We start from the raw sequence: 72,089 nt of genomic DNA on the forward strand, positions 1-72,089 counted from the left end.
TCTCCTCCCGCCCTCAACCTTTCCCAGCATAAGAGTCTTTTCCAGTGAGTCAACTCGTCTCATGAGGTGGCCAAAGTATTGCAGTTTCAGCTTTAGCATCAGTCCTTCCAATGAACACCCAGGATTGATCTCCTTTAGAATGGACTGGTTGGATCTCCTTGTGGTACAAGGGACTCTCAAGAGTCTTCTCCAACACCACAGTTCAAAAGCATCCATTCTTCGGCGATCAGCTTTCTTCACAGTCCAACTCTCACATCCATATGTGACCATGGGAAAAACCATAGCCTTGACTAGACGGACCTTTGTTGGCAAAGTAATGTCTCTGCTTTTTAATATACTATCTAGGTTGGTCATAACTTTCCTTCCAAGGAGTAAGCGTCTTTTATTTTCATGGCTGCACTCAGCATCCGCAGTGATTTTGGAGCCCAAAAAAATAAAGTCTGACACTGTTTCCACTGTTTTTCCATCTATTTCCCTTGAAGTGATGGGACCAGATGCCATGATCTTAGTTTTCTGAATGTTGAGCTTCAAGCCAACCTTTTCACTCTCCTCTTTCACTTTTATCAAGAGGCTTTTGAGTTCCTCTTCAGTTTCTTCCATAAGGGTAGTGTCATCTGCATATCTGAGGTTATTGATATTTCTCCCAGCAATCTTGATTCCAGCTTGCTCTTCTTCCAGCCCAACGTTCCTCATGATGTACTCTGCATATAAGTTAAATAAGCAAGGTGACAATATACAGCCTTGACGTACTCTTTTTCCTATTTGGAACCAGTCTGTTGTTCCATGTACAGTTCTGACTGTTGTTTCCTGACCTGCATACAGGTTTCTCGAGAGGCAGGTCAGGTGGTTGGTATTCCCATCTCTTTCAGAATGTTCCACAGTTTATCGTGATCCACACAGTCAAAGGCTTTGGCATAGTCAATGAAGCAGAAATAGATGTTTTTCTGGAACTCTCTTGCTTTCTCCATGATCCAGCGGATGTTGGCAATTTAATCTCTGGTTCCTCTGCCTTTTCTAAAACCTGCTTGAACATCTAGGAGTTCACGGTTCACATATTGCTGAAGCCTGGCTTGGAGAATTTTGAGCATGACTTTACTAGCATGTGAGATAAGTGCAATTTTGCGGTAGTTTGAGCTTTCTTTGGCATTGCCTTTCTTTGGGACTGGAATGAGGACTGACCTTTCCCAGTCCTGTGGCCACTGCTGAGTTTTCCAAATTTGCTGGCATATTGAGTGCAGCACTTTCACAGCATCATCTTTCAGGATTTGAAATAGCTCTACTGGAATTCCATCACCTCCACTAGCTCTGTTCATAGTGATGCTTTCTAAGGCCCACTTGACTTCACATTCCAAGATGTCTGGCTCTAGGTCAGTGATCATGTTATCGTGACTATCTTGGTCGTGAAGATCTTTTTTGTACAGTTCTTCTGTGTATTCTTGCCACCTCTTCTTAATATCTTCTGCTTCTGTTAGGTCCATACCATTTCTGTCCTTTATCGAGCCCATCTTTGCATGAAATGTTCCCTTGGAATCTCTAATTTTCTTGAAGAGATCTCTTGTTTTTCCTATTCTGTTGTTTTCCTCTATTTCTTTGCATTGATCACTGAGGAAGGCTTTCTTATCTCTCCTTGCTATTCTTTGGAACTCTGCATTCAGATGCTTATATCTTTCCTTTTCTACTTTGCTTTTCGCTTCTCTTCTTTTCACAGTGATTTGTAAGATCCTCCTCAGACAGCCATTTTGCTTTTTTTCATTTCTTTTCCATGGGGATGGTCTTGGTCCCTGTCTCCTGTACAATGTCATGAACCTCCGTCCAGAGTTCATCAGGCACTCTATCTATCAGATCTAGTCCCTTAAATCTATTTCTCACTTCCACTGTATAATCATAAGGAATTTGATTTAGGTCATATCTGAATGGTCTAGTGGTTTTCCCTACTTTCTTCAATTTAAGTCTGAATTTGGCAATAAGGAGTTCATGATCTGAGCCACAGTCAGCTCCTGGTCTTGTTTTTGCTAACTGTATACAGCTTCTCCATCTTTGGCTGCAAAGAATATAATCAATCTGATTTCGGTGTTGATCACTGGTGATGTCCATGTGTAGAGTCTTCTCTTCTGTTGTTGGAAGAGGGTGTTTGCTATGACCAGTGCGTTCTCTTGACAAAACTCTATTAGCCTTTGCCCTGCTTCATTCCGTGCTCCAAGACCAAATTTGCCTGTTACTCCAGGTGTTTCTTGACTTCCTACTTTTGCATTCCAGTCCCCTATAATGAAAAGGACATCTTTTTTGGGTGTTAGTTCTAAAAGTTCTTGTAGGTCTTCATAGAACCGTTGTTGTATAGCAGTACTTAACACCACACTATAAAGTGACTCCAATAAAAATTAATTTAAAAAAAGAATAATAAGCAAAATATTTACATATACATCTTATGATCTGGGATCAATTTTTTCTTGCTGTTCATAATTCAGGAACTAGATTTCAATAGTGATGGGGCTATCTGGTTTTTTAATTATCCTTTTCTTTTAGAGACACACACTGAAGTTGCTTAAATATTAATAGGTAAAATGATATTATATGTGGGAATTGCTTAAAAATAATCACCTCGTGTGAATAGGAGTAGTGTGGCCAGGTTACAGGTCAGTAACTTGTGAAACCCATTGATGAGTTGATGAGTGTTCATTACACTCTTCACTACTCTTCACTTCTGTGTGTGTTTGAATTTTCCATAATAAAAAAGATTTTAATGGTCCCAGTGGGAGAAGACACATTCTTCCAACATCTACCCCTGAGGACATAACTGAAATTTTTTCCATTTTGATTATAATCCCCATATTCCTACAGTTATATTGCCCCAAGTTTACAAAAATAAAAAATTTTAATGAGAAGCTTTGAGAATTCAGCTTCTGGAACTCAATAAACTTTGCCCCTCACCTTCAGTTCACAAATACGAGGGAAAAAAAGACATTCTCTCATGCTTCCTGGAAACATCAGCCTGGCCCAGGGAGCCATGTGCTGTTACTTGTTCAGTCATTTTCGACTCTTTGCGACCCAGAGCATCCTCGGGAAACAGAAGAGAGGCATTTCCCCAGGAGCACTGTCAGGCTCCTCTGTCCAATGGATCCTCCAGGCAAGAATACTGGGGTAGGGGGGGAGGTTGCCATTCCCTTCTCCAGGTGCCTGGGGCCATCTCCCTCATGTTAGAGGCACGACTGCTGGCTCCACGATTCACTTTCCTGGGATGAGTCCATCAGATTGAATATAACAACACAGAGCATCCTCGGGAAGTAGAAGAGAGGAATTTCCCCAGGAGCACTGTCAGGAGTGAGAAAATTGGACAAATATAGATTAAAAATGACTCTGAGATGTTCAAGTGCTAACCAAGAAGGAATCCTCAAGTTTAATTACAGCCTCTTCTCTCCCCTCATCTCCCTTGCCTTCTGCTCATTCCAACATTATTTCTACAACCCTCTCCTAACTCATCAGGAGCCATCTCTCTTCTAGTTTTCTCCTGGGCTACACTGGTCTCCCCCTAACACCTTACCCAGTGCCCAGTCTCCTCCTGCTCACCTTACTGCAACTTGCACATCAGAGGGGCCACACTCCTCATTAATTCGTACGATTCAGTGAGCATATCAGCCACTTTCAGTTATCTCTGAGATGTACGTGAATGACAGCACTCTCATCCCATTTGTTTCCAGAGAGGTGAAATGAGACCATTCAGGAGAAGAGATTAGCATGATCCCTGTACCTGGTAAGTTTAATAAATATTAACTGCTATTTATATCATTTATTGAGTGCCTTCAATGAGCCAGAAGTTAGTCTGTGTATGTCATATGTGTTAGTCTCTCAGTCGTGTCTGACTCTTTGCAACCCCATGGACTGTAGCCAACCCCTTTCTTCTGTCTATGGAACTCTCCAGGTAAAAATACTAGAGTGAGTAGCCATTCCCTTTTCCAGGTGATCTTCCCAATCCAGGTCAAACGTGGGTCACCCACATTCCAGGCAGATTCTTTACCGCCTGAGCCACCAGAGAAGCCCTATTTTTGTACAATTTCAAATAGGATGGCTTTTTTCTCTATTATGTATCTGTTTGTTGCTGGAAATGGGAAAGAAAATGATACATGTTTGTATTTCAATCTAGTTTCACCAGAATGACTTCTTAGTTGTAATAGATTTCCAATTGATTTTAGGTAGCCAGTTTGTCATCTGAAAATATGATCAATTTATTTTTACCCAAGATGTGACCCTATGATTGCTTTTTTATTCTTTCGTCATATTGGTTTGAAATTTCAGAAAAGAATTGGGTAGTGGCAGTGACACGCATACTTGTCTTCTGTATGATCTTCATGTAGATTTTTTCATGTGCGGGTTGATATAAGCTGATGACCAAGGAAACTATTTTCATAGTAATGAAACCTATTTAGTTTCCTCAGAACTCCTTTCAAGCAGTATCTTTAGCATTCAATTATACTATCCAATTTTTTGGATGATTTTTTTTTTCTACTTATTTGCTCTACTGTAATAAATACATTACCAATATGAAATGCTGGTTGCTTTCTAGGGTTAAATGTTACCTAGGCATTGTATTTGGTTTGCATAATAAACTGCTAAATATTTTTAAATTTTATTACTATTTTCTTTGAGTTTTTAAAATAATATGCTAATTAGAGATTAGTCTTTGGTTTTTCTTATACCGCTGCTATTGTAGAAGGCTGTTGGCTTTCAGTATCATGATTAAAATAGCTCTAGAAAATTCACTGGAACATTTATTTTCATGTGCCTCCAGATAATTTTTATGTATTTCAAACAGGTTTTGTGAGATTTCAAAATTAGCAACTATTTTCTGGGAAAAAATTGATAACTCCCTACCTTATTTCATGATTGTCCATTATACATGTTAATCAAGTGAGTAGAAAATACCATGTCATTATCACAGCTTATGGAAATTATACACAGACCCATGCTTTTTTAATTAGCATTTAAAGTAATGATTTAAATAAAATTAATAATAACTAATGGTATTGATTAATTATAAATTGATGATAATTAAATAAAATGAATAATAATTTAAATAATTATTTTATTATAAAGGCATTTAGTAATAAAGTACAAATTAATTCAAAGGCATCTGAGAAGCCTGGGTGACCAAGGGTCAAGATAGTCAAACAAATGACATCTTCTTTGGGTGCAAAATTAGTTTTCCTGTGACACTGTTCTAGCTACTGCTGGCAACACAGGAGAAGATGATGGCGTTAGGAGACCTCACACTGACAGACAAGAGAGAAGAGACCATTAAGCAAAACCATTGTCTCATCAGTATATTGAGTTCAAGCTAAAAGTGACCACATTTCTAAGATGCCTGTTGATCACCAATTTAATCTTGCTTCTGCTCTCTCTTGGCAGACAGTCCTTCACATGCAACCAGGAAACCACTCACAGCTTCCAGTATTTCTCCTCCTGGGGCTTTCTGAGAAGCCAGAGATTCAGTCTGTTCTCTTTGGGCTCTTCCTCTCTTTGTACCTGGTCACCGTCTTTGGGAACCTGCTCATCATCCTGGCCATCATCACAGACTCCCACCTCCACACCCCCATGTACTTCTTTCTCTCCAACCTGTCATTGTCTGACATCTGTTTCACCTCCACCACCATCCCAAAGATGCTCCTGAACATCCAGACCAGGAGCAAAGCCATTTCCTACGCAGGTTGCATCACCCAGATGTATTTTTTCACAGTTTTTGGACTTCTGGACAACTTACTCCTGACCGTGATGGCCTATGACCGCTTCGTGGCCATCTGCCACCCCCTGCACTACACGGTCATCATGAACCTGCGGCTCTGTGCACAGTTGCTCCTCCTAACCTGGCTCATCAGCGTTCTGGGGGCCCTTCCTGAGAGTTTAACCATGTCCCGGCTCTCTTTCTGCACCGTCGTTGAAATCCAACACTACTTCTGTGAACTCCCTGAGATCCTTAAGCTTGCCTGCTCTGACACCTTCATCAACAGTGTCGTACTGTATCTTGTGACAGGCGTTATGGGCTTTTTTCCTCTCACAGGCATCCTTCTCTCTTATTCTCGCATTGTTTGCTCCGTACTGAGGATCTCAACGACAGGAGGGAAGTATAAAGCGTTTTCCACCTGTGGGTCTCACCTTTCGGTGGTCTCCTTGTTCTATGGAACCTGCCTTGGGGTCTACCTCAACTCCACGTGGACACATGACTCTCAAACAGGGGCGTTTGCCTCCGTCCTCTACACTGTGGTCACCCCCATGCTCAATCCTTTCATCTACAGCCTGAGGAACAGGGACATGAAAAGAGCTCTGAGAAAGCTTCTCTGCAACACATTGTCTCCCCCGTGACAACAATGACCTGGAGCTTGGACACGTGTGCTCAAGAGCAATGGACTCTTAATTTTTCAGTGCACTTAGTTCTGAAGTTGGAATGGCTCTGTTGAGAGAGGCAAGGATGGGGAAGCAAGCTAACTGTCCATCCTCAGGACACTGGAAACAGGTGTAGACTAGAGATGGAGAGGTGTGTATTTTCAGGAGGATGGGTAGAGTGCGTGTGGGTGTGTTCGATCGTGTCTGACTCTCTTGTGACCCCGTGGAGTGTAGCCTCTCAGGCTCTTCTGTCCATGGGATTCTCCAGGCAAGCATACTAGAGTAGGTTGCCATTTCCTCCCCCAGGGAATCTTCCCAACCCAGAGACTGAACTCAAGTCTCTTGAGTCTCTTGCATTGGTGGGTGGATTCTTTACCACTGTGCCACCAGGAAGAGCCCTAAAATTTTCCTGAATTCAAAGGTGATGCCATCTTAGTAGATGGTGATTTTTTTCTCAGTGATAAGATAAATATATTTTATTGCATTATTTTTATCTTTCTTAGATTTTTTCTTTTTTAAAAAAAATTTAATTATTTATTTTTAATTGGAGGATACTTGCTTTACAATATTGTGTTGGTTTCTGCTATATATAACATGAATCAGCCACAGGTATAGGTTATCTCCCCTGTCTCTTGCACCTTCCTCCCACTGCCCATCCCTCCCACAACTCTAGGTTATCACAAAGCATCAGATTTGAACTCCCTGCATCATACAGTAAATTTCCACTGGCTATTCTAATTTTACATCTGGTAATGTATATGTTTCAATACTATTCACTCAGTTCGTCACACCCTCTCCTTCCCCCACTGTGTCCACAAGACTGTTCTATATCTGTGTCTCCATTGCTGCCCTGCAAATAGGTTTATCAGTACCATCTTTCTAGATTCCATATATATGTGTTAATATATGATATTTGTCTTTCTCTTTCTGACTTATTTCACTCTGTATAATAGGCTCTAGGTTCATCCACCTTATTAGATCCGAGTCAAATATCTTCCTTTTTATGGATGAGTAATATTCCATTGTGTATATGTACCACAACTTCTTTATCCAAAGAATATTCAATCCCCATGTGCTTCAGTTGCTCTATCTGAAATGAACTTATATCAAGGTCTGCCTCAGAAGGGTGACAAGAGGTTTAAACGGAATAAAATGGCTTCTGCATATGGAATGCAGGTCCTAAATAAATTTCAGCTCCAGTTACATATGAGAGTAATTTTTGTAATGCTCCAGCTTTTTGTTCCCATACTATTAAGCCAATTTCTCCCCATGTACACTGTCCTCCATTAGGACTAGGACATAAAGCTAAGTATACCCCAGGAAGAAAAAGGATGTGTAATGTGGAGCAGAATTTCTCAACCTTGGCATCATTGATATTTGGGTTTGGGTCATTCTTTGCTATAGGGGCTATTCCTGTACATTGCAGGATGTTTAGTCATATCCCTGGATAAGATACATCACCAGCCAAGTTTCAAGGACTAAAAATGTCTTCATATACTCCATAAGGGGCCAAATCACCCCCACTTGAGAACCATGGGAAAGTGACTTCCAAAGGGAAAGAGAGCATATGAAAATTTTCCTTGTGCAAAATCCCCAAGGGAGTGAGCTAAAGCAGGAGTCCCCAAGCTCCAGGATCTAATGCCTGATGATCTGACATGGAGCTGATGTAATAATAATAGAAATAAAGTGCACAGTAAATGTAATGTGCTTGAATCATCCCGAAACCATTCCCCCTCCCCCTGCCACCCTGTGTGTGCATGTGTGCTCACTCGTGTCTGACTCTGCGACCCTATGAATGATAGCAAACCAGGCTCCTCTGTCCATGGAATTCTCCAGGCAAGACTACTGGATTGTGTTGCCTTTTCCTTCTCCAGCAAAATATTTTTTACACATGATAAGAATGGACCATAAAAATGCCTGTACAAATAGAAAAGCAGAGTCCCAGATTTGACTCTATTTTGCATAACAGTCAAAAGAAGGAAAGGAGACTGGATAGACTATAAGGCTGATGACACTGAAAAACTAAAATCCATTATTCAAATAATACGTGGACAAAGAAGACACTTGGCACCCTGTCTCACTGGGAAGACCCAGAGGGATGGGATGGGGAGGGAGGTGGGAGGTGGGTTCAGGATTGGGAACACATGTATACCATGGCAGATTCATGTCAATGTATGGCAAAACCACCACAATATTGTAAAGTAATTAGCCTCCAATTAAAATAAATTTTATTTGGAGAAGAAAATGGCAGCCCACTCAGTATTCTTGCCTGGGAAATCCCACGGACAGAGAAGCCTGGCGAGCTATAGTCTATGGGGTCGCCAAGAGTCGGATACAGCTTAGTGATTAACACCACCACCCCGTCAACCCCCAACAAAAGGAAAGGCAATGGGTAAGCCTGTCACACTTTTTGAGTTTGTTTCTCTTTTCCACAGCCTTGGACTTCAAATCAAGGACATGTCTGTCAGGTGAAGGTTAATTTTGCTGAGGTTTGTCCAAAACTTCATTTAATCCTTGGAAAACTGAGCATTTTGAATTTACTCCAATCCTCCAGGCATCATTCCTACTTCTTTTGCCATGTCAGTGAGACACTGGAGATCTCATTTTTTCATAGTAAAATCAAATTCAAATACTTCCTTGATGACCTGGTGCTTGACATACCTGAACCTGCAAAAACTATTGTATCTGAATTTGCACTGATGGTATGTGATAGCAGAAGACCTTACTGGAATCCCCTGTTTAAATTCAGTAATTTGGATGCTACATACTTCTGCAATCTTCTTGATTATTTTCACTGTAAGATTAATTATCTAAGTTTGAATGTATTTCCTTACAGTCTATTCATTTGCCATCTATCTCTTACCTGGGGATCATTATGATTGCAATAATTCATTGAAGTTTTCCTCACACAGCTTCTTAAACCAATTTTTCTGCATTTCTTTTGCTTACAGTATGTGGGAAATCTGGTTGGTTTGTTTTTCCTAGTAATCATTTTGTAAGAAAGTGCAGTGTATCAACTGCCATGGTGACACAATTCATCTTTTAAGGTCTGGAAGCTGGTTGTGACCAAATGCCATATGTCTTCTGTCAATTGCTATTTTCAGAATTAAATCATTTAATTTTTATTCTTTATTTTTCACTTTCAGTTGGAGTCAACATATTTGGGAATTTTTAGAAGGGGGAGAAGGGAGCAATTTGTGTAATACTGCTGTCATATTTGACTACATATTAAAGACAATAAATGATCATTTTGTTTTAATTTCTAAAAAAATAAATAAATAAAATAAATAAATTTATATTAAAAAAAAAGACACTTGGCAACATCTTTTTTTAAGACTTTTAAAATTTATTATTTTTGGTCGCACTGAACTTCCCTGTTGCACTCGGATTTTCTCTAGTTGTGGCAAGCGGGGACTGCTCTTCATTGCAGTGCTCAGGCTTCTCATCACACTGGCTTCCCTTGTCATGGAGCACCGATTCTAGGGCACACAGGCTCAGTAGCTGTGGCTACAATCATTCAAGAGGAGAATGCCCTAAATATCCTACTGTTCTTATTTGTTTGAAAAATTTTAATATTTGATTTGGGTTCCAAAAGTTACTCCCTTATATACTGGTGTTCTTTTTTACTGTTTTATTGAGGTATAGTTTATTGACAATATTACCTAACTTTCAAGCCCACTCAAAAAAATGGGCTTGAAATAAACATCTAAATCAACATCCTAAATAAACATCTCTCCAAAGAGGACCTACAGATGACCAACAGACACATGAAAAGATATTCAATATCACTTGTTACTAGAGAAACGCAAATCAAAACTACAAGGAGATATCACCTCATACCTGTCAGAATGGCCATCATCAAAAAAAATCCACAGACAACAAATGCTGGAGAGAGCATGAAGAGAAGGGAACTCTCCTACTCTGTCAGTGGGAATGTAAATTGGTACAATCACTGTGGAGAACAGTGTGGAGATTCCTTAAAAAATTAAAAATAGAGCTACCTGCAATCCCACTCTTGGGCATATATCCAGAGAAAAATATGATCTGAAAGGATACATGCACCCCAGTGTTCTTTGCAGCACTGTTTATGATAACCAAGACATGGAGGCGACCTAAATGTCCATCAACAGAGGAATGGATAAGAAGAAGTGGTACATACATACAGTGGAATATCCCTCAGCCATTAAAAAGAATGAACTAATGCCATGTGCAGAAACATGGATGGACCTAGAGAGGGTCATGCTGAGTGAAGTAAGTTAGACAGAGAAGGAGAAATATCATATGGCTTCTCTTATAGGTGGAATCCAAAATGATACCAATGAACTTACTTACAAAACAGAAAGAGAGTCACAGACTTAGAAAATGAACTTATGGTTGCCAGGGGGGAGGGATAGTAAAGGAGTCTGGGAGAGTCACGTACAGGCAGCCATATTCCAAATGGATAACCAACAAGGACTTAGTGTGTAGCACATGGAACTCTGCTCAAAGTTATGTGCCAGCCTGGATGGGGTGGGGGTGTGGGAGAGAATGGTACGTGTATACGTAAGGCAGTGGATGAGATGGTTGGATATCATCACCAACTCGATGGACATGAGTTTGAGCAGGCTCCGGGAGTTGGCGATGGACAGGGAAGCCTGGCGTGCTGCAGTCCATGGAGTCGCAAAGAGTCAGACACAGCTGAGCGACTGAACTGAACTGATACAGAAGGCTGAGTTCCTTTGCTGTTCACCTCAAACAACCACATTGTTAATTAACTATACCCCAACACAAAATAAAAAGTTTAAACTTCGCAAAAAAATACTATTTAAGCTTCAGGTGTAGTCACACAGTGAGTCACAATCTTTAAAGGTTACAGTTCATTTACTGTTAGCATAGAATATTGGCTATATTCCCTGTGCCCTACAGTGTATCTTTGTGGCTTAGCTTATGCATGGTAGTTTGTACCTCTTAATCCTTTGCCCCTGCCTTTCCCCTCTCCCTTCCCTCTTCCCACCGTTTGGCCACTGGTTTGTTCCCTATGTCTTTGAGTCCAGACTTCCCTGGTGATCCAGTGGTTAAGACTCCGCACTTTGAGTGGAGAGGGCATGGGTTCAATCCATGGTCAGGGAAGTTGTACATGCTGAGCAGTGCAGTCAAAAAAAGGAAAAAATTCTATGTCTTTGAGTCTGTTTCTTTTTAGTTATATTCACTAGTTTGTTTTATTTTTTAGATTTCACGGATAAAAGATATGTATACCTATGGCTGATTCATGTCAATGTTTGACAGAAAACAACAAAATTCTGTAAAGCAATTATCCTTCAATTAAAAAATAAATATTTTTTAAAAAGAGATATATAAGGAGGTGGGAGGGGGGTTCAAGATGGGGAACACATGTACTCCTGGGGCAGATTCATGTCAATGTATGGCAAAACCAATACAATAATGTAAAGGAAAAATAAATAAATAAATAAAATTTAAAAATAAAAGAGCACACAAGAAAAAAAAGAAAAAAAAATATATATATATATGGAGCCTATTATACAGAGTGAAGTAAGCCAGAAAGAAAAATACCAATACAACATACTAACGCATACATATGGAATTTAGAAAGATGGTAACTCTAACACTGTATACGAGACAGCAAAAGAGACACAGGTGTATAGAACAGTCTTTTGGACTCTGTGGGAGAGGGCGAGGGTGGGATGATTTGGGAGAATGGCATTGAAACATGTATATTATCATATGTGAAACGAATCGCCAGTCCAGGTTCAATGCATGATACAGGATGCTCGGGGCTGGTGCACTGGGATGAACCAGAGGGATGGGATGGGGAGGGAGGTGGGAGAGGGGTTCAGGATGGGGAACACATGTACACCTGGGGCGGATTCATGTCAATGTATGGCAAAACCAATACAATAATGTAAAGTAATTAGCCTCCAATGAAAATAAAAATAAAAAAGAATAAAGGAAAAAAAATAAAAAGAGAGAAATATAGAAAACAAAGTCACTCTCTTGTGAATTATTTAAGACAGCCCATTCTCTCTGGACTAGAGTGTTGAGGACCATCCAATGAACTTGACCCTGAAGTCAAGTTTTGACCGAAAAGCCATATGTTCCCACAGAGTCTGCCTGAACAGCCAGTCAATCCATTTCTCAAACTATTTCTCTTGTATTCCTGGAAACTCCTCCAGATTGCCCTTCCAACAGTAGGAACAGAAGCTGTGGCAAATTCATCGGTCTGGCTTTGTTGGTAGTTGGGTGTGACCCACAGCCTTGTTCATAATTTCAAGTTAAGCTGCTTGACATTCACATGATCTTGAAAAATGTGCCATCATGCCCTTGATAGACAAAGAAATTCCATCTCGAATGTTGAGGAAGTGGTTGTGGGAAAAGATAGTGATCAGATCCTGGAGAAAGAGCATTGTGACTAAGGTGCATGGGGAGGGGTGTTCCCATGGGAACAAAGTTAGCAGTAAAGAAGCTCCTATCTGGTTTGGCTTCCACACTCATGGGAACCAAACTGCTCAGAGAGCAGAGTAGCAATGGAACAATTAATTTAATGAGCACTTGGGAGAATTCAACCTCGGAAGCCACAGGAACAGTAAATATTCCCCTTTCTCCTCTCACTACAGCTCCACAGTCCCAGGAAGGAGGAAGTCCAGTGGTGCCCTTTCAGAGAAAGGATGCCTGATGCCACCTCCTTGCCCTTCACTGGGGCTGAGTTGAGGATCCCTCACCCAGGAATGAAATGATCCAGGGAACTAGAGGCTCACTGAGGACATTAGAGTGTGTGCTGTGGGAAACAGGTGTGGAGGCAGGCAGAACTCTCCGAGTATTAACTTGGGAGGCACAAATGAGGATAACACAGTTGGTAAGAGTCCATTTACTTAAAACAGTCTGCACAGTTCAAGTCCTGAGTCTCTCAAAATCTCTCTTCCACTCAGGTTCCTTCCTCTCTCTTCTGGACCCAATTCTTAGAATCTCTCACCTTCCTAATGGAAACTGACCTTGTTTAAGCTCCCAACATCTCTTCATATTTTTTACCCAATCTTCCTAGCTGTTTCTCAGGAGCTATATGCCTCTATTCTCCATCTGATTCTCCTGCATTCTTTTATCTACCAAATTTTACTCATTTATTCACTCACTCAAACAAGAAGCATTCTCTGGTATTCTTCCTATTTAGCACTTAATATATGTGTGTGCATGCTCAGTCATGTACAACTCTTTGCAACCCCATGGACTGTAGCCCACTAGGCTCCTCTGGCCATGGAATTTTCCAGGCATGAATACTGGAGCGGGTTGCCATTTCTTACTCCAGGGGATCTTCCCAACCCCCAGGTACTGAAACCAGGTCTCTTGCCTCTCTTGCATTGGTTGGCAGATTCTTTACCACTGCGCCTTACAAACCCATTCAGCCCATTCAAACAACTTTGTGATATCAAGTTACTGAATGTTTCTCTGCCTCGGTTTCCATATTTATAAAATGAGGATAATAATAGTATCTACTTTGTGAGGTTAATATGAAAATTAAATTAAAGGAGATAATGCACAAGAATTTTTTGTCTCCATCACCCAGTGAATATATATACATGTTAATGACTATTGTATACTGTTTACATATATTCATTTGTTAAATCAAAACAATAATGATCATGATAAAATGAGCTAAGGCATACAAAACTTAGCACAGATACTTGACACATGGAGGTCCTCAAGTCATTTACTTATTTAGTAAATGTATCACTTTCATTTATTGTGTATTTGCAAATTCCCAGTCCCTGTTCTAAGAGGCTTACATTTTTGTTAATATGTGAAATAATTGTGATCTATTTTCTGAGAGATTTAACTGCACATATGAACACTGCTGGGGTTATTTTTCTCTTGTACCCACTTTTTATGTTAATTTTTATTTTTGAATAATTTTAGAGAAATTTTAAAGAAAGTTACAAAGATAGCACAGAGAGTTCTCATAGTGGTGAAAATGTTTCAAAACTCGATAGAAGCAATTATTGCAAAACATCTGAATGCCACTGAATGTTACTTTAAGGTGACTATTGGTTTTTACATATTTGTTTTGTATCAACTACCTTACTAAAATCATTTTCAGTCCAGAGGTTTTCCTCCTCTAGTTAAAAATAAATGTTTTAAAAAGAGGTTTTCAGTTGCCAATTTATTATCTTCAGCCAATCCATCAACTTCAAACAAAGAATTGCTTTTTTGATACTTACATCTCTTGTATCTTTTCTCCTTGTACTGCATTGGCTAGAACCTCCTCAGAATTGATAATAGTGATGATAAACTTTCTTTTCTTCTTTAATATTTAAAGGAGAATTCTTTTGTTCCTGCCCTCAGGTCCCACAATGGCATTTGTGGAGATAAATCTTGTTGTTTGCTTAATTCCCTCCTTAATTATTGACCTATTATCCTCCATTCTGAATCAACTTTGGACATCTACATTTTTCCAGAAATAAATTAATTTCCTAGAGATTTTCTATTTTTTATGTCAAGTTTTAAATAATATTTTCTTGCAAAGTTGAGCATTTCCTTACATCTATGTTTATTTTTCTCATTCCTAATTTTAGGCATTAATGTTCCTTATTTCATTCATTAGACTGATTTTGCCTGTATGTTTGCTTTTGCCAAAGAATTAGCTCTGGATCGTCTCAACTTTAGACATGTTCTTCTCTTTAATTCCTTAACTCTGCTTATACCTTAATTTTCTGCTTTACCTAGCTTTGTTGTGTGTAACTTTCATTAACAATGCCTTCCAAATCTTTAAGTGTTTATTTCTGGAGGATAGACTACATGTGTGTTCATTTGTAGTTTTTGAAAGATGTAATAGAAGAGAATGAGTTGAAAAATCCAGACTCATTTTATCACTCCAAGATGATCCTTGTCCACATTTTGGTATATCTTGTTGATCATTTTCCTTGGATTTGTGCAAGGAAACTTATAAAAGATCTGTACACGGATGTAATTTCTCCAATCCAGAAATACAGATCAATTACCATCTCATAGCAGTATGTGAACTGTTATTTCTCTTTCCACTTGATGAAATTTTGCATTCTTAGTCTTTATTTTTCTCAGTGGCTTCTTAATTACCTCAGTGAAAAGGTATCTTATTTTACTTTCATCCTCATAGGTTAATACTAGAAAAAAATTCTCAAACATTTATTATCTTTTTTATACTTTTTAATAAATCTTTAATATCCTATGCCTTTTTCCCAGGTAATATATTAATGTTTCCATGATTTATAATTAAGGCTTTATAAGTTAAAGATACTAACTTTTATTATTCAAGTAATTATCTTTTGCATTCCAACTTTCTGCATGGCACATTTTTTCATTAATAATTTTTCAATTTGCTGTCCAATTATTGATCTTTTCTTCCTTTATTTCAATCAAAGACTTTTTATTCATAGAGAATGTCTACTTTTAAAGATTACATATGCATGTGTGTGTGCTAAGTTGCTTCAGTTGTGTCCGACTCTATGCGACCCCATGGACTACAACATGCCAGGCTCCTCTCTGGGATTCTCCAGGTAAGAATACTGGAGTGGGTTGCCATGTCCTTCTCCAGTAGATCTTTCCAACCCATGGATCGAACCCATGCCTCTTACATCTCCTGCATTGGCAGGTGGGTTCTTTACCACTAGTGCCACCTGGGAAGCCCAAGATTACATATATTCATGTATAAATTATATTACTATGTATTTTATTTATTTTCTTCTGATAACTTATATGGTCCCTAGCTCCACACTCAACATTTGAAATTTATTAGGGAATATGGAGATAAGATTTAACATTATTTTTTCTACACTATTAATCAATTGTGAAACAATTATTTGTATCTTTAAAAGGCCCTCTAAAATATATAGGAATAAAAAAATGCAAGTTAAGATGATAAAATACATATAGATATATCCTAAATTATGATGAACATCATGTTAAATAAAAACTCTAGAATTATTCCCTTGAAAGAAAGGAAGAATAATAAGAATTCCAACTCAACATAAATTTGAACAGTGTTGTAGAGTTTTATAGCAATGCAATAAGACCTAAAGATAAATAGATGTTGTAAATTAATACTATTTGGAGAAAGCATATAAATATTAGAAAAAAATTTAATTAATAAAGGAATCTAGAAAATGTCCATAACACCTTACAGAAAAATCTAAGGTTTTCCTAATGTAATAGCAATATCAGAGATACAATGTGAGGGAATATCATTATTAATAGCATCAAACTTAAAACACATTAAAATGCCATGTAGAAATCCTGCTATTTGCAACACCTCAGATGATTCTAGAGGACATTATAATAAGTGAAATAAGCCAGACAGAAAAGAACAAATAGTGTATGATTCCACTTACAAGAGGCATCTAGAATCATCAAACTCATGGAAGCACAGAATAGAATGTTGATCAGAATTATTGGCTGGAAGGGAAGGGAAATAGGGAATTCTTATTCAGCGTATCAAGATTTGTAATGCAAAATGAATAAATTCTAGAGATCTGGCATATAACGTGGTGGTGGTGGTGGCCTAGTCACTAAGTCGTGTCTGACTTGCAACCCCATCAATTGTAACCTGCCAGGCTCCTCTGTCCAAGGAATTTTCCAGGCAGGAATACTGGAGTGGGTTGCCATTTCCTTCTCCAGGGATATAGCATAGTAAATAGAATTAATAATACAATATTGCACTCTTTAAAATATGTTAGAGGAATAGATTGTATTCATATCACACAAAAGAATACAAGGACAATTTTGGAGATGATAGGTATGTTTTTATGGGCTTCAAAGGTTGCTCAGTGGTAAAAAAAAACCCACCAGCCAATGCAGGAGACTCAGGTTCCATCCCTGGGTTGGGAAGATCCCCTTGGGAGTAGGAAATGGCAACCTATTTCAGTATTCCTGCCTGGAAAATTCCATGGACAGAGAAGCCTGGCAGGCGGGCTACAGACCCACGGGGTCTCAAAGAGTCGGCCACGACTAAGCATGCACCCACCCAAAGCTAAAAATAAAAGATGATTTACGTTAAGATAAACTCAATATTTAGAAACTCTAGAAGTCTATATTTAGAAATTCAATTTTGATCGAATTTATTTAGGGACGTTGATAATATAAATGAAATATAAATATTAGGGTTTTTTCTTTTTTTTAGCAAAAGGAGCACCCAAGGTCCAGAGGATCTAAGAAACTCTCAATGAGTGAGAAGAGCTGCCGACAGTTAGGGAATTCCCCATTCCCATAAGCACTGAGCAGAATGCTCAAGAGTAGTCATCGGGGATTCCAGGAAAGGGATGATTGTTTGGGGATGCAGGCAAGCACTAGAGCAGTGCTTCTCGAACTTGTATGTGTCAGAATTTCCATGAGAGCTTGTTGAAGCACCAAGTGCTGGCTTCACACCCAGCGAATCTGATTCAGTAGGTCAGAGATGACTCAGTGGAAAAGAATCCACCTGCCAATGCATGAGATTCAGGAGATGCAGGTTCTATACCTGGGTTGGGAAGATCTCCTGGAGGAGGAAATTGCAACCCACTCGAGTATTCTTGCCTGGGAAATCCCATGGACAGAGGGGTCTGGCAAGCTACAGTCCATAGGGTCACCAAGAGTCAGACACACAACTGAGCAACTGAGCACACATGCAGGTCAGACGAGCCTAAAAAATGTGTATTTCTAACATTTCTAGGGGTTGCTGATGGTGCTCAGGAACCACAATTTGGGAAGTGCTGAACTTGAGACAATTTTTCTAGATGTCAACAGTAACCACGATTTGTCATCAAAGAAAGTCAATCCTTAGCCAAAATGAGTGACTTCATCATCTCCCAGGGTTTGGGTTAAGGATATTTCTGTCTTTCTGGGGAATGTTTATTTGGGGTAAATTTTGTATTGCTTTTTTCCTCTTTGTTGGCAAGCCCAGCAGATTCATGGAAAGAGGAAACCAAACAGGAGTCAGAAACTTTCTCCTCGTGGGATTCGCAGAGGACCCGGAGCTGCAGCCTCTCCTCTTCGGGCTGTTTCTGTCCATGTACCTAGTCACATTCACCGGGAACCTGGCCATCATCCTGGCCGTCATCTCAGACTCCCACCTCCACAGCCCCATGTACTTCTTCCTCTCCAACCTGTCCTTTGCTGATATCGGTTTCACCTCCACCACCGTCCCAAAGATGCTGCTGAACCTCCAGACACACAGCAAAGTTATCACCTATGCAGGCTGCCTCAGCCAGGTATTTTTTTTCATTGTGTTTGGATGCCTGGACAATTTAATCCTGAGTGTGATGGCCTATGACCGCTTCGTGGCCATCTGTCACCCCTTGCACTACACAGTCATCATGAACCCCCGGCTGTGTGGGCTGCTGGCTCTGGGGTCCTGGAGCCTCAGTGTCACAGGCTCCCTGCTCATGACCTTAACCCTTTTGAGACTGTCCTTCTGCAGAAGCATGAAGATCCCACACTTTTTCTGTGATCTTCCTGAAGTCCTGAAGCTTGCCTGTTCAAACACCATCATCAATAACACAGTGGTGTATTTTATGACTATTATCCTAGGTATTTTTCCTCTCTCCGGGATCCTCTTTTCTTACTCTAAGATTTTCTCCTCCATCCTGAGAATTTCATCAGCCAGGGGGAAGTACAAAGCCTTCTCTACCTGTGGGTCTCACCTCTCAGTGGTTTCCTTGTTCTATAGCACAGGCCTCGGGGTCTACCTCAGTTCTGCCATCACTTCATCCTCTAGGACAAGTCTGGTGGCTTCAGTGATGTACACCATAGTCACCCCCATGCTGGACCCCTTCATCTACAGTCTGAGGAACAGGGACATGAAGGGGGCCTTTGGGAGACTCGTCAGCAGGGCACCATCTCTCATTCGTAGGGCCTTCAGAGGACTCTAAGTAACTGGGCACATAATATTGACAACCATATATCCTGGCTTCCTTCACTTAGTATTTTTATCTTTCCTAATACTCATGTTTTAAAGAAAAACTTCCCTTGGGTCTTCACAGCCCTATTTTCCTTCATAATATATCTTTGGTTCCCTTTTACGATTTGTAACCATATGAATTTTAACTTCATATAAATTGAACCTGATATTTTCTGTTACATTTAGTCATGATTTAAATGTCTTAAAAAATAAACTAAATCTCATGTTTTTAATATATATCCTCACCATCATGGGATGTATACCTATTAGGGAAATGTTGCCCTGCAAACTCACTTACAGAGATGTTTTCTGAGGCTGTGTGAATAAAATCAACTGGAAGAAGTGCCTTTTTTATTAATAACTTTCAGCCACATCAAAACTTAGTGATGTATAGTCCATTTCTGAAACACGAAGTCTAGAACTAAAGAGTTCAAAGCTGGCCTTCAAGCACTCAAGATCCTCATGCTTTTCTGCTCTATCTCCAGCATGGGTCTTCCACCATCACGGTCACAAAATGCCTTCTGCCCTTGCAGCCACTGCAACTGCATTCCAGGAAGGTGGAGTGGAAAAATATAATATAGAAGATATTCCTTCATCATTTATCATTTTAGCACATTCTGTCTGGCTTCCAACTTTCATATCTATCCCTTGCCTAAGGGATTTCTCTAGCTTGCCCTGCCCATGTTGGTCTCTGACAACAGGAGTTGGTGTATAAATCACTTGCACATTGGGTAAAAAAAGTCTGTAGCATATGTATTTGTACTGGCTCCCTGTCTTTCCCCAGCAGAAGTCCACCAGTCAATCATGGTGGTAACTGGCTTGATAAACACACCTTTTATGGTGTTTTCTCTTGCCTGACTCATGGCTCTGTTGCCTGAGACCACTAAAATCTTTGTCTTAACTAGACTGAGCTACATTTCCTGTACCACATAGTGGCTTTATAGGCAACACCACAAAAGATGTGCCTACCCAGAACCTGTGAATGTGACCTTTTTAGAAAAAGTTTCTTTGCCAATTTAATTAAGTTAAGGGTCTTGAAATGAGATAACTTCACTTCAGTTCAGTTGCACAGTCATGTCTGACTCTTTGCAACCCCATGAATCACAGCACACCAGGCCTCCCTGTCCATCACCAATTCCCGGAGTTTACCCAAACTCATGTCCATCGAGTTGGTGATGCCATCCAGCCATCTCATCCTCTGTTGTCCCCGTCTCCTCCTGCCCCCAATCCCTCCCAGCATCAGAGTCTTTTCCAGTGAGTCAACTCTTTGCATGAGGTGGCCAAAGTATTGGAGTTCCAGCTTCAGCATCAGTCCTTCCAATGAACACCCAGGACTGATCTCCTTTAGGATGGACTGGTTGGATCTCCTTGCAGTCCAAGGGACTCGCAAGAGTCTTCTCCAAAACCACAGTTCAAACGCATCAATTCTTTGGCGCTCAGCCTTCTTCATAGTCCAACTCTCACATCCATACATGACCACTGGAAAAACCATAGTCTTGACTAGATGGACCTTTGTTGGCAAAGTAATGTCTCTGCTTTTTAATATGCTATCTAGGTTGATCATAACTTTCCTTCCAAGGAGTAAGCGTCTTTTAATTTCATGGCTGCAATCACCATCCGCAGTGATTTTGGAGCCCAAAAAAATAAAGTCTGACACTGTTTCCACTGTTTTTCCATCTATTTCCCATGAAGTGATGGGACCAGATGCCATGATCTTAGTTTTCTGAATGTTGAGCTTTAAGCCAACTTTTTCACTCTCCTTTTTCACTTTCATCAAGAGGCTTTTTAGTTCCTCTTCACTTTTGCCATAAGGGTGGTGTCATCTGCATATCTGAGGTTATTGATATTTCTCCTGTCAATCTTGATTCCAGCTTGTGCTTCTTCTAGCCCAGCGTTCCTCATGATATACTCTGCATATAAGTTAAATAAGCAGGGTGACAATATACAACCTTGACGTACTCCTTTTCCTATTTGGAACCAGTCTGTTGTTCCATGTACAGTTCTAACTGTTGCTTCCTGACCTGCATACAGGTTTCTCAAGAGGCAGGTCAGGTGGTCTGGTATTCCCATCTCTTTCAGAATTTTCCACAGTTAATTGTGATCCACACACTCAAAGGTTTTGGCATAGTCAATAAAGCAGAAATAGATGTTTTTCTGGAACTCTCTTGCTTTCTCCATGATCCAGCAGATGTTGGCAATTTGATCTCTGGTTCCTCTGCCTTTTCTAAAACCAGCTTGAACATCTGGAAGTTCATGGTTCATGTACTGCTGAAGCCTGGCTTGGAGAATTTTGAGCATGACTTTACTAGCATGTGAGATGAGTCCAATTGGATTACTTGGGTGTGCCCTAAATCCAATGACTAAGAATCCACCTTGAAATGCAGAGGACTTGAGTTTGATCCCTGGTTGCTGAACTAAGATTCTACAGGCTGTGGAACAATGAAAGCCCATGCTACAACTACTGAGCCCACTTGCCACAGCTAGAGAGACCCTGTGCTGCAACAGAGATCCTGCATGTCACAACTAAGACCTGATAGAGCCACATAAAGAAATAAAAAATAAAGAAAAAATTTTATCCAAAAAAATTAAAAGATACAGAAGGCATAAAGAAGAGAAAATCCTATAATATAAAGGCAGAAATTGGAGTGACGTGACCACAAGGCAAGGAACTCTTAGAGCCACAAGAAGCTGGAAGAAGCAAGGATTGATTCTCTCCTAAAGCAGGGGTCCCCAACCCCCAGGCCATGAACCCATACCAGTCTATGGCCTGTTAGGAACTGGGCCATTCAGCAGGAGATGAGCAGCAGGCCAGCAAGTATCTTTACAGGTGCTCCCCTTTGCTTGCATTGCCACATGAGTTCCGCCTCTTGCTCAACAAACTCCATAAACAAAATGTGTTTGAATCATCCTGAAACCATGCCCCCAACCCCAGGTCTATGGAAATACTGTCTTCCACGAAACCAGTCCCTGGTGCCAAAAAGGTTTGGGTGCATGCATGCTAAGTCAATTCAGTCATGTCTGATTCTTTGAGACCCTATGAACCACAGCCCACCAGGCTCCTCTGTCCATGGGTTTTCTCCAAGCAAGAGTATTGGAGTGGGTTGCCATGCCCTCCTCCAAGGAATCTTCCTCACCCAGGGATTGAACCCACGTTTCCTACCTCTCCTGCATTGGCAGGTGGATTCTTACCATTAGCACCACCTGAGAAGGGCAAAAGGTTGGGGATCCCAGCCCTAAAGCCTTAAGGGAGAGTAGAGACCTACTGACATCTTGATTTTGAATTTTCAGGCTTCAGAAATGTAAGAAAATAATTTCTGTTCATTGCTTCAGTCATGTTCTACTCTTTGCAACCTGAAGAATAATAGCCCACCAGTCTCCTCTGACCATTGGGATTCTCCAGGATTGAATACTGGAGTGGATTGTCATGCCCTCCTCCACAGGATCTTCCCGACCCAGAAATAAAACCCAAGTCTCCTGCATTGCAGGCAGATTGTTCACTGCTGAATGGCTGAGGAAGCCCTGTAAAATACCCACATTGTGGTAATGTGTAACAGCAGCTATAGGGAACTAATGATTCTTAGTATATTTGGAGGGTTACAGGAATCAGCTGCCGTTTGTGGACATACATACACACACACACTGCTGAAAGCCTGCTGATTTGCCCACTGGTATGAAGCTGCAAAGGCCGTTCAAGGATGCTAGTGGTAAAGAACAAGATTGCATCACACTTCTCCCCAGCATGGTGTCAAAGGAGCTTGCAAAAACAGAAGACCTTAATAAAATCCAGAGCTTCAAAAAGAGCCTCCCAGGTGGCACTAGTGGTAAAGAACCCACCTGTCAGTGCAGAAGAAATAAAAGACACAGGTTTGATTCCTGTGGGGGTTAGGAAGATCCCCTGGAGAAGGAAATGGCAACCCACTCCAGTATTCTTGCATGAGAAATCCCATGGACTGAGGAGCTGGGCAGGCTACAGTCCATGGGGTCACAAAGAGTCATACATGGCTGAAGCAACTTAGCACACACCCACATGAAGCTGCAGATGGACCTACAACTGTTCTACATTCCCAGAGAATCTTTTGAGTCTCTCCACCTCTTGGGCGAAGTGTGTCCGTTTATCTCCAGGACAAAGGGCTCTGGGTTCTGCAGGATGCCTCATCACTGAGGTCAGAAGCGACACAAGTGGACACCGCCTTTATTCCATCCTCATAAGTTTCCATCTCTTGCTTGTAGCTTCCAGACTGCCTTTGATCACACCCCATGTTACAGTCCATCTTCTCTTCTCAGGATAAACCCAGAAAGCAGGTCACATATTTTACAACAGAAAACTTCTGTGGTCAGAGATAAATTTGTCTCATTCTTGCTGGTATGTAGGAATGAAAGAATTAAAAGATTATCTAACCCAATCCACAATTCCCCCAAAAAATTTATCTGTATTTCCAATGTAGGGGAGGGATAGTTAGGGAGTTTGGGATGAACATGTACACACTGCTATATCTAAAATGGATAGCCAACAAGGTCATACTGTGTAGCACAGGAACGCTGCTCAATGATATATGACAGCCTGGATGTGAGGGGAGTTTAGGGGAGGATGGATACATGCATATGTATGGCTGAGTCCCTTCGCTGTCCACCTGAAACTATCACAACAGTGTTAATCAGCTATGATGACTGTGACTGTGTGTGCTCACTCTTGTCTGACTCTTTGCAACACCATAGACTGTAGCCTGCTAGGCCTTTCTGTCCATGGATTTTTCCAGGCAAGAATACTGGAGCAGGTTGCCATTTCCTCCGCCAGGGGATCTTCCCAACCCAGGGATTGAACCCAGATCTCCTGCATTGCAGGCAGATTCTTTACCATCCAAGTCACCAAAGAAGCCCTCATCAGCTATGTGCTAAGTCGCTTCAATCGTCTCCAACTGCTTGCAACACTATGGACTATAGCCCACCAGGCTCCTCTGCCCATGGGATCCTCCAGTCAAGAATGTTGGTGTGGGTTGCCATTTCTAGGGGATCTTCCCGACCCAGGGAAGATCTCCTGCATCTCCTGCATTGTCAGGCAAATTCTTTACCACTGAGAAACCTGGGAAGCCCCTTAATCATACTCAAATATAAAATTAAAAAAATTTTAAAGGTCAATAAAGGAGATCGATCCTGGGTGTTCATTGGAAGGACTGATGCTAAAGCTGAAACTCCAATACTTTGGCCACCTCATGCGAAGAGTTGACTCACTGGAAAAGACTCTGATGCTGGGAAGGATTGGGGGCAGGAGGAGAAGGGGACGACAGAGAATGAGATAGCTGGATGGCATCACCGACTCGATGGACATGAGTTTGAGTGAACTCCGGGAGTTGGTGATGGACAGGGAGGCCTGGCGTGCTGTGATTCATGGGGTCGCAAAGAGTCGGTCACGACTGAGCGGCTGAACTGAACTGAACTGATACTTCCTTTTACCCATGGGATAAAATCAAATCCAAACCACAGTCCTTCCCCCTCAAAAAAAAAAAAAATGATTTATCTTTCCCTAGCTTCTTTACTATTTAAAACACAGGCTTATAAATGAAATAGACATGGAAGGGGTTCCAAGGATTGGAGGAGATGGAGTCATGGATCCTTTGACAGTATGTCACACTTTGTGTGATGACCTGAGTTTTATCCTCTACAAAATTCAAATGATGAAGTCCTAACCCCCTATACCTGGGAATGTGGCTGAATTTCGAGATGGGATCTTCAAGCCACAGTAATAAGCTTCCCAGGTGGTACTAGTGGTAAAGAACCTGCCTACCAATGTAGGAGATATAAGAGAGGTGGGTTAAATCCCTGGGTCGGGAAGATCCCCAGGAGAAGGGCATGGCAACTCACTCCAGTATTCTTGCCTGGAGAATCCCACGGACGAAGGAGCCTCTGGGGCTATAGTCCATAGGGTCACAAAGACTCAGACATGACTGAAGCAACTGAACATGCACGCAAGTTAAAATGATTTCATCCAGGTGGGCCCTAGTCTAATTTGACTGGTTTCCTGAAGAAGAAGAGATTAAGACTCAGACGCACACAGAGGGAAGACCATGTGAAGACACAAGGAAAAGACAACCATCTACAAGCCAAGGAGAGAGGCCTCAAAAGAAACTGACATTGCTGGCGTCTTCATCCATGACTTCGTTGTTTTTGTTGTTGTTTTTTAACAGAGTGAAAACTTTTATATTTGGAATTAGCCAGCTGGACTCAGTTTCCGTTCAGTTCAGTTCAGTTCAGTCGCTCAGTCGTGTCCGACTCTTCGCGACCCCATGAATCACAGCACGCCAGGCCTCCCTGTCCATCACCAACTCCCGGAGTTCACTCAAACTCATGTCCATCGAGTTAGTGAGCAGTCATGAAATTAAAAGACGCTTACTGCTTGGAAAGACTCAGTTTAGATGATCCCAATTTTGTTGGCAACATCCAAAGCATCATAGTCAGGAACCAGCCGAACATATGCCCTCTTCTCTCCGTCAGGCATGATCAGGGTATTGACCTCAGCCATATCAATATTATAGAGCTTCTTCACAGCCTGTTTGATTTGGTGCTTGTTGGCCTTGACATTCACAGTGAATACCAGTTATTTTCTTCATGGCTGACTCGGTGGTGAGGGGGAGTTTGATGATGGTCTAGTGGTCAAGTTTGTTTCTCCTAGGGGTGCTCTTCTGAGGCTATTTGGGCTGCCTCCTGAGCAGTGGTGTTTTGGGCTGCCAGAAGGTGGGTAACAGCTGGATCTTCCCTTTTTTGTGGCTGTGGACACTTTTCAACACTGCTTTCTTGGCCTTCAAAGCAATGCTATGGCTTCAGCTTTCAGAGGGGCAGGGGCTTTCTTCTTCACCTTCGACGCCATCTTCATGAGACAGCATGACTTCATTTTGTAACGTTTATTTATTTGGCTGTCCCGGGTCTTAGTTGTGGCACGCAGAATCTTTGATCTTCACTGAAGCACGAGAACTCTTAGTTATGCAATGTGGGATCCAGTTCCCTGACCCAGGGTAGAACCCAGGACCCCCTGCATTTCGAGAGCAGAGTCTTAGCCGCTGAACTACCAGGGAACTCCTTGATCTAGGACTTCTAACCTCCAAAATGATGAGGAAAAAAAAATTCCATTGTTTAAGCCACTCAATCTATGGTACTTTGTCATGGCAGCCCTAAAGAACTAGCATACCCTGCTTCCACAGGAGCCCTCTGGGGATGCAGAACACTGACCATGGGGTGGATAGAGATAAAAGCTTAAATTCTAGTTTAACACTGGGATCTCAGGCAAAGTTCCCCAAGGTCCATTGTAGAGTAGAATATTTCATAAGTGGATGAGCTTCTTATCTTCTCATGGAATATTTCTAAATTCTTACCATAATTGTCTCCAATCGTTGTCATTCAGTCACTAAGTCATGTCTGACTCTTTGCAACCCCACAAACTACAGCACACCTGGCTTCCCCGTCCTGCACTATCTCCCAGAGTTTGTTCAAACTCATGTCCACTGAGTCAATGATGCCATCCAACCATCTCATCCTCTGTCACTCCCTTCTCCACTTGCCCTCAATCTTTCCCAGCAGCAGAGTCTTTTCCAATGAATCGGCTCTTCACATCAGGTAGCCAAAGTACTGGAGCTTCAGGTTCAATATCAATCCTTCCAATGAATATTCAGGGTTGATTTCCTTTAGGATTGACTGATTTGATTTCCTTGCTGTCCAAGGGTCTCTCAAGAGTCTTCTCCAACACCACAATTTGAAGGCATCAATTCTTTGACCCTAAACTTCTTTATGGTCCAACTCTCACATCTGTACATGACTACTGGAAAAACCATAGCTTTGACTACACAGACCTTTGTTGGCAAAATGATGTCTCTGCTTTATTAATATTCTGTCTAGCTTTGTCATAGCTTTTCTTCCAAGGAGCAAGCATCTTTCAATTTCATGGCTGCAATCACCATTCACAGTGATTTTGGTTCCATGATGAGATACATTAAATAGATTAAAGATTTCTGAAGCCCTTCTCCCAAGTTCTCTCAGTTGCTTATGCTCAAGAGTGCTCTTAAAACCTTTAAGAAATAGAAGATGGAGTATCCCAAAACTTACCCAAATTTGAATTTACCACCCTATCCTCCCCCACTTTTGGGAGAGCTAAGTGCTCAAGTGAAGCTTAATTTGATTTAGAAAAATTCAATGTTATATTTCTTAGACAAAAGGATCATGGAGTTGAGTTATATTTATAGCAGTTAGAATCATGTTACCTTCTGTTTTTCCTTGTTTTCCCCACACCCTTAGTAAGGTCTCATGTAGTTTCCCACCTGGTTCATTAGCCTGCAAGAAAATAATGGTTAAACTCCAACATCCACCCTTGCATATAAGGAGCCCCCTGGGGCCAGCCTGGGACTGTCCAGGCCAATTAGTCCCAGGGGTAAAGTGTCGGGGTTACTAGTCCCCACTACTCATCTCCATGGGACCTGCTTCCCCAGTTCCCAACAATGAGGTGTATGAAATAAAAGGTTTAACTCGGAGGATAAGGGGTGCTCAAAGATGCACATCCCAAAGAAAGGACTGGCCCTAGACTGCTTCCTGAAACATGACCTCTGAACCCCTGGGATATCCTGCCTAATAAAAGTGTCTTTGTTTACCTGGGGCCTTAATCCATGCCAGGTAGTCTGGTTGATGATGAGTGCCCATTTTTGTCCACCTGGGACCCAGGGCAATGCTATACTGTGGGTGCTTAGTGGCTCATTCATGTCTGCTGTAGCCCACCAATCCATGGGATTTTTCAGGCAAGAATACTGGAATGAATTGCCATTTTCTGCTCCAGGGGATCTTTCTGACCCAGGGATCAAACCTGCTCCTCCTGTGTCTCCTGCATTGCAGGCAGATTCTTTACCCACTGAGCCCCCAGGGAATCCAGGCTTTGTTCATCTGGGACCCAGGGCAATGCTATATTAGTCTGACCTCTGAAGAGATTCAGGTTTCCCTGATGCCTCATATGGTAAAGAATCCACCTGCTACTGCAGGAGGCCTGCAATCTCTGGGTCAGGAAGATCCCCTGGAGAAGGGAATGGCTACCTACTCTAGTATTCTTACCTGGAGAATCCCACGGACAGAGGAGCCTGGTGGGCTGCAGTCCACGGGGTCACAGTCAGACATGACTGAGCGACTAACACTGGAGGGACTCAACAATGAGCTGTGAAGGTCAGCAGGAACTCCATGCCTGTGTGACACACCTGGATAAAAACTCTGGACACCAAGGTTCAGGTGGGCTTCCACAGTTGGCAGTATTTCATACATGTTGTCACACCTCACTGCTGAAAGAATTAAGGGCTATTCATGCAATTCTCCTGGGACAGGACAAGCGGAAGCTCACACCTACTCTCTTCTGGACCCTGTCACCTACATCTTTTGCCTTTGCTGATTTCAATGTCTTTTCAGTGTTGCTGCTGCTGCTGCTGCTGCTAAGTCACTTCAGTCGTGTCCGACTTTTCAGTGCAGTAAACCATAAATGAGAGTATCCCAGCTTTTTCAAGTTCTATGAGTCCTTCTGGTATATCATTAAATATGAAGGGAGTCATGGGGACTCCCCACACAGAGGCCATGGATATTGTTTTAAAGTTAGACAGCGTACTTAAAAAGCAGAGACACCACTTTGTCAACAAAGGTCCATATAGTCAAATCTATCATTTTTCTAGTAGTCATGTATGGATGTGAGAGTTGAACCATGAAGAAGGCTGAGCACCGAAAAGTTGATGTTTTGGAACTGTGGTGCTGGAGAAGACTCTTGAGAGTCCCTTGGACAGGAAGGAGATCAAACCAGTCAATCCTAAAAGAAATCAACCCTGAAGGATTGATGCTGAAGCTCCAATATGTTGGCCACCTGATGCAAAGAGCAGACTCATTGGAAAAGACCCTGATGCTGGGAAAGACTGAAAGAAAAAGCAAAAGCGGGCAGCAGAGGATGAGATGGTTAGATAGCATCACCAATCCAATGGACATGAATTTGAGCAAACTTCGGGAGACAGTGGAAGACAGAGGAACCACAGAGTTGCAGAGTTGGACACAAGTTGGCAACTGAACAACAACACTGAGGAATAGTAGTTTACCTTCTTGAGTTCCATCACTCTTTGAGAAGATAAGGAACACAAGCAGACCCCTCATCTTGTTGAACCTGAAGCTTCTCTTACCCCTAATCCCAGGGCAAATATCTCCTCCTCTGCCTTGCTCATGGCCTCCCCCACAAATTTTCAGCATATGCCCAGAGAGAAACAGACACCTTAGACATCATTCATTCCTGCTCCTTTATCTCAGTTTCCCCCTCCCAAACACACTGGAAAGAACATGCGTGTTCAGTGCACAGTCACTTGGGCAGTGGTTCTTCCCCAGGAAGCCCCTCCCCGACCCCCTTCCCTCCTCTCTGGTGGCAGAGCAGGGGGCTCTCACATGGCACTCTCGTTTCCTCCCCGTCCCCTGGACGCCCCTTTCTCATGTGCCATGAGCGACTTGTAGGGCTTCCCCAGGCTGGGGAGGGTGAGTTCAGCTTCCTGCAGCTCCAGCTCCCGCTGAGACAGATGTTCAATGACAGCTGCTCCGATAGAGTCCCCCAGCACATTGGTCATTGTGCGAAGTCGGTCACTGCAGAGGGGAGGGGAGAGAGAAGCTGCCATTAATCAAGGCTTGAGGCACTCCACAAAGAAGGTGCAGCAGCTGGGGGCTCCTTGTGCCCTGGAATCAGGGCTCACACTCCAGTCCAACACAGGTTGGACCAAGCTCTGATGTGCTCATATTTGTTCTCAGCAGTGCGATTCTTTTTTTAATGTAAATGCTTGATATAGCAAATTAGGGGTATGGACATATATATGGAACCTAGAAAAATGATACTGATAAACATATTTGCAGGGAAGGAATAGAGACACAGATGTAGAGAACGGACATGTGGACACAGTGGGGGAAAGAGAGGGTGGGACGGGTTGAGAGAGTAGCTCTGACATATATACAAGACCTTGTGTAAAATAGATGGCTAGTGGGAACCAAAAGCAGAGACATCACTTTGCCAATAAAGGTCCATCCAGTCAAGGCTATGGTTTTCCCAGTAGTCGTGTATGGATGTGAGAGTTGGACTGTGAAGAAAGCTGAGCGCCAAAAAAATGATTCTTTTGAACTGTGGTGTGAGAAGACTCTTGAGAGTCCCTTGGACTACAAGGAGATCCAACCAGTCCATTCTAAAAGAGATCAATCCTGGGTGTTCACTGGAAGGACTGATGTTGAAGCTGAAACTCCAATACTTTGGCCACTTGATGTGAAGAACTGATGACTCATTTGAAAAGACCCTGATGCTGGGAAAGATTGAGGGCAGGAGGAGAAGGGGATGACAGAGGATGAGATGGTTGGATGGCATCACTGACTCGATGGACATGAGTTTGAGTGAACTCCAGGAGTTGGTGATGGACAGGGAGGCCTGGCGTGCTACAGACCATGGGGTTGCAAAGAGTTGGACATGACTAAGCGACTGAACTGAACTGAACTGGGAACCTGCTAGGGAGCTCAGCTCAGTGCTGTGTGATAACTTAGAGGAGTAGGAGGGAGGGGAAAGGAGGGAGGCTCAAGAGGGAAAGGATATATGCATGCCTGTAGCTGATTCATGTTGCTGCATTGCAGAAACATTGTAAAGCAATTACACTCCAATATTTTAAGTAAATTAATTCATTTTAAAAAAGAAAATTAGGGGTTATGAGCTGAACAGCGTACAGAATGAGGAAGGTAACCACTGTGAGTAAATAAGATCCTGCTGGAAACCATCTAAAAGGGAATAAGATCCAGGCGAGAGCTCCAAGGTGGAGATGAAAGTCCAGATTTTTATATGTAAACCTCCTATTATTAAAAGTTGAGGAAATTCCCTGGCATTCCTGTTGTTAGAACTCAGATTTCACTGCCAGGGCTTGGGTTCAATCCCTAGTCAAGGAACTAAGATCCAACAAGCTCTGCAGCACAGCCAAAAATAATTGAAAAATAAACGTTGAGGGGGGCTCCCCCAGTGGCACTAGTGGTAAAGAATCTGTCTGCAATGTAGGAGACATAGAGATGGGGGTTCAATGCCTAGATCAGGAAGAACTCCTGGAGGAGGGCATGGCAACCCACTCAAATATTCTTGCCTGGAGAAGCCCATGGACAGAGGAGCCTGGTGGGCTATCGTCCATGGGGTCACAGAGTCGGACACAACTGAAGGGACACACACACACAAAATTTGAGGAACTTCTCTGGTGGTCCAGTGGCTAAGACTCTTCACTCCCAAAGCAGGGGGCCCAGGTTCGATCCCTGGTCAGGGAACTAGATCCCACATGCCGAAACTAAGAGTTCGAATACCGCAACAAAGATAAAAGACCCTCATGCCCCAGTTAAGACTTGGCACAGTCAAATAAATAAAAGTTGAGAATTTTTTTTAAAGTTTTCAAGTCAGCTCTCCCCCATGGATCACCTTTTTTTGTGATTTCTACATAAGGCAGGTACCATAGGGCTTTTCTGGAAGATGGGTAAAGCCCCTCATGGCTTACTTCCCTACTTCCAAAGATTAACTCTATGGAATTTGGGGTCCATACTGCTTGGGATGTTCTCCAAGGCCCTCTTTTCATTCTAAAATTCTAGAGCTCTGTCCTTGCTGGAATGAGAGCCCATTCATTGGGAGTCCTACAGAGAAAGCAGGGGATTCAAGGAGAGAGAGTAGAAGAGTCTGAAGAACACTCACAGGAACCAGTCCACAGCAATGATGAGCGTGATGTCTTCAGTGGGCAGGCCTACCGAGGTGAGCACAATCACCATGGTGACCAGACCTGCCTGGGGGATGCCGGCAGCCCCAACGCTGGCTGCTGTAGCCGTGATGCTGCACGGGGAGAAAGGACACGGGGACACAGGCAGGGGGAAGGGAGAAATGAGTGAGTGTTAGGAGAGACACGAAAGAAGGGACGGGGTCAGACCCCCAAAATAAAGAGCAGATCCAAAGCGACTTTTATCAGAAGCCAGTGCAGACATAGCCCCTCGTCTTCCATTGGGATCTGGCTGGAGTTTCATCCAATGATGGATGTTTTAAACAATTCATATTGCAGATGCAAGAGCAGGTATTTTGTTTTGTTTTGTTTTAAGCTGAGTTGTGGTTGTTGTTTGGTTGCTCAGTCATGTCTGTCTCTTTGCAAACCCATGGACTGCTGTCCACCAGGCTCTTCTCTCCATGGTATTTCCCAGGCAAGAATAGTGGAGTGAGTTGCCATTTCCTTCTCCAGGGGATCTTCCCAAACCAAGAATCAAACCCCTTTTGCCCGCATTGGCAGGCAGATTATTTACCATGGAGCCACGAGGTACACCCCTTAAAGCTGAGAGTTACGTTTTATTCTGGGACCTTACTGAGCTGGAGTGACAGCCACTCTGATAGCTCCAAGGAAAGGTTCTGAAGAGGTTAAGGACGAAGGAGTTTTTGTTGAAAAAAAAGAGAAAAAAATAAAAACTTGTCAGGAAACATCTAAAAGATTACTGCTAAACCCAAAAATAAAAATTAAAAGAACAAGAGAGTAGCCCTGACATGTATACACTACCCGGTGTAAAATAGCTAGCTAGTGGGAAGCTGCTGTGTGCCACAGGGAGCTCAGCTCAGTGCTCTGTGGTGACATTGAGGGGTGGGATGGGGGAGGGAGAATGGGAGGAAGGCTCACAATGGAGGGGATATGTGTTTACTTACAGTTGGTTCACACTGTTGTACAGCAGAAACCAACACAACATTGTAAAGCAATTATCCTTCAAATAAAAATTAAAAATTAATTTTAAAAATCATCCTCCAATTAAGATTTAAATTAAAAACACCAGACATCTCAAGTCAGTGATTTGAGTGCTTTTCTATGTATGGGACAATACAAGAGTCTGGCCCATTGATATCATTTCCAGATGTGCATCTGACCTAGACAGAGCTAGTAGCCTGCTTTGCTCCATCCTGAATTGCCCCCAAGGGGCACCTTTGGGGCCAGCTGCAGCAGCCAAAAGCTGGTGGCAGGGTGACGACCTTTGTTTACTGAAAAGACCAGCGACATTTTTTTGTCCACAGATGCAAAGGAAAGCAAACAGTCACCATGGCGTGAGTATCGAGGGGTGTCACACCCATGCCACGCTGCTTCCCTCATGGTTCAGTGGTAAATAATTCACCTGCAATGCAGGACACGTGGGTTCAATCCCTGGGTCGGGAAGACCCCCTGGAGGAGGAAGTGGCAGCCCACTCTGATATTCTTGCCTGGAGAATCCTATGGACAGAGGAGCCTGGTGGGCTACAGGCTGGGGGTGTCGCAAAGAGTCAAACAAGTGAGCGACTAAGTAACAACAACCCCATGCCACCCAGCGCCTCACCCAGAGAGAGCAATGTGAGAGGTGATCCCAACGCTCTCTAGTCTCCTCAGTCTTTCTTTGCTCCTTTAGTCTTCCTAGGTGTAAAAGCAGGAATTTAACCAGCTGCCCTGGGGGCTAGACGAGGGCAGAAGAATCACCCTGGGCAGCAGCCGTGAAGCAGAAGCTTGAGTTCCCCATACACACACATGCTAGAAGCAGGTGGGTCAGTATAGAGAGGTCCTGATGCCAGGAAGGGCACTCTGGAAGGTGGGCTATGTTTAGAGTCAAAAGAAGAAACTGTCTATGGCACTGAGTGAGCGAATAAACATATACACTTACATGTATATGGCTTAGGAAAACTAAAATGTACAACACCTAGAAAATGAAAGCGATGGTGGCCCGCCACCAAGTAGAGGGTCAGACTGAATCAACATCAGGCTAACGAACTGAGAAAGTAGCGTCAATGTATATACACCACCAGGTGTTAACAAGACAGCTAGTGGGGAGCAGGTGGGTTTCCCAGGTGCACTAGTGGTAAGAACCCACCTGCCAATGCAGTAGATATAAGAGATATAGACTCGCTCCCTGGGAAAGTCACCTGGAGGGCATGGCAACCCACTCCAGGATTCTTGCCTGGAGAATCCCATGGACAGAGGAGCCTGGTGGGCTACAGTCCATGGGGTCACAAAGAGTCGCACACAACTGAGTGACTGAGATGGTACATAGCAAGAGTTTCATAACTGTTGACCATCATCATCACCACCAAAACCATCATCACCACTGTCACCACAATCAACACCATCCACATCATGTCCACTGCCACCAACATAATCTACGTCGTCATCATCATCATCACTGTCATCAGCATTACTATCATCAGTGTCTTTTCCTTAGACTAGATCCTCCCTAAGTTCAGGAACCATGTCTTATTTTTTCCTGCACCCCTCAATACACACACCCCCAACCAATATCCAAAGGCTCTCTTCCCTCCAACACCATCCCTGCCCCCAGCCAAGCTAATGACTTCTCAGGTCTCACCTGCTGGCAGGTTCCAGCCAAGGCCAACTCACCTGATAGTTGTGATCTGGCCCAGGTTGAGCTCGTAGTTGTTGACTTGGGCGATGAAGATGGCGGCTAGGGCCTCATAGAGGGCGGTGCCGTCCATGTTGACGGTGGCCCCCACAGGCAGGACAAACCTGGTGATGCGGCGGTCCACACCGAGGCCCTCCTCCAGACAGCGGAAGGTGATGGGCAGTGTCGCAGAGCTGGGGAAGAGAGCCCCGAGGGCTGAGGATGGGGGTAGCCGTGGGCCCAAGGAGGGCTCCCCTTGAGAACATTGGGAGGCAGGCTGGGAACTAGAGTAAGGGGAAGATGGCAGATGTATAACATTTCAGGGGCTGATAACTGTGTGTGGGGGAGAGGGACTCTTCATGACACAGGGGGCACACAGCAGTGACGTCCCCCAGGCTCAGGTCTCTTGACCCACCTAAAGTCAATAGCTTAAGGCTACTTACTACACACTAGTTCAGGTCACTGGTTCATGCAACTAGTTCACTCTAACTATCCACTCCCAGAAAGAAGAGGAAAGGTCTTCTAAGTTCCCACCTCTCAGGGCTAAGAGAAGGGTATTACAGAAGACTCCTATTCTCCACCTCCCGTGTTTACTTGGGGACTGACCTCAGCTATACTAGCCTTCTCAGTCTTTCTCCCCACTTGGAATCAGCTGATCCATAAAACATGTGCTCTGTCTGGTCAGCTTTATATCATGCAGAAAGAAGCCTGGACCCACAGAGAGGATGTTTAGGTGTCCATGCCTGTGGCAACCTGGTGAGTTTAGTTCTGGGGGTACAAGCAAGCCAGTCCTACTTGACCACAGATCAAGAGGCACATTCTTCAGTGTATAGGCAATAAAAATTACATTCTTCTTCCATCTGGTTGGCTCTAGTGATACATCTCTGATTGTTTTGAATTTGGCTGATGGGAGACAGGGGAGCTTCTTATGAACCCCCTGAAACCACAAAATAAAAGAAGCCAAGAGATCTCCCAGAGGCCATCTCAAGGCAAGATGAGACCCTTCAAGCTAGAAAATGACTGAGATCAGGAGGCATGTTGGAACCTTTGTCCCAACCTCAAATTTGGTAGCTGATTCTCTGTCTATATTAAATAGAGAAACAGAAAAAGAGGGGGAAAGAGTCACAACAGCCAGCGCATGACAAAGATCAGTGCCCAGGTGTTGGGTGCTAAGTCACTTCAGTCATGTCTGACTCTTTGTGACCCTATGGACTGTAGCCTGCCAGGCTCCTCTGTCCAAGGGATTGTTCAGGCAAGAGTACTGGAGTGGATTGCCATTTCCTCCTCCAGGAGATCTTGATCCGCCTTCAGAGCCACTGACACTACTCAACAGCCCAGATGAGGTTCTGAAGTGGTAGAGAGGGCAGGACTCCCAGAAGATCCTGGGAAAGACAAAGAGTGAAGCCAGGAAAGGTATCAGAAGTGGGGGTCAAGGTCATACCTGGAAGACGTGCCCATGGCGGTGATGAGAGCCTGCAGTATCCCTCCAATGAAGGGGAAAGGATTCCGGTGGGTGATGAGGAAGTAGATGAGAGGCAGGATGCCACCAGCATGAACAAACAAACCCACGATGACGGTCAGGGTGTACATGCCCAGCTGACCCCCCAGGACGGCCATGTCTTCCATCTCTAAGATCTTGCCAGCAATCAGGAACAGGATACCCACGGGTGCATACCTGGGCCAAGCCAGACACCTGTCAGGCCTTCCTCATGACCTCCCCTGGCACTAGCAGCCCCAAGCCTTTGTCCATATAGACCCTGGAGCCAGGCAACACCCACCATACACCTGACTACCCTCCAACCCCACCACACAATAACCTATGGGGCAGGGTTCCATGAACATATCCCCTCTTTTCTTCCTGCTTACCCACAGCTCACCCTCAGTCCTACAACTCCAAGATATACTCTCCTATAAGGGCTCTCCTTCACCTGCTGCCCGCTTCAAAGACCTCCCAATAATCGCAGTCTTCAGGACTTCTTCCTGGGGCAATGCCCAGATACTCCCTATCTCTGACCCTCTAACTTCCCTCATTTCCCATATTTGTAACTCGTATGCCCCTATTCTCACCCCTAAAAGTGCATATCCTCACTCATTCACCAGCCCTGAGCTATTTCACCTGGATTTCCCACAGACATCTCAAAACAACCTCTCTCAAATATCCTGTGATATAATTTATTTGTGGAATCTTTTAAAATGGTACAAATGAACCTATTTACAAAATAGAAATTGTGACACAGATGTAAAAAGCAAACTTATGGTTACCAAAGTGAAAAGGGAGGAATAAATTGGAAGAGTGGGATTAACATATGCACACTACTATATATAAAATGGATAACTAATAAGAATCGGACACGACTGAGTGACTGAACTGAACTGAATAAGAACCTACTGTATAGCACAGGGAACTTTGTTCAATACTCTGTGATGACCTACATGGGAATGGAATCTAAAAAAGAGTGGATATATGTATGTATATTATATATAACTGACTCTGCTGTACATCTGAAACTAACACAACATTGTAAATCAACTATATGCCAATGAAATTTAATTATAAACAACTTGTCTTATTAAATTACCTATGTATTCATTTAGTCAACAAATATCCATTGAGCACCCACTATGTTCCAGTCACATGGTCCCTGCCCTCTTGGTGCTTACATTCTCATGGGTGAAACATGCAGTACACAGAGAAACATGTCATTAAAAGCCTCAGTGTGTCATAACTGCAAAAGAGAGTTACTTTTGAGTGTAGCTCTAAGAAGGAGTGGTCAGGGAGAGCTTCTCGGAAGAGGTGACATTTGCACTGAGACCTGAATGATGAAAAGCAACCATGCATATCTGAGGGGAAAGCAATGCAGGACAGTGCAAAGACCCAGAGGTGAATGTGAGCTAGGAGTATAGGAGGAGCAGAGAGAAGACCGGTGTGACTGGAACAGTGAGTGAAAGAGATAGTAGAGGAGACAGAAGAAGCAAGTTCATCAGGGGCTCGCCAGTTCTCCCCTCAAATCAGCTCAGTGCTTAGTTTTATGAGTTTCTGCCAACAGTGCCCTAATTAACCCATCACCTGGCTTTCTCTGTTACTTCTCTCTCTTTAGAAATTGAAGTCTACACTTGTTCATTGTCATGGAGGATGTACTAGAGGAGGTGAGGACCACTTGGGAAGTTGGTGCAACAGCTTAGGACAGAAATGAAGAGACCCAAGCTAAGGTGGAAATAAGGATACAGGAGACACCTCCAGACATTTCTGGTCTCAAGGTTAGCCCTGGTGGGTGATTGCTGAATTGTCTCCAACTCTATGTCTATGCGGAGAAGGCAATGGCAAGCCACTCCAGTACTCTTGCCTAGAAAATCCCATGGGACGGGGGAGCCTGGTGGGCTGCCGTCTATGGGGTCGCACAGAGTCGGACACGACTGAAGCGACTTAGCAGCAGCAGCAGCAGCTATGTCTATGAATATTCCCAAACTCCTCACCTCCATCCTTCCTTCTCATCCTCTGTAAAATTCCTCAACTCTGGATCAATTGTACATGATTTCTTTCCTTCCATTCTCAGCTACCTGGCACATATACCGTACATGTGTGCATGCTCAGTCGTATCTAACTCTGTGATCCCATGGAATGAAGCCCACCAGGCTCCTCTACCCATGAAATTTTCCAGGCAAGAATACCAGAGTGGGTTGCCATTTCCTACTCCAGGGGGTCTTCCCGACCCAGGGATTGAACCTGCAACTCCTGCATCTCCTGCATTGGCAGGCAGATTCTTCACCATTGTGACACATGGATATTTCCCCAAACATGCCAAATACCACTATAAAACACATGGTTCCCAATTCAGTTGAGTTTTCAATACTTTTCAATCTTCTTGCTTATCCTTGATAAGCTTCTCCTCCAAGCTGAGATCTTGGAAAAGCAGCTGGAGGGGCCAGGGCATCAGATCTCATGGGGTTAACTGGACCCAAGTGGGTAAGAAAGGGGAGAGGGGGACTTCTCCCTCCTGCACAGCCTCCGAACCCCAATTGTGAATACAGTGGAGTGACCTTACTGGCCCCACGGTCCCCGTCCCCTCCACTTCTGAAACTTTTGTTTCTAATGACTAAGTGGTTATGTGCAATGCATACAAACACACTATGAGTCTTCTGGTTCAGACCTGGATCCACTTTAATATATTTTATGTTGCAAGTTATTTTGCTTCCTTCTCTTGTACTTCCAGTCCTGTTTTGCTTTCTTTCTTGGATTTTGCTTTGTCTATTTTTTGTTGTAACTTCTTGAAGTAACAGCACTTTAAAAAGGGTGACAACTGGGGCTCCCCTGGTGGTCCAGTGTTTAAAAATCTGCCTTGCAATTCAAGGGACATCAGTTCAATCCCTGGTTCAGGAAGACCCCACATACTGCGGGACAACTCAGCCCATAGGCCACAAGTAATGAGCCTGCACTCTAGAGACCGCAGGCTGCAACTACTGAGCCCAACGGGCCACAACTACCAAAGGGCGCGCAACGTGCCCTAGAGCCCATGCTCTGCAACTGGAGAAGCCACCACATTGATAAGCCTGTGCACAGCTGCAGAGTGGCCCCCACTCGTTGCAACTAGAGAAAGCCCGTGTACAGCAACAAAGACCCAGCTCAGCCAAAAATAAATAATTTTTTTTCAAAGAATGATAACTGAATTACAAGGCGGAGACCACCTTGAGCCTGACTGGCAAGACCACTCTGTATCCATGACTTTTGTTTTTAATCAGAAAATTTTTTTAACATTTGCCCTTTAATTTTCATTTGAAATCAATTTCTTTAAATATTTTAGCTATAAGTTCTGAATAGTGAAGATATAGTAGATGCTGCGAGCACTCAGTACTGTCTCGCACCCCCTCTCCCCACCCCAATCCCCAGGCCTTGCTTCTTTGCTCAAGATACAAACAGGCATTCTGTACCCTGCTGCTTTCCCAAGCTCTCAACTTAGCCTCTAGCTCCTCCAGGCCACTTTCACCTGATTTGGGATGATGTACAAAGGCTTCCCCAACTTGGGAAGACAGCCTTGTTCACATCTTCCACCACTATTCCCAACGTATGCTCCCACCTTCTTGAACTCCCCACCATTCCCCAGACAACTCAGATTCTTCCAAGCTTTGCATGTTCTGTTCCCTCTGTTTGAAGTACCTCTTCCTTCTTCATGTCCTGTTGGACTCCTACTCACCTTTCAAGACCCAACTAAGAGGTAGACTTCTCCATGACTTTCTCCTCACCTTCCCAGGCAGAGTTCACTGCATATACCTCACTGGAAGCTCACTTTTCTGTATTCCCTATACTATTTTTTTCTTTTGAACCTTTTATTTTGTACTAGGGTCTAGTCGATTAACCATTTCATGGTAGATTCAGGTGGACAGAGAAGGGACTCAGCCATACATACACATGTATCCATTCTTCCCGAAACTCCCCTCCCATCCAGGCTGCCATGTGACAATGAGCAGAGTTCCATGTGCTTTACAGGAGGTCCTTGTTGGTTATCCACTTTAAATGGAGCAGAGTGTGCATGTCCATCCCCAACTCCCTTACTATCCTGTCCCCCTGACAATCATAATTTCGTTTGTAAGTCTGTGAGTTTTTCTCTGTTTCGTAAGTAAGATCATTTGTATCATTTCTCTTTAGATTCCACATATAAGGGATGTCATGTTTTTCTCTGACTTACTTCACTCAGTATGACACTCTCTAGGTCCACCCATGTTGCTGCAAATGGCATTATTTCGTTCTTTTTAATGGCTGCGTAATATTCCATTGTGTATAAGTACCATATCTTCTTTATCCATCACTCTGTCAATCATATTCCCTATACTTTTTAAATGTCTCTTGACTCTAGAACTTTCCACCTTGTATCATATTTATCTAATACATGTCTGTCTCCTCTAAGACTCTGTGAGCTCTTTGAAGACAAGGACTGAATTCAAGTTATCTCTGTGTTCCAGAGTTCGAAACAAAGTCTGCCTGGGAAAATGTCTGCTGAAAGAATGATGGGATTTAAAGAGAGAATGAATGAATGTGTCAATTAAGGAATAATTAGCAACTGGATCAATGGATAAGAAAATGAGCAAGTGAAACATGAATCATGGGTGCATGAATGAACGAGTGGGTAGAGCAAACAGATGAATGAGTGTAGGGGATATCTGATTGAATGATAGAATAACAGATGTGGAGATGAACGAGTCAGGCAAAGAAGGAGTCTGAATGAATAAACGACTCAGTGAGAAAATCGATCAATCAATGAATCACTGGATTAACTAATGCACGGATGAGCTTGTGAACGAATTTGTGAGTGGATGAATATATGAATGAGTGAATTAACTTACGCAGAGACAAATGAGCAAAGGAGAAAATGAATAAGCGGTGCATGGAAGAATGACGATAAGTAAATGAGTGAGTGAGTGGGTAATGTGGCTGATCCGTGGAAGCATGAGCAGATGAACGGGCGAATGGCGGAGTGAAGGAGCAATGCACAGAAGCGTGAGTCAGATGAACAGATGCGGGGTTACACAGATGAACAGGGGAGGGGATGAGTGAGCAAACCATTGCACACAGGAGTGGACGAGTTGGGGAGTGTATTAACCAATACATGTATAGATGACTTTGGCCAAAGGCTCCCCACAGCCATTTCAGTAGCTAACCCACAGCCTGACTTCCCGGTCCTGACATCCCTCCCATGTACCATCACCACCACTCCCTGCCCCCATCACAGTCCAGCACTCACCAGATGATGATGCCCACCAGCCTCATAATAGCCTCATTGAGGCTGTCGAAGAAGTCCCGCAGGACTCGGCCCTTGTGTTTCATGCCACCAATGACCAGCCCGAAGGCCACTGAGAAGACCACAAGGCCCAGGGCATTGATGCCATTGGCTGAGCCAGGCACAGGTACAGTCTCTTCAAAGCTCAGCACCTCCTGCAGGGTGCCCAAGGCGCGCGTGACGTTTTCCAGGAGGCCGGTTCCATTCTCCAGAAAGGATGAAGGCGGCATAGAGGTGCCCAGCTCAGATCCATTATCTGTCCTCACGACAGTCCTGGTTACCAACCTCGTGCTGTACTGTGTCTTAAACTGAAATGTGGAGATATCAGGCCACAGATGAATGCATAGGAGATTGAGTGCATCAATAAATAAATGAGGAAGTGAACAACCAGTGCATGGGAGAATGAGTATAGATTTTGCATGAGCAATGTTCAGACAGATTTGGGGGGGCCTGTCTCCTCAACAATTTATGATCAGAAGCCCTGGTTCCTTCTCCATCACCATCCCCAGGCAGCCTTGGGTTGGCCTAAGTCCTTGTCTCTAATCTTCCCTTGATCACCACACCATAGGAAGCACATTCTTCCTTTCAGACTCTTCCAAGAGCCCTGAACAGTGCTCTGTCCCATCCTTCTTCCCATCACTCACCCCTAGACCATTCACTCAGCAGCAAGCTCCCCCAACCCCCCAAACCTCCTTGATCAGACAATTTCTTTCCCCCTGACCTGTTTGAAGCAGGCCTCCACAAGGTTGGGCGGAAACATATTTCTGCAGAAAAACATCAGACAAATGGACATGGTTAGACCTTGGAAGAGAACCTAGAGTGATCATAGCAATAATAATAACACAGCAACAATAATAATAGCAGACAACATTTGAACACTAAGCTAAGTGCCTTACCTCTAGGATCTGATTTAAACATCACACTAACCCTGGAGAATCCCATGGACAGAGGAGCTTGTCAGGCTACAGTCCATGGGGTCAAAAAGAGTCAGACACGCCCAAGCGACTAAGCATGCATGCAACCCTAAAAGTATTACTGATTCTTCCCATTTTACATACAAAGAAACCAAAGCAAAAAGAACTTATGTAAGTTCCAAAGCCACACAGCTGCTAACTCGGGGGTAGAGGTAGATGGACCTCAAATTCAGGTCTGTCTGAACCCTAGGTTAGGACACTATGCCATCTCGGGGACTTCATATACAATGATGTCTCAAAAACACACACAGAAAGCTCCTGAACTCTTCCAACACTAGCTTTCCCCAAATTAAGTCACTAGGGGAGACTTGTGGCCAGCCTTGACGTTGACAGGCAAAATCTTGCTACTCCAAGAGAATTATTCACCTTCCAATGCATCTCTGGAATACCAAACAAACACCCTTTGTCCTGAGCCCATACCAAGAAGGTGCAACTATAGCCTCCCGAGCCTAAGGATCAAAAGACCACATTCTGGAAATAAGCAAAATCAATCTCAGGGGATTTGTGGGCTTCCCTGGTGGCTCAGTCGGCAAAGAATCCATCTGCAAAGAAGGAGACCCAGGTTCCATCCCTGAGTCGAGAAGATTCCCTGGAGAAGGAAATGGCAACCGACTCCAGTATTCTTGCCTAAGAAATCCCATGGACCAGAAGAGCCTGGTGAGCTACAGTCCACAGGGTCACAAAAGAGTCAGACACAACCTATCGACTAAACCACCACCACCTCCCAGGACAGAAACTGGGTCCCAAGAAAACCCAGGTGGGCACTAGTGGTAAAGAATCTGCCTGCCAACTCAAGAGACATAAGAGACGTAGGTTCAATCGCTAGGTCAGCAAGATCCCCAGAAGGAAACAGCAACCCACTCCAGTACTCTTGCCTGGAAAATTCCATGGTCAGAGGAGCTTGGCAGGCTACATACAGTCCAGGAACTCACAAAAAGAGTCAGACATGACTGAGCAAGCACTATTATTCTAAAACTAGGCTCAACTCAGGTGCTGTATTTCCTGACTGGGCCTGCCTGTCTCCCCATAGGTTCCCCCAGGAGTAAAGGTTGTTACATGGAGGGCTGGAAATCCCATCAACATTAGAAAGGACGTCACCTGACCAGGTCCATGAAGGCATCAGCCGTGGGGATGGCCTCGATCCGACCCTCTCGGTGCAGCCCCTCCTTGGAGCCCTTCCCAGGGTGTATGATGGTGACCATGAGGATGCCGATGAAGACTGCGATGACCGTGGTCACCATGTAGTACACAGCTGCCCGCATGCCCATGCGCCCTGTGGCCTTGTTATCCAGGGACGCCATACCTGGAGGACAGGGGGTGCAGCCCCGAGGAGCCCCTTCCACACCCCACCACCAGCTCTCCCATCCACTTGCTCCTCGGTCCCCACACTGCACAACCAGCCATCCTCCAGAGACCCAGCCCTCCTCCCATGACCGGCCCCCATCCTTCCACCCATATGGCTATCCTCCAACTCCCATTCTGTGTTCCAAATACACCTTCCACTCCATCCTTTATTCCAAGCACCACTTCACTAACCTTCCTTCTACTCCAAGCCAACATTTTCAACCCCTGCTCCATCCTCTAATTACCCCTATTTTGCACCATAACTTTATTTGCATTCCTCTCTTTATCCTACTACCCACCCCAAGAATCACACCTCCCTTCAACCCACCTCACTATACACTATCTGGATGTAGTATATACGCTTGGTACCCTATCCAGACACCCTTTACCAGACTGATACACCAATCTTTCCACAGCTGAGCATGCTGGCTGCTAACGACTCATGCTGGCCCTTTCTCTCGAATGTTGCTCTCAGCACACCAGGAGCTTGCTCACCCACAAAGACCCCAGGGAAGGCTGGGAGAAATGACTGATTGGTTCAAGGATTCAAAAGCTCAGTTCCTTTGATTTAGAGGGAGGCAGAGTTGTGGAGAACAATTCTGCAGTGTTATACGTTCTCCAGAGCTCCCTATGAGATCAGGCTGAGAGACCAGCCTTCTTCTGAAGCCATTTCTGCTTAGCTTCTTAATCCACCCCTCCTGCTTATCTCACTTCCTCATATGTTTCTCTTGAGAACTATTTTATCCCTCAATAAATCACTTGTGCAAATATCCCCATCTCAGGCTCTGTGGCTAGGGAAACCCAACCCAAGAAATCATTCTATGCCTTTATCATCACCACCCCTCCCCCAAAGCTGGTGCTAGGGCAATGACCACTCATGGGCCAAATATGGCCCGCTGCCTATTTCTGTAAATAAAGTTTTATTGGAACACAACAATGCCCATTTGTTTACTTACTAATCTGCTGCTGCTTTTGCATGACAAGAGAAGTGAAGAGTTGCAACAGAGACCACATGGCCCTTGAAACTGAAAATGTGTTCTACCTGGCCCTTTGTAGAAACAGTTTACTAAGGCCTGCATAGGCTGTCTATACTTCCATCCTACCTTTGACCCACCAGGGCTTCCCTTGTGGCTCACTTGGTAAAGAATCTACCTGCAATGCAGGAGACCTGGGTTTGATCCCTGGGCTGGGAAGACCCCCTGGAGAAGGGAAAGACTACCCACTCCAGTATTCTGGCCTGGAGAATCACAAGGACTGTATAGTCCGTGGGGTCGCAAACAGTCAGACACACTGAGCGACTTTCACTTTCTCCACCCACCATTTTGTAACCTCCGTCTCAAACACCTTCATCCACAGCCCACTCCATGAACATCCACATATGTTCAAACATGGAGCATGCAATGTTTGGTCTCTGGTCTCTGGTACATATCCCAGGTACCTTTCCTGGTGGCCCCACAACAGCCTTCCCTTCATCTCTAAGCCCCCAACAGGCTGGTATTTTACCTCCAAGGAAAAGTACAGAAACATTACTGAGATAGGTCATCTAGGTCATACGGGTTCTAGAACCCAGGTCTGATTGGGGCTGGGGCTTTGGTCAAGGACTCAGAGCGAGTTGTATGCTCCCTGTTTGAGGTCCTGAGTTGGGGAGGTGGTCCCATGCTTGGAACAGCCTTGGCTCAAGGTGTGAGCCTGGACTCTGGGATGGGTCTTGGAGGCCAGCCCCAGCCTGGGTTCTCTCACCTGTGACCAGGCTGGAGACAATGAGGGGCAGCACCAGCATCTGCAGCATCCTCATGAGGAGCTCTCCAGGGAAAGAGAAGTACTTGATCTGGCGGTAGCTGAGCTGGTATGGGCGCAGGGCAAAGGCCAGGCTGACCCCTAGGGCCAGAATGAGGGGTGCATAGAGTTGAATTTGGTCACTGAGCCCCGAGGAGGGGCCATCCATCCCAAGCAGGGCCTGTGTGTGTGTGTGGATAGAGGTAAAAGAAAAGAGAAACATTTGATGAGTGTGTGTTGGTGTGTACATTGTGGAATGTATGAGTTTATGTGCTACTGCTGTGGCAGGTGTGTATATGTCTACACACACTCCTGTGTACCTATGTACACACATGTAACAGTGTGTGCTCACTTGTGCACATGTATCTGTGCCTGTATATGAGGGCCCACGTACACGAGATGTGCATGTTTTTCCTACGTGTGCACCTCGGTTTGACTTATATGTGTGTGTTACTATTTTCAAGCATGGGGGTATACATGTATTTAAGCAGTGAGCCAATGTGTGGGCAGAATAATGCATACGTGTGTGTGAACATGTTTGTAAGTTCTACTATAGGTATACAAGTGTGTGAGTTGACGTGTTTGCACCTGTAAATTTTGTGCATGCATAAAAATGTGTTCATATCTGTGTTCGCATGCAGAAAGTGTACACTGTGTGTTCATATACAGACAGTGTACATTTGAACAGTGTATACTTATGCATGTGCGGCCACTTGCATGTCCATGAGACATTGCACATAACAGCTGTGTTTGCAGGAATTTGTACACATTTGTGTATTTCATGGGGAGGCGGAATGGTGGACTTGGGCATGCGTGCAGGTGAGAATAAGTAAGTGGAGGGAAGAAACGTGAATGCAGGGAGTGTCCCTCGAGTCCTCACCCTCCAAGGGCAGAGCCCGCCCCTCCCAGATGACTCACCAATGACCACGGCACTGACGGTCAGCAGGATGAAGGCATTCCTGCGCAGGAACCGCAGCACGTGCTCGCGCGTCATGGTCTGCAGGCGCAGGCGCGTGCGCAGCGCTCTCTGCTGCAGGCTATCCTGCAGCCGCTGCAGCCAGCCCACCCGGCCCAGCCGCTGGCCACTCTCCCGCAGAAAGAGGCTGTTGCCATGGCTGCTCATCGTCTATCTGTGGGGAACAGAGGGAGCGGGCCTGGTGAGGGATGAGACAGAAGGCGAATGTGGGCAGAAAGGAAAGGGCAAAGAAGCTGGTGAGGAACTCTGGGAAAGCACCGCTCCGGTGCGGATGCGCCCACGCTGGGCTGCCTGAGAACACCGCCTGGAGTTCAAAGGTCATGTCCTGGCAGAAAAAGGATCAAGGTCTCCAGAACCATTCCCAGGCATGGGTGGGAGAGACAAAGAAGCGGATCACAATTTCAGGGACGATTTTGCCATTCTGTATCTCTGGCCCCCTCCTTAGTTCATGAAAAGTGAAAGTGCTAGTCACTCAGTCCTGTCCAACTCTTTGAGACCAGAGGGACTGTAGCCCACCAGGCTCCTCTGTCCATGGAGTTCTCCAGGCAAGAATACTGGAGTGGGTTTTCATTTCCTCCTTCAGGCAATCTTCCTTACCCAGGGAAGATCTTCCCAACCCATCGAACCTGGGTCTCTCAAATTGCAGGCAGATTCTTTATCCTCTTATGAGATCGTTACAAGTAATTGGGAACTTCCCCAGCTCACAAACCAGACTAACAAGCCTCTGCCAAGCACCAGCTTCACGGACAGCCTTAAACAAGGTACTTTGGGACTAGCACCCCAAATTAATACTATTTCATGTTTGGCCTAGTTGCTGTGCTGTGCTCAGTCATGTCCAACTCTTTGCCACCCCATGCACTGTAGCCTGCCGGGCTCCTCTGTCCATGGGATCCCCCAGCCAAGAATACTAGAGTGGGTTGCCATTTCCTGTTCCAGGGAGCTTCCTGACCCAGGGATCGAACCCATGTCTCCTGCATCTCCAGCACTGCAGGCAGATTCTTTACCACTGAGTCACCTGGGAAACATGAGAGGTGCCACCAAATGGGCTTTCCACAACGACGGAAGCAGCAGGTGCCTGCATTTACTGGTGCCCAATTTGGAGCTCCTCTGCATGAATGCCCAAGAGAGCAACAGGGAGAGGGAGAGTCCCATGGGATGAAAATGGTGATCTTTCTTGACACCAGCACCTCCTCCAGATCCATTTTTGAAAAAAAAAATGTGATGTTCAGAGTCACTCTGGGGTGCCAGATACTGTTTCCCAAACTTCAGATTTCCGTGTCTTCACTTTACATTCAGCCAAATCCATGTCACTTCCCAGGTGGCGCTAGTGGTAACGAACCCATCTGCTAATGCAGGAGATGTGGGTTTGATTCCTGGGTTGGGAAGATTGCCTGGAAGAGGGCTCAGCAACCCACTCCAGTATTCTTGCCTGGAGAATCCCATGGACAGAGGAGCCTGGCAGGCTATGGTCCATAGGATCACAAAGAGTCTAACACGACTGAAGTGACTGAGCACATGTCATTTTACTTACTGATCTAAATAAATGAATCTACAGGTGAACTCACAAAACAAAAAGAGACTTACAGACTTAGAGGACAAACTTACAGATGCCGTTGGGGGGAAGGGATAGTTAGGGAGTTTGGGATGGACATGTACACACTGCTATATTTAAAATGGGTAACCAAAAAGGTCCTACTGTACAGCACAGGAAACTCTGCTCAGTCTTATGTAGTAGCCTGGCTGGGAGGGGAGTCTGGGGAAGAATGAATACATGTATGGCTGAGTCCCTTTGCTGTTCACCTGAAAGTATCACAACATTGTTAATCGGCTATACCCCAATACAAAATAAAAAGTTTAAAAAAATGTAAACTGGAAAATTTAGATTATTACTTGAAATGCTGATTATATTTTAATACACATTAAATAAAATGCATATAGAAATTAAAACTTGCCTATCCTTTTACCAATACCATATATACACAGGGCAGTCTGGAAACTGTGATTTTCATGAGTCTGAGGAACATTTGCCTTTGTAGTCCCTTCCTCCATTAAAATATACAACAAAATTAACCTACAGGGGTGTGATGGGGTGGGTGGGAGGTTGAAAGGAGGTTCAAGAGGGAGGGCACATATGTATACCTATGGCTGATTCATGTTGATGTATGGCAGAAACCAACACAATATTTCAATTATCCTTTAATTAAAAATAAATAAATTTCTAAAAAATATTTTACAACTGCATTGGTATAAAAGTGAATATATTATTTTGGAGCTTGATAAAGGTGATTGCTGTACAATGTTGCAAATGAACTAAATGCCACTGAATGCCATTTTAAAGTTGAGGGTTGTTCTGTGTACATTTCACTCCAGTTTTTTAAATAAATATATTAATATTATATATTAAAACATTTTCTTCAACCTGAAAGTTAAATCATTTATTGTCATTTTAAAAGAAGCACAAACAGGAATTTCAGTGGTTAAGACTGCCCTTCCACTTTTTGGAGAGCATGGGTTTGATCCCTGATCAATGAACTAAGATCCCACATGCCATGCGGCTCAGCAAAAAAAAAAAAAGCATAAACGTTTGCATGGGTCCCTAAAAGTATTGTGGGCCCTGGGCACCTCCTATTCTGGAAAGATAAGCAGACTTGCCTATATGACCTCACAGCAAGTGGCAGTGTCTCTAGTGTAGGCATACTGGAAATTCTGTTATCCCTCTAGATTAATTCCCAGGCAAAAGGCTAACCACAAGAGATAGCATTGCCCAGGCTCCCTTGCCAGTGGAAGCCAGTGGAAAACAGCAGAATGGAAATTGGGAAAAGATGGAGATGCAGCATTCTTCCAGCTCCCCCTGCCAGGCACATGTTTGGCAGTGACTGGCTTCCCAGGTGATGCAGTAGTGAAGAACCCACCTGCCAATGCAGGAGATGCAAGAGATACGGGTTTGATCCTTGGGTCAGGAAGATCCCCTGGAAGAAGAAATGGCAACCCACTCCAGTATTCTTGCCTGGAAAATCCCCTAGACAGAGAGGCCTGGCGGGCTACAGTCCATGGGGTAGCAAAGAATGTGTGGACACCACACACAGGCACAGCTCCCATCAGACAATCCTCTGCAGCTGTTGGACATTTGGACATCTTCTTTGGAAAATGACTATTTAGTTCCTCTACCCATTTTTCAGATTGATTTTTGTTGCTGAGTTGTATGAAATCTTTATATATTTTGGATATTAACCCCTATCCAATGTATGACCTGCAAAGTTTTTCTCCCCTTCTGTAGGTTGCCTTTTCATTTTGCTGTTGTTTTGGTTTTGGGTTTTTTTGCCGTACAGAAGCTTTTAAGTTTGATGTAGTACCACTTGATTATTTTTGCTTTTGTTGTTTGTGCTTTTGCTGTCATATCAGAAAAAAAAAAAAAAAACTCATTGCTGGGACCAGTGTAGAGGAACTTCTTTCTAGCATTTTCTTCTAACAGTTTTATGGTTTCAGGTCATATATTTAAGTCTTATGCCCAATCAATCCATCCAGTCCTGTCGCTTCATGGCAAATAGACAGGGAAACAATGGAAACAGTGAGAGAGTTTATTTTGTTGGGCTCCAAAATCACTGCAGATGGTGACTGCAGCCATGAAACCAAAAGATGCTTGCTCCTTGGAAGAAACACTATGACCAACCTGCTGCTGCTGCTGCTAAGTCGCTTCAGTCGTGTCCGACTCTGTGCGACCCCATAGACAGAGCAGCCCACCAGGCTCCCCCGGCCCTGGGATTCTCCAGGCAAGAACACTGGAGTGGGTTGCCATTTCCTTCTCCAACCTAGACACATATTAAAAATCAGAGACATTATTTTTCCAACAAAGGTCCATCTAGTCAAAGCTATGGTTTTTCCAATAATCATGTATGGCTGTAAGAGTTGAACTAAAAAGAAAGCTGAGCACCAAAGAATTGATGCTTTTGAACTGTGGTGTTGGAGAAGACTCTTGAGAGTCCCTTGAACTGCAAGGAGATCCAACCACTCCATCCTATAGGAAATCAGTCCTGAATGTTCATTGGAAGGACTGTAGCTGAAGCTGAAACTCCAATCCTTTGGCCACCTGATGCAAAGAACTGACTAACTGGAAAAGACCCTGATTCTGGGAAAGATTGAAGGCAGAAGGAAAAGCGGACGACAGAGGATAAGATGGTTGGATGGCATCACCGACTCAATGGACATGAGTTTGAGTAAACTCCAGGAGTTGGTAATGGACAGGGAGGCCTGGCGTGCTGCAGTCCATGGGGTCACAAAGAGTCGGACATGAGTGAGTGACTGCACTGAACTCATTTCAAGTTAATTTTTATAAGAGGCATAAAATTGTTATTTGGTCGCTAAGTCACATCCAACTCTTTCGTGACTCCATGGACTGTAGCCCAGGCTCCTCTGTCCATAGGATTTCCCAGACAAGAATACTGGAATGGGTTGCCATTTCCTTCTCCAAGTGATCTTCCCAACCCAGGCAACAAACCTACATTTCCCACATTGGCAGGCATATTATTTACCCCCTGAACCACCAGGGAAGCCCAGTATAAAATGGGGGTCAGATTTTATTATTCTGCACATGTTTAACCAGCTTTCCCAACATCATCTGTTAAAGAGTGCCTTTTCCCACTGAGTGTTTGTGGCTCCATTGGCATGATAAAATGCTACTGCTACAGTGGCAATCATCTTTCTGTGTTGGCCAAAAACTTCGTTCAGATTTTTCCATACCATCATATGGGAAAACCCAAAGGAACTCTTCAGGCCAAACCAATATTATACAACATATAAGTATATCAAAACAACATAGCGTACATCTTAAATGTATCCAGTGTTATGTATCAATACATATCTCAATTATAAAAGTAATAAAGATGGTTCTCTGTTACAGCCACAGCTCTCCCCAGGTCTCCCTCTCGCTCCCTCCCCGCCACTCCCCTATTCTTGCTGTTCCCTGAGTGTTGTACCAACTTTACTGGTTTAACCTTGTAAATTGTCCTTAATTTTCAACTCCCCTTTTTGAGTGTGCTGTCAGTTTCCTGACAGACACACTAGATTCATCTGACTCCTAGAGGGAAAAAAAAACTCTCCAAACCAAAGGAAGGCAGTAAATATTGTATCCTGTGCTGAGCTGTGCATATTCAGGTTGCCTGGATGGCTGGAGAACTTGGCCTTCCTCAGCTACTCTCTGATCATGGTTTCAGATTCTTCTCCTTGCCACCCTTTCCCCAAGCCCTAATCCCAACCCCAGTGCCTGAATTCATCCAGATCAAGTGGGAGTCTATCAGAGATAGACCAATAGCTAGTTCCCTGAACTTTTTTGGGGGTGGGGGGGAGCGGTGCTGCCACTGGCTGAGCAGCTACTTTTCTGAGATCACTGCCTTTCTTGTCCTCTTATGCACCCCGCATTTCCCAGGGATAGGGTATCTGCCTCAGCTTTCCAGGCTCTGCTTCCTTCAGCTCCAAGTCCTAGTTCCAAAGTCAAACCCCAGTTGGGATCTTGCTCCAAAGGATTCTGAAATCACGATGGTGTTTTTCAGCTGGCTGTGAAAAATCCCAGATAGGAAACCAAATATGCGATTACTCCCTCACCTCTAAGATGCATGTTCCCAGTCATCAAGAAGTATTGTGAAGCTTGCCCATGGGTTGAAAGGAGTTATTCAGCTGAGATGTGAACTCATCACAAAAAATCCAGAGTTAGTTTGTCTATTTCCTATGTCTTCCTTAAGAGAAACAGCAGGGATGGACAAGCCATTGTCCAAGGGTCAACTCTGGCCCGCTGCTTGTTTTTGTAAATAAAGTTTTATTGGCACATAGCCATCCTTATTTCTTTATTCTCTACACCTACTTTCATGCTACAACGGTGGAGTTGGGTTGCTGGGACAAAAGAGATTTTATGGATGTCCATACACTATTGCTGGTCCTTCACCGAAAATTTTTGCAGAACCCTGGCCTAGAGGAAGAGCACACATGAGCTCTTTGTTTCAAATCCAACTCCACCTTGCAGGACCCAGTCACTTTCTATGTGATTTGATGACTCGATTCATGTGACACTTAGCACCTAGTGAGCGTGAAACAGATGACAACCACAGTTAATAAAAAGCATCAGTCCAACAGACATATGACTGAAGACAGAGAAAAACATTGACAGGAAAGAGAGTTTTCTCATCAGTCTTGCACAGTCTTAACATTGCCAAGCAGTGTTTGACTTGAAATGTTTTTCCCAGGAATTTGGCCTCCACGTGGCCCCTTCTCAGTCTCTCTTGGACCCCGGGGGGCTTCTCCCCTCACAACTGGTTCTCTCTTGTCTAGCCTTTCCTGGTCCTGGGCCTTCTCTTGGCCCTGCTTCTTAGGCTCCTGATAAGGCAATGACCCTACCAGTGTCCCCAATATCTGCAGGAGTTCAAAGACAAGTGCCCCACCTGCTTCCCTCAACCTCCAGACTTTCAGATGTGATGAGATGTGAAAGCCACCCTTCTCTCAGAACCAAGGAGAAGAAGAAGGAACTTCTACATTCTAAAGCTGAAGCAAACTACAATGGGCAAACGAGGATGCTTTCCATGCATTTTATCTCAATACTCTGCTAGCCTGAGGAGTGAGTGAAGGGAGAGAAGGAGAAGGAGGAAATCACACACATTACACACACTTGAACACACAACCTCACACACCTCTTATGTACAACTGACACTTACACAACTACACAAAGACACACAGTCTCACACACACAGAACTGTTCAACATACAACACACACAACTTCAGAAATGCAACTCCAGGCATTATACTAAGTGAATTAAGTCAGAAAGACAAACACTGCATATTACTTATATGTGAAATCTAGAAAACACAACAAACTAGAGAACATAACAAAAGAGAAACAGACTCACAGGTTTAGAGGACAAATTAGTGGTTACCAGTGAGGAGAGTGAAGCGGGGAGCAGCAACTCAGGAGTAGGAAGTTATATAGACAAATTATTGTGTATAAAATAAGATATAAGGATATATTGTACAACATAGGGAATATAGCCAACACTTCACAATAACTATAAATGAAGTACATGTTTAAAAATTGTGAATCACTATATTGGATGGGTGCTCAGTCACTAAGTCGTGTCCAACTCTTTGCGACCCCATGGACTGTAACCCACCAGGCTCCTCTGTCCATGGGATTTTCCAGGCAAAAATTCTGGAGTGGATTCATTTCCTTCTCCTGGGGATCTTCCTGACCCAGGGATCAAACCTGCATCTCCAGTTTGGCAGGCAGATTCTTTACCACTGCGCCACCTGGGAAGCCCCTATTGTATTGTATACCTGTAGTTTATGTAAAACTGTACATCAGCTTTACTTCAATTTAAAAAAAAGTAAAGGAGCTCTATTCATGCAGCATGTCATACAATTCCTATACACACAAACATACACACACTTGACATTCATGCACGCCATCAGACACAAAACCCCACAGTCCTCCTCAGACACACAGCTCCATACACACACACCTTCAGGATCTTGCACAACTCCCCTTGTAAATGAAGCTCTATACAGGCAGGTGCATAATACACACACACACACACAACTTGGGACACAAGACACAAAACTTCAGACATCGAAATTCCTTCCCACATTTAAACATTCAGCCTCACACATCTCTGTGGGTTGGCACTCCTACTCAAATTCAGTCTCACACACACACACACACACACACACACACACACACACACCATCACAACCACCACCCCCTCACAGAACTTCGGACCCAGTCCCCCCGCAGCGGTGGTCAACGTCTCAGCCACAATCAGGTCCCTCCGGATTGGAGGAATAAACCCCCTAATAGGGAAGGGAACCAAGCCTTGGAAAGGGACCAGGCATCAGGCAAAGATGGAAACCTGTCCACGGGTAGAGGCCACGGATAAGAGGGACAGGATGGACAAGAGCGGAGACGGGTAACCAAGGAGACAGGAAACTCACCAGGGCTGCAGGAGACGAGCGGAGGCTACGACTCTACGGGCAGGGAGCAGCTGAGACAAAGAGCAGATGAGATAAGAACGGGGGCGAAAGGGGGCTCCCCCGCCTGACCCCATGATAGGCCCAGCCGGCCCCGATCCCGCCTGCCCCAAATCTCGGAGCCGCGGGGCTCGCACTCACCAGCGCCAGGAGCCGCGGGGGCGGCCTTCCCGCGCGTCCGCCTGCGCGCTGCGCGGGGATGCAGGTGCCGGAGGCCAGCCAAGCGCCGGGCCGGGGCAACGGGGACCCGCCGGAGACCGCGCAGCGCCCGCTCCAGAACCAAAAAGGCCGAGGTACCGGCGCGGAGCCGCGACGCGCTGTGCAGCTGGTGGGAGCCGCGCCGGCCCCGCGTTCACGTGGGTGTGGGGGCGCCGGGCCGGTGGAGTGGGGGGGCGGGATCCCCTCCGGGATCACCCCCGCCTCCCCCGCGCCCAGCCCGGGCTCAGCAGCCGCGCGGGAGAAAGGGCACCGCGCGTTTGGGGAGGGGTGAGTGGCCTCCAGCGCGTCTAGCCCCCGCCCCCAGCTCGGAGCCGCGCCTCCGAGCCCCGGCCTCCCGCCGCCTCCCGGGCCCTCCAGACTTCTGACCGTCCCTGGAGAGCGCGGGGACCAGGCCTCGGCGCCACTGGGCCGGCGCCCGCATCCTGTCGGAGGTCTAGGGAAGGCGCGGCGCGGACTCGGCTGCCCGGCTTCTCCCTCCGAGTCCATCTTTGGCCACTTGGCCGCTGTGTGAGCTTGGGTCAGCCCGTCTCCCTCTCTGAGCCTGGTCTCCTCATTTAAACAATGGAGGTGACTCTGCCAACCCCACAGAAGATTGAAGCTGAGAAAATTAAAGTGAGCGTGAGCCTGGAAATCCTCCGTGCAGCATGAAGCCTTGTGCAAGTGGGAGGCAAATCACTGCTGGTAGCCTTGTAATTAATATTATTCTTTGCTCTCTTTAGGATACCCCGGGCAGTGTTGATTTTGCTTTTCTTCCCAAAGGCACTGATTTGGTCCCTTCCAGTATCTCCTACTAATTGCCATTTTTAAGAGTTGAGCACAGAGCTTGGCGTGTGATTAAAACCCCAGTATGTGTTTGCTGTTATTATTACCGAGCAATTACTTATGGCAACCTCCTAGTCTAGCCAGGCTCTTTTACACGTATTTAATCTTCACTCCTATGTAGTAGCTATCACTACCCTCAATTTGCAGATGAGGGGACAGGCTCTCAGAGAGGTTCAGTAACTGAACCAAGATCACACAGCCAGCAAGCAGTCACCCCAGTTCCAACTCTGTGCATATAGCCCCCACTTTCCTTCTTGACACAGCACCTTCTATTAATAGATAAGCAGTTCTCAAACTTAGCTGTACCTTAGAATAACCAATTGTTGTTGTTTAGCCACTCAGTCGTGTCCAGCTCTTTTGTGACCCCATGGAGCCCACCAGGCTGCTCTGTCTGTAGGATTTTTCAGGCAAGAATGCTGGAGTGGACTGTCATTTCCTTCTTCAGGGGATCTTCCCTAGCCCAGGGACGGAATCCACATCTCCTGCATTGGCAGACGAGTTCTTTACTACTGAGCCACCTAGAAAGCCCACTTTTACACCTGTGTGCTCAGTGGTTCAGTCATGTCTGATTCTTTTCGACCCTTTGGACTATAGCCCTCCAGGCTCCTCTGTTCATGGGATTTCCCAGGCAAGAATACTGGAATGAGTTGCATTTCATTCTCCAGGAGATCTTCCAGACTTAGGGATTGAACACAGGTCTCCTGAATTGGCAGGTGGATTCTTTACCACTGAGCCACCTGAGAGATACTAATAGTAGGGGAATAATAATAGGGGAAATTTGGGGTGGGGGTGGGGGTCAGAGGATATGGAAATTCTCTGCACTCTTTTCGGAGAAGGAAGTGGCAACCCACTCCAGTATTCTTGCCTAGAGAATCCTGTGGACCGAAGAGCCTGGTGGGCTGCTGTCCATAGGGTCTCAGCAGCTGGACACGACACAGAGTCAGACATGACTGAAGCGACTTAGCACCAGCAACAGCAGCTGCACTCTTTTCAGTTTTTCCGTAAATCTAAAACTATCCTAAGAAATTTTGTCAACTGATTAAAAAGATCATGGAAAGGAGTACTTCCCTGGTGGTCCAATGGTTAAGACTTTGCTTTCCAGTGAATGGGGTGCAGGTTCAATCCCTGGTTGGGGAGTTAAGATCCCACATGCGTAGTGGCCAAAACATAAAACAGAAGCAGTATAGTAACACATTCAACAAAGACTTTAAAAACTGTCCACATAAAAAAAATCTTTATTAAAAAAAAACTGAAAGAAATTATGGAGGATTCAAAAGAGTTTTTGTCTATATGTTATACTTACTAATCTTCACTGTATTGGAAATTAAAACTGAACATACTTAAATATTCATTTTAGGATAAAAATAAGTTCATTACATGTTAACATAAATAGCAGATTTTTATGAAAAATAACTATATTTTCCAAAACAAGGAAAAAGCTATGAAAGTAGCAATATTTTACACTTTCACAAATTGCTTTAATGTCTAACTTAGTAAAAAGAAAGCAAGCATTATACTTTGTGTACTCAGCCACTTTTAATTGAACATTAAGGGAATGTAGTATTTTACAAGGGCTTCCCTTGTAGCTCAGTCGGTAAAGAATCTTCCTGCAAAGCAGAAGACCCGGGTTTGATTCCTGGGTTCGGAAGATAGCCTGGAGAAGGAAGTAGCAACCCACTCCAGTATTCTTACCTGGAGAATATCATGGACAGAGAAGCCTGCCAGGCTACAGTCTTTGGGGTCACAAGAGTCGGACACGACTTAGTGACTAAGCCACCACCACCAGTATTTTAATCATAACTCTGCCAATATCTTTATCTAGAAGCTTGTTGCCATTTTTGTCTTTTCTGAAATTTTTGTCACCAAGAAAGGCAGGATGACATTTTTTTCCTCCCAGATTGAGTTGGTGTAGTGTATTCTTGGTTATCAAATGCTTATGGTTTTGAGACTTTGAAATGATAAATATTCATGATGTGTGAAACAGCATGATACATAACTGCATGATCTTAATTCCATAATAATGGATGCTTAGTTGTGAAAATACACAAATGAGACCTAGAAGGACACATTAAACAAGCCTGTGATTGTGAATGACTGTTTTTTGCTTCTTGTGTTTTTTGGTTTCCTATTATGCACGTTAACTTTTAAGAAATAAATGTTATTTTAAAAACCTTTGAAAAAAAAAAAGAAAGCAAGATTCTCATACAGTTGACCCTCCTTGTGTGAGAATTCCATATTTGTAAATTCACGGACCTGCTAAAATTTTTATGTACCCTAAATTCAATATCCATGGCACTTTCATGGTCATGCACAGAGTGATGAAAAATTTGAACTGGTTGACAACCCTCTACCTTCTTGTTTAAAGTGTCATAGCATACAAAATGTCCTTTCCACAATCTGTTTAGTGATACATTTTTCAAATTTTTGTGTTCTTTGTTGATTTTGCTGTTTGGAATGGCCCCTGGCCTAGTGCGAAAGTGCTGCCTAATGTTCTTTAGCACAGGAAGACTGTGTTGTGCTTCATGGAGAAAATCTATGTGTTAGATAAGCTTCATTCAAGCATGAGTTACAGTGCTATTGGCTGTGAATTCAATGTTAATGAATCAACAATATGTATCAAATAATGCGTCTCTAAGCAGAAACACCCAGATGGTTGGAAAAGATAGGAGTATTTTAATCAGCTGTTTAGGTTATTATACCTATTCTTTGAGATTGTACCGAGGCTTGACATGTTTTAAAAGATAGTTGCAGAGCAGAATCTGAAACTATCACTGAACCTTTACTACTCTATTAACATTACAATCCATGGAGTGCATCTTTTAACTATGGATGATTTTGAAACATCATTCACTAGTCACCTGAATTACACAGATCATCCAAGTATTAACACATTTCATTATTCAGTATCAAAAAGTAACATTTGTTAATCTGACTACCAATCTCATCAGAAAAGTCTTTAAGTGTTGGCAAGCTGTCAAGATTGCAGTAGTAAATACAAGTTTTTCAAAATTATAATTTTCCCTTAAAAGTCCAGATTTTATCATGGACAACAAACACTATATTCCTTGATGCTACAGACTCTTTCTTTCACTTCTGTGAAAATGTAGCCTTTCTCTTCCTAACTTATTTCACTTAGTGTGATAATCTTTAGTTCCAGCCAAATAATATTGCAAATGGCATTATTTCTTCCTTTTTTATGGCTGAGCAGTTGAATTGTACTCTTTCGAATGGTTAATTTCATGTTGTTAGAATTTCACCTTAATTTAAGGAAAAGTAAAGAAATGCCCAGAAAAACTCAAGAGTATTTCAATGCAGTGTTTTTAAAAATCAAATTAATGCAAAAATTCCACAGTGAACAAGTTATCAGCATTTCAAATAAAGACAAGATCAGAATTCCTGATTTTTCCTTGTGCTTCAGACTTTCGTATAGCTCAACTTAACACTCTTACTGATTCTGTCTTTAAAATAAACATTTTGACATTTTGCATACTGTGGATTTTTGCATTAATTCTGTGTGACTTTCTTTTGACTGCACCCAGTTTCAGTCACGGCACACGAGCTCTTTAGTTAGGGCATGCAGGCTCTCACTTGTGGCGTGCAGGATCTAGCTCCCTGACCAGAAACTGGCCCCCTGCATGGGGAGTGCAGAGTCTTAACCACTGGACCGCCAGGTAAGTCCCTCTGTGACTTTTTAATTATTAAAATTGGAATACTATTTATCTTTTCTATCAGAGAACATCCCTATTATCTCTGAATAGGGAAAAGATAACATAACCATATCTTCAAAGAGTAATTTTTAAATTATTTTAAAATGTTTTTATTTTATTAGAAAGTGGTTGATTTACAATGTTGTATTAGTTTCAGGCGTACAGCAAAAATAATCAATTATACATATACATATATCTACTCTTTTTAGAATTTCAAAGAATAATTTGTCAAGAAAAAACTGACTTATTTCAGTATTTCAGAGTTACAGATACACACAGACTCACTTTGTGTCTCATTGCCCTGTTCATTTCTCTTAACTATTCTACTGAGGTATAACAACAGGTAAAAATCTGAACTAAACAACATCAACAGAGACCCATGAAACTATCACCACCATCAGGGCCATAAACATATCTATCACTTCTCAAGGTTAATATTCCAGCAATAATATTCTGATATGATTTTTCTTAATTACAGAGGTTTTCTTGGACACCCCTAACAAGTTGGACTTCCCAGGTGTCACAGTGGTAAAGAATCCACCTGCCAGTACAGGAGATGCAAGAGACAAGGTTTGATCCCTGGGTGGGGAAGATCCCCTATGAAGGAAATGGCACCCCACTCCAGTATTCTTGCCTGGAAAATTCCATGGACAGAGGAGCCTGGTGGGTTACAGTCCATGAGGTCAAAAATAGTCTGACACAAAAACACACAACATTTTACAGATAAGTCCCTTATTTTCCTCACTCTTGCTCTGTTCCTGTGAGTATCTCTTCCATCCTTGTATGTGTGTGTGTGTGTGTGTGTGTGTGTGTGTATGTGTGTGTGTGTGAACGCATGCGCGCACGCACTACAGGTCTTAGTTGCAGCACTCAGGATCTTTAGTTTCAGCATATGGGATTTAGTTCCCTGACCAGGGATCAAACCCCTGGCCCTCTGAATTGGGAGCACAGAGTCTTAGCCCTGGATCCCCTCTTTCATTCTTTCAAGAAAGGAAAGGGTACTGGCTCCCATTTATAGTGGGAAAGCGGGCTCAAAGAAGTTAAGTCACAGGCTGCATTGTTAATAAATGGTGCAACCAGAGTTTGAGCCCACCCCAGGTCCGCCCTGACCAGAGTCTCCAGCTCTGGCCCCAGCATTAGGAAGCCAGGCCAACCCAAACAGAGCATCCCCAGGTTGTCCCAGACGATTGCTCCAGTGGTGGGATGGGGCCTGAGCAAGGATTGAGCCACAAGGAGCAAGGGATGGAGGAATTGAGGCTAATTACTCTGCAGGAAGCACTCACTCCCTATGAATTAATTAGGGCAGAGCTAGCCTGCGGCATCCCCGAAGCCCCCAGAGTCATTAAGGGAGAGGGAGTGTCTTATTACGGCTGGCAGCTTGGGAGGGGGAAGAGGAAGGCCAGGCCCCCCTCCTTCGACCCCACCCTCCTTACCAGAGTGGCCTGCTCGGCAAGCCAACTGTCTGCAACCACAAGCAGAATTTCAGGGGAGCAAAGAAGAAAGTCAGAGACGAAGGGATGAGTTACCTACCTCCAAAATTCAGTCAATATTTTATATTTATGTAAGATATCTGGCTTCCCATGTAGCTCAAACGGTAAAGAATCCGCCTGCAATCCGGGAGACCTGGCTTCAATCCATGGGTCAGAAAGATCCCCTGGAAAAGGACATGGCAACCCACTCCAGTATTCTTGCCTGGAGAATCCAAAGAAAGGAGGAGCCTGGTGAGCTACAGTCCATGGAGTCGCAAAGAGTCGGGCATGACTGAGCAACTAACACTTTCACACAAGATTTTCAGAGTAGGTAAATCTGGGACTTCCCTGGTGGTCCAGAGGGTAAGATTGTATGTCCCCAATGCTGGAAGCCCAGGTTCCATCCCTGGTCAGGGAGCTAGATCCCACCTGCCACAACTAAGACCCAGCGCAGCCAAATAAATAATAATAATAAAAATAAAAGATATTCAGAATAGGTAAATCCATAGAAAAAGAAAGCAGATTAGTGGTTACCAGGAGCTGGAGCAAGAAGGGGATGGGGAGTGATCGCTTTATGGGTATGGGGTTTCCTTTCAGGGTGATGAAAAAATTTTGGAGCTAGATAGTGGTGATAGCTACAAAAAATTTGAGTGTACTTATCACTAACATGCCTTTTAAATGGTTGCAACAGCTATGGTGGAAATCATTTTGCAACAAATATATGTATCAAATCAACACATTATACACCTTAAACTTCTACAATGTGTGTGTGTGCGCGCACGTGCGCGCGTGTGCACTCAGTTGCTCAATCCTGTCCCACTCTTTCCGTTCCGTTCCGTTCCATTCCGTCGCTCAGTCGTGTCCGACTCTTTGCGACCCCGTGGACTGTAGCCTACCAGGCTTCTCAGTCAGTGGGATTCTCCAGGCAAGAATACTGGAGTCCCACTCTTTACAACCCATTAACTGTGGCCCACCAGGCTCCTCTGTCCATGGGGTCAAACCCATGTCTTTTGCATCTCCTGCATTAGCAGGCAGATTCTTTATCACTAGTGCCACCTGGGAGGCCAAAACTTCTACAACCTTATATGTCAATAAAAATGGAAAAAGTGGTTACAATGGTAAAACTTGTATGTTTTACGATTTAAAAGTCAGTCTCCTTGTAGTTCATGATTATTTATTCAACGTTGATAAACACCTTTGGGGGTTTTATTTTGTTTGCTTTAATATTTATTTTTACTTATTTATTTATTTGGCTATGCTGGGTCTTAGTTGCAGCACCCGGCTCTTTGATCTTTTGTTTCAGCATACAGAATGCAATGCAAACTTTTTTTTTTAATTTATTTATTTTAATTGGAGGCTAATTACTTTACAATATTGTATTGGTTTTGCCATATATTGACATTAATCCACCCCGGGTGTACATGTGTTCCCCATAGATCTAGTTCCCTGACCAGGGATCAAAGCCAGGACCCCTGCTTTGGACATGTGTCATCTTAACCACTGGACCACCGGGAAGTCCAATGAACACCTGTTTGGTGCCCAACATTGTACTGGGTGAGGAAGCCCAGCCCTGCGCTCAGAGCTCAATCTCTGGTGAAAAGTGGCACCATACAACTTCCGTACAGCCTCCTGAGACACTCTCCATCCTCCTCTAATTCTGGTCTTAGGACACTGACCCTCATGGATCATACCAACAGTTTCGTTTGCTCTCTGACTTCAGCTTGCATGCTCAGCAGCTTCAGTCATGTCCAACTCTTTGCAATCCTATGGGCTGTAGCCCACCAGGCGCCTCTGTCCATAAGATTCTCCAGGCAAGAATACTAGAGTGGGCTGCTGTGCCCTCCTCCAGGGCATCTTCCCAACCCAGGGATGGAACCCGTGTCTCTTGCATCTCCTACATTGGCGAGCAGGTTCTTTACCACTAGCGCCAGCTGAGGCTTCTTGCTGGGCTCAGGCAAAGGAAGCCCCTTGCAGGAGGACAGCGGGTGGAGAGTGAGACCTCAGTAGTTTTTCCCTCAGGCCCCTCCCTCCATACTCATTGCAGATGTCTGTGCCCCTAGACTGTAGAACACAGGTCCAGGCAGGTGGCTCTTTCCAAATTCTAGAAGTCACTGCTCCCTCCTCTCCAGAATGTTCTTCCGGGTATGGATAACTGCTCCCAGGTGTGACTAACTTTGATAGTGTGTCATCCCATATGGGTTCCTAGCCCTCTTCCCACACCTTCACCAATCGCTCCTCAACGTGTCCAGTTTGTATATTTGCACTCTGCTGAGACTTGTTGTTCAGACAGGTATTTAGAAGAGGTGACAGAAAAATAAATGGGCAATGAGTAGACTAGAAGTTAGTACTTCTAACTAGTAGAAGTTAGTACTACTTTTAGTAGTATATCCAGGAACTGGGGAGCCCTAGCAGAACTGCTGCTGTTGTTCAGTCACTGAGTCATGTCTGACCCTTTGCCACCGCATGGACTGCAGCACGCCAGGCTCCCATATCCTCCACTGTCATCCGGAGTTTGCTCAAATTCATGTCTATTGAGTCAGTGATGCCGTCTAACCATCTCATCCTTTGCTGCCCCCTTCTCTTTTTGCCTTCAGTCTTTCCCAGCATCACGGTTTTTTCCAATGGGTCAGCTGTTCGCATCAGGTGGCCAAAGTATTGGAGTTTCAGCATCAGTCCTTCCAATGAATATTCAGGGTTGATTTCCTTTAGGACTGACTGGTTTGATATCCTTGCAGTTCAAGGGACTCTCAAGAGTCTTCTCTAGCACCACAATTTGAAAGCATCAATTTTTCAGCACTCAACCTTCTTTATGGTCCAAATCTCACATCCATACATGACTACTGGAAAAACCACAGCTTTGACTATACAGACCTTTGTCAGCAAAGTGAAGTCTCTGCTTTTTAATGTGCTGTCTAGGTTTGTCATTAGATCAGTTGGTAAAGAATCCATCTGCAATGCAGGAGACCCCAGTTTGATTCCTGGGTCGGGAAGATCTGCTGGAGAAGGGAACGGCTACCCACTCCAGTATTCTGGCCTGGAGAATTCCACAGACTGTACAGTCCATAGGGTCACAAAGAGTCAGACATGACTGAGCGACTTTCACTTTCACTGGGTTTGTCATATCTTTTCTTCCACAGAGCAAGCGTCTTTTGATTTCATGGCTGCAGTCACCATCCACAGTGACTTTGGAGCCCAAGAAAGGGAGAGATAAACAGGAGGTAATTTTTTTAAAGACCTTCTTATTGTCAAAGTAATGCATATTCATTGTAGAAAAATTGGGGAAATGCAGAAAGGGTAGAAGGAAACAAAAAAAAAATCACCAAATCCTCTTCATACTCACCATTAAAATGTTGGTGGATTACTTTCGAAGTGGGGATATTTTTCCTAGTTCACAATTAGAATCATGCCTACATGGTACAATGTGGATGCACTGTGAGGACATTATGCTAAGTGAAATAAGCCAGAGACAAAAGGACAAGTATTTGATGATTCCACTTATATGAAGTCCCTAGAGCAGTCAGATTCACAGAGACAGAGTAGGAGAGTGGGGGCCAGGGCCCGGGGGAGGGGGTGCGGAGTTCATGTTTAATGGGGACAGTTTCAGTTTGGGAAGATGAGTCAGTTCTGGAGATGGATGGTGGTGACAGTTATGCAACAGTGTGAATGTGCTTATGCCGCCGAACTGTACACTTGAAAACGGTGAAGATGATGAATGTCATGCTGTGTCTATTTTGTGCGTGCATGTGTGTGGTCACTAAATCGTGTATGACTCTTTGCAGCCTCGTGAACTGTAGCCTGCCAGGCTCCTCTGTCCATGGGATTTCCCAGGGAAGAATACTAGAGTGGGTTGCCATTTCTGCCTCCAGGGGATCTTCCCAACCCAAGGATCGAAACTGTCTCCTGTGACTCCCACATTGGCAGGCAGAGTCCCTTCCAGTGAGCACAAGGGACTGTTACATAGAGAAAGGCCAGCAGTAGGCAGGGGACCTCAGACTTAAAGGGACACATGTCACTGTACGAGTCTTCTAGGGCTACCATAACAAATCACCACAAGCCGAGTGGCTTAAAAGAATAGGAATTTATTCTCTCGCAGTTCTGAAGCCCAGAATTCTGAACCAAAAGGTTGGCAGGGTCACGCTCCCCACAAAGGGTCTAGGGGAGGAACTTCCCTGCCTCTTCCAGCTTCTAACGCTTGCCAAAAAGCCTTGTTATTGTTCTCATTCGGTTGCTAAGCTGTGTCCAACTCTTCCCGACCCCTATGGTTTGTCGCCTGCCAGGCTCCTCTCGTTCATGGAATTCCCAAGCAAGAATACTGGAGTGGCTTGCCATTTCCTTCTTCAGGAGATCTTCCCGGCCCAGGGATTGAACTTGTGTGTCCTGAATTGGCAGGTGGGTTCTTTACCACTGAGCCACCAGGGAAGCCCTCCAGCAAGCTTTGGCATTCCTCAGCTTGTAGGCATCACTCCAGTCCATGCCTCTTTCCACACACAGCCTTCTTATAAGGATATGAGTCATTAGATTAAAGCCCACCCTACTCCAGTATAACATCCCCACCCTACTCCAGTATAACCTCATGTCAACTGTGTACATCTTCAAAGACCCTGCTTCCAAATCAGGTCATATTCATAGGTACTAAGAGTCTGAGTTTCAACATAACTTTTGGGGGAGACACACTTCAACCCACCGTAGTTGGCAAGGTCCTTCATCTGTCCTACCTACCACCTAATTTGGGTTCCCTCAAAGAAAGATGCTTAGGACTTCCCTGGTGGTCCAGTGGCTAAGACTCCAAACTCTCAATGCAGGTGCCTAGGTTCAATCCCTGGTCAGGATACTAAATCCCACCTGTTGTAACCAAGAGTTCACATGCTACAACTAAGACCCAGTGCAGCCAAATAAATTCTAAAAAAAAAAATTTTTTTAAATAATAAGGATACTTGGATGTTCAGCAGCCAAAACAGGAACACCCATGGCAGAAGCACTGGGAAGTCCTTGGCTGGTCCACACATGGACTGTGTCCAGGTATGGTAGGGCCGCAATCTTTCAGTCATTCAACAAATAAATATTAAGAACCTGCTTTGCACTAGGAACTGGGCTATGTGCCAGGAATTCAGTGATGACTAGAACGGGTGACTTCCTGGTAGGCAATGTGGTTGCAAAGAGTCAGACACAACTGAGTGACTAAAGTACAACAAAGGACAGCAGAGGCCCCAGCCAAGGACCTGGCGTTTAGGAGCGGAGCTGAGAAAATCACAAACTGATGCAGGAGAGGTGCAGTAAAGCATGCGATGTGATTCGGCGGATGGTCAGGGAAGGACCTTTTAGGAGATAATACTTGGGCAGAGATCTAAAGGATGAGAAGGATCAAACGATATAAAAATGCAGACGAGAAACATTTCAGAGAGGGAAGAAGATTCCAGAGAGGGCGAATGTGACTGCAAAGACCATGAGATTAAATAAGCTTGATGAATATGAACACAGCAGAGCTGATCCTTCATGAGCCAAGGACGAAATGATGGCATATGGGAAAGGAAAGGTGGACAGAGGTCACCAGGTTGTAACTGGAATTATTTTCTATTCAGTTCAGTTCAGTCGCTCAGTCATGTCTGACTTTTTGCAGCCCCATGGACTGCAGCACATCAGGCATCCCTGTCCATCACCAACTCCTGTTCTGTAGATCATGGTAAGAAATGTGGATGCTATCCTATACTTAAGACTCATCTCACTAAACCTACCGATTGGTCTTAAAGTCACAGGCATCCTAACCGAACAAGTGATACTCAAATCCACTAATGTGGATGAGATTTTCTAGGGAGAAGGTGATGGAAAAGGTGAAGGAGAATGGATGATGGAAATCTAATATTGTTCAGTAGCTCAGTCGTGTCCGACGTTTGTGACCCCTCATGGACTTCAGCATGCCAGGCTTCCCTGTCCTTCACCATCTCCCAGAGTTTGCTCAAACTCATGTCCATTGAGTCAGTGATGCCATCCAACTATCTCATCTTCTGTCATCCCCTTCTCCTCCTGCCCTCAATCCTTCCCAGCATCAGGGTCTTTTCCAGTGAAAAAGACCTCTTTGCATCAGGTGGCCAAAGTATTGGAGCTTCAGCTTCAGCATCAGTCCTTCCAATGAATATTCAGGGTTGATTTCCTTTAGGATTGACTGGTTTGGTCTCCCTGCAGTCCAAGGGGACTCTCAAGAGTTTTCCCCAACACCACAGTGCAAAGGCATCAATTCTTTGGCACTCAGCCTTCTTAATGGTCCAGCTCTCACTTCCATACATGACTACTGAAAAACCATAGCTTTGATTATATGGACTTTTATCAGCAAAGTGATGTCTCTGCTTTTTAATACGCTGTCTACAGTTGTCATAACTTTCTTTCCAAGGTGCAAGTGTCTTTAAATTTCATGGCTGCAGTCACCATCCCAGTGATTTTGGAGTCTAAGGAAATAAAATCTGCCACTGTTTCCATAGTTTCCCCATCTATTTGCCATGAAGTGATGGGACCAGATCCATGATCTTTAGTTTTGTTTTTTTTTTTTTATTGGAGGCTAATTATTTTACAATATTATATTGGTTGGTTTTGCCATACATTGACATGAATCCACCCCGGGTGTACATGAGTTCCCCCTCCTGAACCCCCCTCCCACCTCCCTCCTCCCCTTGTCCTCCCTCTGGGTCATCCCCACATACTAGCCCTGAGCATCCTGTAACATGCATCAACCCTGAACTGGCGATTCATTTCACATATGATAATATACATGTTTCAATGCCATTCTCCCAAACCATCCCACCCTCACCCTCTCCCACAGAGTCCAAAAGACTATTCTATACATCTGTGTCTCTTTTGCTGTCTCGTATACAGGATTCATGGGGTCGTGGAGAGTCGAACACGACTGAGCGACTGAACTGGACTGAACTGAAACAGGGTTATCATTTGCATCTTTCTAAATTCCATATATATGCGTTAGTATACTGTATTGGTGTTTTTCTTTCTGGCTTACTTCACTCTGTATAATAGCCTCTAGTTTCATCCACCTCATTAGAACTGGTTCAAATGCATTCTTTTTAATGGCTGAGTAATACTCCATTGTGTATATGTACCAAAGCTTTCTTATCCATTCGTCTGCAGATGGACATCTAGGTTGCTTCCATGTCCTGGCTATTATAAACAGTGCTGCAATGAACATTGGAGTACATGTGTCTCTTTCAATTCTGGTTTCCTTGGTGTGTATGCCCAGGAGTGCGATTGCTGGATCATATGGCAGTTCTATTTCCAGTTTTTTGAGGAATCTCCACACTGTTCTCCATAGTGGCTGTACTAGTTTGTATTCCCACCAACAGTGTAAGAGGGTTCCCTTCTCTCCACATCCTCTCCAGCATTTATTGCATGTAGACTTTTGGATAGCAGCCATTCTGACTGGTGTGAAATGGTATCTCATTGTGGTTTTGATTTGCATTTCTCTGATTATGAGGGATGTTGAGTATTTTTTCATGTGTTTGTTAGCCATCTTTATGTCTTCTTTGGAGAAATGTCTGTTTAGTTCTTTGGCCTATTTTTTGATTGGGTCGTTTATTTTTCTGGAATTGAGCTGCAGGAGGTGCTTGTATATTTTGGAGATGAATCCTTTATCAGTTGCTTCATTTGCTATTATTTTCTCCCATTCTGAAGGCTGTCTTTTCACCTTGCTTATAGTTTCCTTTGCTGTGCAGAAGCTTTAGTTTTTTAAATGTTGGGTTTTAAGCCAGCTTTCCACATTCCTCTTTCACTTTCATCAAGAGGCTCCTTAGTTCCTCTTCACTTTCTGCCTTTACAATGGTGTAATCTCCATATCTGTGCTTGTGTGCTTAGTCACTCAGTCACGTCTGGCTCTTTGCGATCCCATGGACTCTAGCCAGGCTTCTCTGACCATGGGAATTCTCTAAGCAAGAATACTGGAGTGGGTTGCCATGCCCTCCTCCAGGGGATCTTCCCAACCCAGGGGTTGAACCCAGGTCTCCCAAAATGCAGGCAAATTCTTTACCATCTGAGCCACCAGGGAATCCCATGAATACTTGAGTGGGTAGCCTGTCCTTTCCCCAGGGGATCTTCCCAACCTAGGAATTGAACCAGGATCTCCTGCATTGCAGACGGATTCTTTTCCAGCTGAGCTACCAGGGAAGCTGTATCTCATCTGCCTATCTGAGGTTGTTGATATTTCTCCTGGCTATCTTGAGTCCAGCTTGAACTTCATCCAGCCCAGCATTTCACATGATTGCTGCATAACAAATTAACCCAAAACTGAGTAGCTTAAAACTTTAAAACAACACATCTATTACATGGGTTTCTAGGAGTCAGGAATCTGGGCAGAGCTTGGCTGGGTCTTCTGGCTCAAGGTCTTTGATTAGACTGTAGACAAGATGTCAGCCAGGACAGTTATCTAGTCCCAAGTCTAGACTGGGGTAGGATATGCTTCCAAGATCACTCCTGTGATCATTGGCAAGATTCAGTTCTTCATGAGTGCTGGACTGAGGGTCTTAAGTCCTTAGTGGCTGATAACCAGAAGTCTTCTCAGTTCCTCGCCATGTGGCATCTTCTTGTCTAAAAGAGTGAGCAAGACAGAAGCCATGATTTCTTTGTAACCTAATCTCAGAAAGGACATCCTATTGATCTTCTGTTGGTTAGGAGTGAGTCTCTAGGTTCAGCCCACATTCAAAAGAGGGTATTACACAGGGAGCCATCTTCAAGACTGCCCAAAGCACCTAAACAACCTAGCTATTTGAGGGTGGATGGCAGACAACCAGACAGTGAAGGACCAAGACTGCAGTCAAAAAGGAAGAGTGAGAAAGAGTATAGGGGAGGATATTCAAGTTTCAGGCAGCTGATAATTTCAAATACTACCTAGAGGTCAAGTTACATGGGATGGAAAAGAAACTAGGAACTGGTCCATTGTGGGAGGACATTGATAACCTTCGCCCAAACCATTTCAGAGAACGGACAGGGGCTAGAGACATACAGACCAGTGTTTATCCTTCACTGACCAGCACAGTCACTACCTCTGCAGGGGGTGACCAGAAAAAAAACAAGAAGAACCTCCTCTCCCAGTCTGGGGCTTCCCACAGTCTTCTGACACCTCCCCCAGGAAAGCGACCTCATTTCTAAAAGACAAAACTGATTCTAGGTCATATCCCCCTGGAACAAGAGACCAATTGATGTGATTATCTCCAAGAGAAAGGGGGCACCTACTAAAAGTAGAACCTGGTGCCCCAGAAGGGAAGACATTGGGGAACCTAAAAAAGGGTCTCTGATAATTACCTGCCAAGATTTCAGAGTGAAGGGCATCTCCATGTAATAGCAAAGGAAAAAAGGAAAGAAAAGCCAGAAGTTTTAAAAGGTCCTCCTTCTTCATATATTCTGCAATTTCATTCTGTTTAATACAGGGCAGAATTCTGTTCCCCACTTTGTAGGACTATTAATATAGAATGTCTTTGGTCCCACCAAAGATGGCTACAAAAAGGAATTTCTGTAAAGTGTTCTTCATTATAAAATTCAGGCAGCTAATTTCACAAGTATTATTCCCACTGGCCTGGGTTAGAAATACTGGAGCTTTAGCATGTTGGGTGATGCACATACCTGTAATTTTATGTGGGGAGGGGGAGAAAGAAATGAATGGCTAGAGTGAAATCAAGGCATGTTCAGAGCAGTTATCTCTGGGTAGCAAAATTACAGATGATTCTTATTCTCTTCATCATAGTTTTCTGTGTTTCACACAATGTGTGTGTGTGTTTAGTCACTCAGCCATGTCCTACTCTTTGCAACTCTTAGGACTACAGTCTACCAGGCTCCTCTGTCTGTGGGACTTTTCAGCCAAGAATACTGGAGTGGGTTGCCATTTCCTCCTCCAGGGGATCTTCCTGACCCAGGGATTTGAACCCGCATCTCCTGTGGCTCCCGCATTGCAGGTGGATTCTTTGCTGTTGAGCCACCAGTTGAGCGATAAAAATGAGAAGTTGGAAGACTGAGAAAGGCAGTAGTATGCACCCATTCCAATGCTCAAACAATGTAATACACACTAGGAGTATATTGGCAAGAAAGAGATGAGCTAATTAAAAGCCAGAATGGGACTGACCACACCCCCATCCTTCACCCTAATGAATTTCACCTAAGACCCAAGTTGGAGCCAAAACGTTCCATATTTAGGTCTGACACAGTAAAGCTTCTTCAGGTGTCCCTCGGGTAGCTTAGCACACCCAGTAGATGTGCTCCATACACCAGGCAGCAAACCCATCCAGTGAGATTCTCCAGTTAGGAAAATGGAAGCATTCAATGAACAGAGCAAAGGTAGATGGTTGAATCCAGAATGTTTTCCCAAATGAACTATCTCCTAGGTTCTTTGTGAAACCTTCTCTGTACCTCCTAGTATTAGAAGAGCTCATCCATCTATTCATTTAATTAATAAAAATGAAAATAAGTACTTCCACAAAGATTACTCTGTCAGTCACCATGCTAAGCACTTCACTCACATTATCTTCTTTAATCCATGCCACAATCCTATTATCCTAGTTGACAGATGAGGAAACAGAGGCACAGAGAAGTCAAGCAACTTTCCCAAGATCACACAGATGGCAATGGTCAGAATCATAATCTGAACCTTAGTCATCTGGCTACAGAATCTTGACCATGGTACTGTCCTGATTCCAGTGAAGATCTGTTGAGTGAGATACCATTGGACCCAGTGGCTAATGACAAACTCACAATCTCATGAACACTTGAAACGAACCTCCATCCCCAAAGGTTACCTGCCTCCATTTTTTCCTGGTGATGCTGGTGGAGTCTCCAGATGGCTGACCTGGGAGGTTTCAGTTTTCCATCTTGTTTCTCCTCATTACCAAATGATCCCTCAGTTTTGCAAAGCCAGGTTATTTCATTCCTTCCTCTCCCTTGTATTTCTCATATCACGCTACAAGAAAATATTTATTCATTCCTTCACTCATGTACTCATTAAGTAAATGTTTATTGAGTATATATATATGTATATATATGTATGTATATGTATCAACTGAGCTATGAGGGAAGCCCATAGATAGATAGATAGCTCAGTTGGTAAAGAATCCACGTGCAATGCAGGTGACCCCGGTTTGTTCCTGGGTTGGGAAGATCCGCAGCAGAAAGGATAGGCTACCACTCCAGTATTCTTGGGTTTCCCTGTTTGCTCAGCTGGTAAAGAATCTGCCTGCAGCACAGGAGACCTGGGTTCGATCCCTGGGTTGGGAAGATCCCCTGGAGAAGGGGAAGGCTACACACTCCAGTATTTTGGCCTGGAGAATGCCATGGACTGTATAGTCCCTGGGATCACAAAGA

The 72,089-nt window shown here is 44.1% G+C and overlaps 3 protein-coding genes and 1 pseudogene across 4 annotated transcripts; 2 read left to right on the forward strand and 2 right to left on the reverse strand.

Moving 5' to 3' along the window:
* Positions 1–5,412: 5,412 nt before the first annotated feature.
* On the forward strand, positions 5,413–6,351 carry LOC129558096 (olfactory receptor 7C1-like). Its single transcript, XM_055428924.2, has one exon. It carries the CDS (start codon positions 5,413–5,415, stop codon positions 6,349–6,351), a length of 939 nt encoding a protein of 312 aa, XP_055284899.2.
* Positions 6,352–18,278: 11,927 nt separating this feature from the next.
* OR7C2 (olfactory receptor family 7 subfamily C member 2) lies at positions 18,279–19,238 on the forward strand. The gene has a single exon (XM_055428923.2). It carries the CDS (start codon positions 18,279–18,281, stop codon positions 19,236–19,238), a length of 960 nt encoding a protein of 319 aa, XP_055284898.2.
* A 6,435-nt stretch (positions 19,239–25,673) lies between these two features.
* On the reverse strand, positions 25,674–26,129 carry LOC129559498 (large ribosomal subunit protein uL23 pseudogene; annotated as a pseudogene).
* A 3,565-nt stretch (positions 26,130–29,694) lies between these two features.
* On the reverse strand, positions 29,695–46,674 carry SLC1A6 (solute carrier family 1 member 6). Of its 2 annotated transcripts, XM_055430037.2 has the most exons (9): positions 46,470–46,674; positions 45,516–45,653; positions 43,530–43,734; positions 42,179–42,221; positions 41,422–41,765; positions 36,129–36,362; positions 34,687–34,881; positions 31,998–32,132; positions 29,695–29,890 (listed from the first exon to the last, which is right to left on the reverse strand). In XM_055430037.2, exons 1-9 carry the CDS (start codon positions 46,672–46,674, stop codon positions 29,695–29,697), a joined length of 1,695 nt encoding a protein of 564 aa, XP_055286012.1. The 2 variants fall into 2 exon arrangements, with proteins under 2 accessions (XP_055286012.1, XP_088694531.1); XM_088838405.1 differs by lacking the exons at positions 29,695–29,890; positions 31,998–32,132; positions 34,687–34,881; positions 36,129–36,362; positions 43,530–43,734 and having other exon boundaries at positions 41,735–41,765.
* Positions 46,675–72,089: the final 25,415 nt, after the last annotated feature.

The sequence above is a fragment of the Moschus berezovskii genome, chromosome 8 (genome assembly GCF_049115385.1).
Source record: "Moschus berezovskii isolate FMDL1 chromosome 8, NW_MosBer_1.0, whole genome shotgun sequence".
Lineage (NCBI taxonomy): Eukaryota > Metazoa > Chordata > Mammalia > Artiodactyla > Moschidae > Moschus > Moschus berezovskii.

Excerpts from the sequence above, each read along its gene's own strand:
- OR7C2 (XM_055428923.2), top strand. The coding sequence starts at position 18,279 with ATGGAAAGAGGAAACCAAACAGGAGTCAGAAACTTTCTCCTCGTGGGA.
- SLC1A6 (XM_055430037.2), bottom strand. The coding sequence starts at position 46,674 with ATGAGCAGCCATGGCAACAGCCTCTTTCTGCGGGAGAGTGGCCAGCGG. Across the intron at positions 42,222-43,529 it reads GCCTTCATGGACCTGGTCAG|AAATATGTTTCCGCCCAACC; the intron begins GTGACGTCCTTT and ends GTTTTTCTGCAG. Across the intron at positions 36,363-41,421 it reads CTGGTGGGCATCATCATCTG|GTATGCACCCGTGGGTATCC; the intron begins GTGAGTGCTGGA and ends GGCTTGGCCCAG.
- LOC129558096 (XM_055428924.2), top strand. The coding sequence starts at position 5,413 with ATGCAACCAGGAAACCACTCACAGCTTCCAGTATTTCTCCTCCTGGGG.